The following is a 72089-nucleotide window of genomic DNA, read 5'->3' on the forward strand; positions in this document are numbered from 1 at the left end:
TTGTATATATTTTTTTATGGAATTTGATTGTGTCTTAAGTTTTCTATAACAACATTATACTTTTATAGCATCATACTATTCTACTTTGTTATATTTTTATTATTTATAACATTTTTTTTTATCAATTATGGGATTATATTTTAAATAATTATACTATCTTGTTATTTTCTATTCTACTGGTTTACTTTATGTTTTTATTGCCAATAATAACATCCTACTCTATTAGTTATATATATATATATATATATATATATATATATATATATATATATATATATATATATATATATATATATAATCCACATTGTTTTTTTCACAAAAAAATGGCATTCTCAATAATTGTATCAAACTTTATTTGGGTTTTTTACAATCCACGTTTTTTTATACAAAAAATACCGTTCTCAATAGTAGCATCCTACTTTATTTTGTTTTTTTAGAATCCACATTGTTTTTTTTTAAATAACATTCTCAATATAACAACCTACTTTATTAGTTTTTTTCAAGAATACATAGTAGCATCCTACTTATGCCAAAAACACATTCTTTCACATATATACATCGTAGCATCCGACTTACACCAAATACACATACATATATCACATATGCACTAAATACATAGACATTCACATACATATATAGTAGCATCCTAGTTATACCAAAACCACATACTTTCACATAATATATAATAGCATCAACTACACATACTTTCACATACATATCCCACAGATACACTAAATACACATACATTCTCAATACATATATGAAATACACATTAGCATCATATTTATACAAAAAACACATACTTTCATATACATATATAATAACATCCTACTTCTTACAAATACACAAATTATCACATACATACACCTTATTCATGTATATATATCAAATACACACATATACCACATATACACAAAATACATATACATTAACATAGATATTATACAAACATGCATACAACAAATACACATTTTCACACACACACACACACACACACACATATATATATATATATATATACCCAGTGTTCTAAAAGGTGCGTCATGGCGTGAGGCGTGGTTCCGTCGTTACGAAAAGCCTCATAACGTTGTTGTTAGGCGTGGCGCGTGGCAAGGCGTGATATGGCGCGCCATGGCGCGTTATGCCGTGTTATGGCGCATGTTTTTTCGTTTGAGACACAGTTTTTTGCTCTTTGTTATGTCTTTTCTAATCGGAGATACACGTATTGTGGTTTTCGTTAAATTTTTGTTACTAGTTATTGATCTAAAACTTATAAAAAGTAGTTATGTTTAATAATAATTTATATTTATGTGGTAACATAATTTTAAATTAATACAAAATCGCTGCCTTACATCACGCCTTGAAAAATGTCATGGCTCGCCATGGCTCGTTAAGCTTGAGGCTTGACCTTGCCACCTCGCCATGCCTCACGTCATTTAGAACCTTGTATATACCAAATTGAAATACATATATATCAAATGCACTTATATTTTGCAATTAATATCCAAGATCACAGTAAAATAGAACCTGTATTAGCCAGAAATCAACAATTGGTCTGATGGTGGTGTTAATCGTCGCCAGTGACAGCAACATCCGGCGGTAGCCACGGTCATAGTGGAGGAAAATGTATGTTAAAACAACTTTTTAGCAACTAATCACAAATACAAGTAGAAATCGATAGTAAAATAGAAGGAAAATAATAAATGAGGAAGAAAAATAATGAACCAATAAGGAAATCGACAACAACAGTGCCAACACACTACTTGGAATCAACAGAATGGAAAAAAAAATGTCGACCTTCAGCGGCAAAATAACAAACCAATGGCCTATTGGTGTTGCCGGTATGTGTTCTTTCCTTCGGGAAAATCGATTGAGCGAAAATCGTTGGACGAAATAAAAAAATTGCACAGAGAAATGAAAGCTGAAAGCAGGAACACGGTCTGATATTTGTGTCGACCTTTACCAACAACAATCAATATCAGAGACAATTACCCTTTAGCGGCCACAATAATTATAGGTGACAACTTAGGAGGAAACTTATGCCACGTCTTTTTTTTTGCCCTTTAGCTACAACATTTTGTATGTATTGTGTTTGTAGGAAAACAAGGGCCTGTCATTAGATTAGATAGACGATCGGATAGTTGAGCTTTACCAGAAGTGAATAAGGCGGATTCGAGGAAGAAGGTATTACCGGCAACGCCTTTAGCGGCAACAAAACTTTTTAGCGGCGACAAAGTGTTGCATCACCACTAAAAGCCCTTGCCGCCGCTAATTGCTTTGCCTGTAATGCCTTTATTTCTTGTAGTGAATGTTTTAATTTGTTTTTTACTTTTATAGTTGCTCAAGATTATTAGTTTGCTTACAAAGAAAAACATATATATAATCCATATAATAATGCTTTTCAAATTCATTACCCAAATATATAGAAAATATACATGTCTATATAGTCTATATAGTTGAAATTACGTTAGTTCATAAATGAATGAGATAGTGTCTCTATTCATTAACAAATTAATTTGTAGTATATTCTAATAAACTATATTCTAATAAACTTCAACATGGATGGTATATGATATATATAAATTGAACATGGATAGATTCTAATAAACTTCAACTATATAAATAATCAACGTGGGCATATTCCAACAAACTTTAACAATATAAATAGCCACTTATGTTCTCTCAGGTTTAATACCTTGCATAAGAGAAAAAAATAAACATAAAACCCAAGAAAAAAGCAGAGTTGCGATGACAAAAGGGTGGTTCTTTGGGTGGCAAGCCGTGGCGTTCTCCTATCTGTTTATAATATTTTTCACAACCCTTGTGACATCACAACCACAAACTAACCTACTACTTAGATCATGCAGCTTACTGAACTCGAGGAGTTTCTTCACCAATCTTAATGAGACCTTTAGGGAGGTCAGAAGACAATTATCCGACAACAACACCTACTTTGCAACTGCTGAGCAGTCTCGCAACAGGGAACCCGTCTACATGATGGCACAATGCAGACTTTATATGTCAACGGCTGACTGCCTTGATTGTTATGATGTGGCCACTTCAAATGCACGTTCTTGTGCAGCTGCGACTGGTGCCCGAGCTGTTCTGGATGGCTGCTTTCTCAGGTTAGTAGTTTGCATCCCTGCTTTCCTTAATTTTACAATTGTATCGTGTAGTGGGGTTGGTACGAGGTTAGTTTATAGATGATAAAAGATGAAAGTTTAGTTTGAAAAAAAAAATTGCAGTTCCTTGATTAATCAATTAATCAACAATTGTTTGGAAAAACTAGACACAAAAAGTGGAGTTTCACTCCTCACCGGTCACCTCTAACCAAATCCGAAACGAAATCGTTGATCAAAACCAAATAATATAAAATATGAAAAAATATTAATAAGTTTGTTGATGAATCAAAATTGATAATTGGTCCAAAAACTATATACAAAAAGTTGAGTTTCACCCCTCGTGTCAAACTAAATCGAAACACAAATCATCGATAGAAGCCACACACAAAATCAAATAATATAAAAGATGTAAAAATTACTTCGTAAAAAAAAAAAAAAAAAGAAAGAAAGAGAGTTTGTTAATGAATGCAATCAATAACCATTGGTTGCATAAATTAGATACAAAAATGTGGGGTTTCACGTCATCTCCAACTAAACCCAAAAGAGCAAAACATATGTGATCAGTAGGGGTGAGCAAAAACCGTATCCCAACAAAAATTAACCGTAAAAACCGCATAAACCGCAATCGATTAACCGCAACCGCAATAAAAACTGATAGTGAGTTTTTTTTTCCAAAATCCGCAAACATGCGGTGCGGTGCGGTTATTGGTTTTCAAAAACCGCAAAAAAAACTGGACCGCACCGTATATATTATATACAATTTTTTTTATTAATTATTAACATATTAAATATTAAAAATAAGACAGGTTTCATGGATGAAAAAATAGATAAATAGTAGAACACAAAAGTATTTTATGTTTAACTTTAAAAAATTGTGAAATTAGACAATTTTAAGATATTTATTATTATTAACTATTGGTTTTATGTTTTTAAGATATTAGTTGTTTGTGATTTAAGTTAATTTTCTTATATCTTAAGGTTTTTTATATTATTACAAATAATATATTTGAACTATTAAAACCGTTTAAGCTCTTAACTGTGGTTAAAAACCACACAAAATAACGACACCAAATTGATGCGATTAATAACCGCAACACAAAAAGTATTAATGGTGAAGTTTTAGCTAATAACCGCAACGAACCGCATTCACCACTAGTCATCAGACATATAAACCAAATTATTATAAAATGTGTAAAAATGATAATTTGAAAAATAGAGTTTAATAATGAATCCCAATCAACAATTGGTTGCAAAAAGTAGATATTAAAATAATAATAATAATAATAATAATAATAATAATAATAATAATAATAATAATAAGTGGAGTTTCACCCCTCACGGCTAACCAAATCCAAGAGCAAATCATTGACCGTAAGTTGACACAAGGATCAAATAATATAATAGATCCATAAAAGTTGAGTTTGTAAAAAGATGGAGTTCCTTGGCGAATCCAAATCAATATTTGGTTGCACAAACTAGGTAAAAAAAAGTTTCAACCCAATGAGAATGATGGATATTTATTTTAAAAATGCATAAGGAAGACTATAGAGCAACTCCAATCCATTTTTATTAAATTATATTAATTAATTATAAATATAAAATTTGATTTTTTTTCAAATTTATAACAAATTTAAATACATATTGAAAAAACAAAATAATGTATTTACCAAAACATATAATTAAAATATATATTACAAACGATAACATATGATATTAAACATATGTATAATATTTATTTAAAGTGTACATGTGTAATATTTCTATAAATGTATGTATATTATTTATTTATAAGTGTGTAATAAATATTTATTTAATATTATTGTAGTGAAAAAAAATATAGATTATATGTTTATTAAAACTAAATTAGTAGGAAAAATATGTATGATAATCTGTGTATGTTGATAGAATGAAATATACTAATACTATATATATATATATATATATATATATATATATATATATATATATATATATATATATATATATATATATATATATATATATATATAGGGTTAGGTTATTTTGTTTTCATTATCTATTATGTGCATGTATGATTAATTCTGGACCAATCATTTTAGTTATTTTAACAAAGTAATTAATGCATATTACATGTTGAAGATATAATGACTATTAATTACATCTTCAGCATTTAATATGCATTAATTATTTTCTTAAAATAACTAAAATGATTGGTCCAGAATCAATCATACATACACACAATAGATAGTGAAAACATTTGAACCTAACTCTCTTTCTCTCTCTCTCTCTCTCTCTCTCTATATATATATATATATATATATATATATATATATATATATATACTAGGGTTAAAAAATTAGGAAAAAAATAAAATAAAGTTAGAAATGAAACACTATTTATTGTATTGACTTATTAGCTTATTAATTTTTTTTAGTCGGTGTTTGGGAGTGCTTCTCAAATTGGTTGATGATCTTATTCGGTGTTTGGAAATACTTCTCAAATTGACTTACTAGCTTATTAATTTTTTACAAAACAATTAAATTAAAAAGATATTTAGATTGCTCAAAAAGTCTTTTGAAATCACTTTTTGGCTATAGAAAAAGAAAGACTTATAAAAAATGAACAAATCGTGCTTTTTGGCTTTTTGGTGACTTTTAGTCATTTTACCAAGAAAAACTAAACCAAACATTTTTTAAAACAAATTTGTTGATTTTTTTGTTTTTTTATTATAAAAGTTAACCCAAACATTTTTTAAAGTCTCATTTTGCAAAAATTTATAATCTATAAGACTAGAAGGAGTAATGTCAAACTTATCACGGTCTATATAGTCCACACCTAGGATTTGACACACTGTTTCATATTTTTGCCATTTACAGTGCTTTATTGACACTCTTATTTTTTTTTATTAAATTAATTAATATTAGAAATTAAAATTTCAAACAAGTTATTTTTTATAAAATCTAAAATTTCATTAAACTACAAAATAAAAGTACAACACCAAAAAAATACAACATACAATTTAAATTTAATTACTAAACCTAGAATTTAAAACACAAAACATATAAATTTAAATAACAAAACCTAGATATTATATTTATTTTGTAGTCTCTTTTTTTTCGCTTTTAACACAATTTATTTTCCGTATCCGGTAAGATTGGTAGTGTTTCTTGTTAAGATCGTCATGACACGATTTTTTTCTTTCTCATGTGGACCTTAAAATATTGCTCCAACATTAACTTCAAGCTATCAATTTTTGGTTGTTAGATGGGTGTCACCCGAACCACTTTTCATCGCTTTTCCCTTCACTTCATTTGCTCTCTTCCCCATAGGACGAGTGATTCTTGTAACCTTAAAAGTCTCATCTTTACTGAAGTTAATTCTGACATACGCATCGGAGGGTTGACTATAAGTTGTTTCGAAAGTTTTTGTTCTTCTAGAAGAACCATCCATGAACATTTCTGAACTTTCGATATATTGCCACTCTTTTTACAGCTTGACGATAATCTACACATGAATAAATTTGAAACATGTCCGTTGTTTATTCCGGAAAAATGGTAAAGCTTTTTGCAAAATTGATTCAGCGTTTACACCACGTTGTGATTGTCGTTTCATAGTTTAAACACTACAATATTAAACATCGGCACAACTTTGTTGACGTTTTTCGACTTCAAGAAAAAATTTTCCTTTTTCCTATTGTCTTCACAATTCATTTATGCAACTAAACGCCTAGTAAATTTTTAGAAAAAAAGTGGTCGAGTCTTGTGTTTTTCCGACCGTCAAATCATCAGAAACATCTACCCAAACATGAGCCAACGTCGTTTCTTCCTCTGTGGTCCATTTCTGTAGAGCTGCCTTTCCTCTTTTCGTGGGTTATGGTCGAGCCGCTTTCGACTCCGAACCCGTTTCAGGTATGACTTCAGGTTGTGTTTGAGTTTGGAATTAGGTTTGGGTTTAGATTGGCCAGTAAGGGAGATGGTCAAATGTGTTGAAAAAATTTTCCATTTGTCATTGGATTTGATATTAGAGGTTCATTTCAGGTTGGTTTTGAAATTGTGGTCGGTTTTGGAATTATAGTTGGAAGTGGAAATATGGTTGGTTTGAGAATTGTAGTTGGTTTTTGACATGATATGGGTAGTAAGCACCACCAGAGTGGAAATTAGGAGATGAATAAATAGGTCGATCGCTTTGACTTTGGATAAAAGTGTGTGATCAAAGTGAGATTGAGTTTGTGTTAATTTCGGGTGTTTTTTTTTTGTTAGTTTTTTTGGTATTTTTTTGAAGTTCCTATGGTTAGAAGAGGAAGCCATTTTTCACAAAAATAAGAGTTTTTGAGTTAAAATTTGAAGAAGATAATGTGGTATGAAATGTGGTAGTTAGTGGTATTTATATGGGTTTAAAAAAGGGTCAAATTTGAAATCTTTTTGAAAAAAAATAGGTCAAAAAATTTTAAAAACTGTCAAAAATTCAAAAAAAAATTAAATCTCTCTCTCCACCAAGATGCCACACCGAACTCGGCATGCCGAGTATGTGGCCCGGTGTTCACCGATCGCCCACGTCAGTTTTTGCCGACTGAAACCGAGTCCTGTTCGTGAAGACTAACGACTTTTCTCAAAACCACTTTTATGTTTAAAAAGCGCTCCTAAATATATGCTTTTCTACTTTTCCGTATACAGGTACGATACTAGACGTTTCTACGATGAGTCAACACAACCAGGAAATGTTGGCTTATGTGGAAACCGCACTGCAATTAGGCCAAAACGTTTCCAAACAGCATTGGACGGATTGTTATTAAATCTCACAATAGCCACGCCTAGAATCAAGGATCTGTTTGCAGCCTCCTCTAGTAATATTGCTCGTAGCAATAAAAGTGTCTACGCTATAGCACAATGTGCACCAACATTAGCACCCAACGGTTGCAAGGAATGCCTACAGATGGCATATTCCAACATAATGAATTGTTTACCTTTCGTTGATGGAAGGGCACTAGATACAGGGTGTTTTATGAGATACTCGTCCACACCCTTTTTCAGCAAGAATAAAACAACGATCATTGAACCCTTTCTTGTGCAAGGTAAAACCTCTTATAATTATCTACTAAATAAATCTCTAGCGTTATAGGAGGTGCTAACATATTTAAATGTAAGATTCGAGCCATAAGGGAGTTATTATTGGCGGAGTTCTTGGCAGCGTAGGCTTACTGAGCGTCGTTTTTCTGGCCATAATTATCTGGTGTCGTCGATTGAAAAAGAAAAACACAAAAAAAGGTTAGCACGGATCAACTATCTTTTAGTCCATATTTATACATATTGAAAATAATTCAAATAATCAGGCGTATATAATTTTGCTTTTGTGGGACCAAAGTAATACGATGAACCGCAGATATATTATTAATTATTAAAGGGCAAGCTTCATTTCCTTACTTTACGAACTTTTGTAAATGTATTTGGGCTTTTTAGGTCTGCACAATACATAGACGATTTAAATAGAATTAATATGAGTGTGAAATTCACAATTATATATCATATGATTTTCAACGTACCAGGTTACTTATATGGGCAAAGTGATAGACTACAAGATCCATTGAAGTATCGTTACCGTGATTTAAAGAAGGCAACAAAGAACTTCTCCGATGATTACAAACTTGGAGAAGGAGGATTTGGAGAAGTATACAAGGTTAGTTTCTGTAGGTTTAGTACTTTTATTCTTGTCAATTGATTTTAGGCTATGTTATTTAAGTAGGGGACTTAACATTCTTTTTGATCTTCCATTCGACTAATTTTGCCATACATTCAATAGGGTGAGGTAAAGACTGGAAATACAATTGCAGTGAAAAAACTACTCGTTAGTAGTGCAAATGCGGAATTTCAGAGTGAAGTTCGAGTACTTAGTAATGTCCATCATCGAAACCTGATACGCCTTCTTGGGTGTTGTAGTGAGGGACCAGAGTTGCTTCTAGTCCTTGAGTACATGGAAAATGGAAGCCTTGAAAAGTTCTTATATGGTTAGATTTTATTTCATGCAATCAAATTATAATCTTAGAAATTATAATATTATCATGTTTTACGAGTAGAACTTATATGTTTTATTGATTTTGAATACTTAGGTGAAAGAAAGGGGATTCTTAACTGGAAACAACGTTATGAGGTTATTTGTGGCACAGCAAAGGGTCTTGCTTATCTACATGAACAATACCATGTGACAATTATCCATAGGGATATAAATCCACGCAACATTTTACTTGATAAAGATTTTCAACCAAAAATTGCAGATTTTGGACTTGCAAGGCTTTTACCCGAGGAACAAACCCATATTAGCACTAGAGTAGCCGGAACATTGTACGTCAATTTATAGTATATATAATATTAGTCAACAACAAAGTAATTATGAACACGCAAAACATTAAGATATCTTATTAAAACGTACTCATATATCTTGAAGTTGCTTTTCATTTCTCACGTAAATTAGTAGTAACTAGTTCTCTATCTGCAGTGGCTATACAGCACCAGAATATGCTATTCATGGACAGGTGTCTGAGAAATCTGACACCTACAGTTTTGGTATCGTCGTACTTGAAATTATCAGCGGCAAGAAGTGTACTGATGTGTTGGACTTGTCGCATCCAGACCAATACCTTCTTGAATATGTATGTTCAAACAAAAATAGCAATAAGTAATATATATAATCATTAAATCCATTTTTTTTTTTGATTTACGATATTCTTTGATGTATATGTAGGCTTGGAGCGTGTACGAGAATCAAGTGCCCTTAAACCTTATTGACGAAGCAGTTGACCGAAGTGAGTGCACAGAACGTGATGTGATGAAAATCATAGAAATAGCATTGATGTGCACTCAGTCAGTAGTTTCCGAGAGGCCAAAAATGTCTGAAGTTTTAATGCTTTTAAATGATCGATCAGGAGACCACAAGCCACCAAATAGATTGCCTTTCAATGTTTCATATTTAAACGTTCATGTTGATGATCCCTCATATGTTGCTTCAAGCACATCAAACGCTGTCGCATCATTGACTGAACTCACCGGTCGCTAATTTATTACGATATTGAAATAAATTATCTTGTTTAAAAGATGTTTGAAGTTGTATGTAGATTTTGTGGTAATTTTATTAATAATTTATTTGTATTTTTCATTAATTTGGTTGTTGGAAGTAGTTTGTATCATTAACCTGCATGTGTACCTTACATCCTCTAGTATTTTACGGTGGATTCTATGAACCAAAGATTGCATTTCAAAATAAAAGATATGAATGTTTTTTGGAATTGTCGCACGTATGTGGAAGAATGAAAATTAAGTGGGTTAAGAAGTGCTATTTTGAACTAGTCTTTGCAGAAGGTATATAAGGATTTGACAAGAAAATAAACGACAATAATAGAAGAATGAAAGAAAATATATCACAGGAGAAAGGAAAGATAGGATTTTTAAGAAAAATCTGATTTTGAAATAATTCCAGCTAAGTGTTCTATACAACTATATGTAATTGATCACGAATTAGTCCCTTAAATTTGCATATATTTTTTGTCTTTTTAGTCCGTATCCAACTTAAAATGACCAAATTGCCTTTAAAGAGTTGTTATTTTATTTTTATTTTTTTGTTATTCTTTTAAGAAATTTATATTATAAAAAAAGGAAAATAAAATTCCACTCACCGTCACACCCTCCCCCTCTCTATTTGTGTATCTCTCTCAGAAACAAAATCCCACCGGTTGTCGGGTCATCACCTCCGCCCACTACCAGATAAAATCTTCTTAGCTTAAGTCGTCGCCGCTACTTTATCTCCTACTACCATCAGTCAACATCACCACAAGGTAACCAGAGCACATTTATTTTTGTCCATCTCCTCCATGTACATACAAGGAGATCCAACAATGGTATGAACACACACATATGAAATTAGTTTTCAAAATTTGATTGTCGTATTTCAATCATTTCCCGCCATTATTGGACCTCCATCATCGCCATCTATACTCTATCACCATTTCTCTCTCCATATCTTTTGCATGTCTACTTAGATCTGCTAAGATCCTTCAATTCACCTTCATCGTCCCTACTTTTAGTTTAATGTCACCCTATCATCTTCTCTGGCAAACCTGAAAGAGTGATGTTTGTATATCTACAAATCTAATTTTTACTGTAAATCCATGGAGCTTTTAAACGATGGTGGAGGCAGAGCAGAAGTTCAATCAAACATAGTAGAAAACCGAAAATTAACTTTATAATTTGAATGAGACGGAGCTCCTTGTAGAGGAAGAGAACTGTTTGAACATTCTCTACACAAGATCAAACATGCACTAATACTCACAATAAAAGAAGGAATAAGATCAAACATGCACTAATACTCACAGTAAAAGAAGGAACATGCAATCTGAAGATAGGACAATTTTCTGTGTATTACTCATTCATGAAAACAGAAAATACATGCATACACATCCTACGCCCTAGATGTAACATCCCAAAATACATGCCAAATTTTTTTTTAAATACATTATTATATAAAACCATTGGTGTAAAAACACATTCATATTAATATCTCATGTCAAAACCAAAGTGTCAATAGCCAAAACACATTATCATAAAACCATATCAGAGTGTAATCCCAAAGATCTCATGTGCGGAAAACATACAGTGATGCGTTGCGATCAAGCCGGCTCCATTCCTTTGAAAGCGAGTACCTGTAACCAAAATTGTAAACCGTAAGCACAAAGCTTAGTGAGTTCCCTCATCATACCACATACCATACGGTCATATAACATACATATACTGTCAGGCATATCTGGGTGCCCGACCTACCCCTTCGGTCCTCTCGACCGGATACTGCCTAGCATATCTGGGTGCTAGCGTCCCCTTCGGTCCTCTCGACCGGATACTGCCTAGCATACATGGGTGCTGGCCTCCCCTTCGATATCTTTCAACCGCTAACCGGGGACTATTTCACCCCTAACACTACCACTTAAAGCATAGCATAAAAACATAAGTCATATACTACCTAGCAAATCTGGGTGTTGGCCTACCCCTTCGGTCCTGTTGACCGGTAAGTGGGGACTATTTCACCCCCTACTACTACCAGATAATATCATATCACATATCATAATTTGTCTAGCATAGTTGTGTACTAATCTACCCCTTCGGCCCTATCGATCGGTAACTGGGGACTATTTCACCCCCTACTACCACTATCACATAACATCATATCATGCTAGCACATAAACATAACAGGTAGTAGCAAACATAGACAATTATCACAAAGACAATCATCTAACAACAACTCCTACTGGTGGGCCGACATTGTGGCCGTAGACCCACCACCACTGGAAGGTAACTCACCACACACTGCTGAAGTCTCGTAGACACAATCCCACACTGCTGAAGTCCCGCAGACTCAACCCCAGCTGCTGGCTGACAGATTCCCGAACTATCAACACCAAAATAACACCCAATTAATAATTGGGTCCCATTACATAACCACAAGTACATTCTTTGGATAATTACTACATTACCCCAAGCGTGGCTTATGTAACGCCCCGTTCCTAAGAGTACCTAACTGTGAGTCCCCGGGATTTAAGAGAAATGATATTTTGGTCATCTTGTGGGAAAAGTGGAAAATGAGGGACAAGTATGAAATTTGGGGACTCGCCAAGTACGCCCAGCGTAAGCTGGGATTGCGCCCAGCGTAATTGGGTGAGTGGACGCGGGTGCAAGGCTGAGTACGCCCAGCGTACTAGAGGTACGCCCATCGTACTCTCAGAGTTCTAAAACCCAAAAATTAGGGTCAGGCACTATATAAGGAACATGTTGGTTCATACCCTAGCCTCCTTAAGCTCACCCTTAACCTCAGAAACCCTAGAAACCCGTATTCCCTCCATTGTTGGGTGTGTTTGGCCTTCGAAAGCTCATTTTGGCAAAAGAGAAACTAGAAGAAGAAAAGGGAAGTTGTCAAAGAAGGAAAGGAACGATTGAAGCTTGTAGATCTGAAGATATATCATCCTTTGGAGCTTATTTGAGGTATAAAGCTTCTTGCTTGCCATTTATTTTGCATAGATCTAAGTGTTGTGAAGTTTTAGCATCTTTCTTGTCCTAAAAGTGCTCATCTTGATGCATGTTTTGAGTTAGCCGAGATCATCTGTCCTTTCAGACCTTTGGAGAGGTCTTGAGTGAGAAAAATGAGGTCCCAAGGGCTGTGGTTGTTTCTTGTGTGAGATATGTGGGTCTTAATGGATTAAGACCTTGGATTAAGAGCTTTATGGACGTCCCAAGTGATAAAGTTTGAGACTTTATGAATCTTAGGCATGTTTGGCCTAAGGATATGAAGTTTGGGCTTAAGAGCTTAAGCCATTAAGAAGTTATAAGGACTTAATGAGTAGCGAAGTTACGCCCCACGTAACATGTGAGTACGCCCCGCGTAGCGAGTCAGTGCCCCGATCCCCTGTTGCGAATCAGCGTGTACGCCCATCGTACCAAGGAGGGTACGCCCAGCGTACTCGCTCTGTTGGGTTTTCATTTTGGGCCTTAGGGTTTGGGCTGTTATTTGAGTTGCTGGATTTTGGGCCGTGACTGGACATTATTGGATAGAATCTTTTAGGCCCATTGGTTATTATGGATCATCAGTTTAGGCCCATTTGTTGAGGTTGGCCCAATTTAGTAAATTGGGCCAATAATGGGCTTTATTTTGGACTTATGGACTTTGGGCCATTGGTGGGCTTGGGAGCTTACCTAGTGTTGGGTCGGATTGAGTTAGGGGTAAAATGGTCAATTTACCCTTAGAAGAGTATTGTGCTTGGCCTAATGTTTATTTGTGCTATGTTGGCTAGTTCGGGATTTTCGGTGAGTCGGTGATTCGAGAATCTGCTTCCTCAGTTCAGAGTTTCGGCAGTGCGAGGTGAGTTATCCTCACTATATCGACAGTGTCTAAGGCACCAAGGTCGGCCCTTTATCGGATTGAGATCCGGGTATTTGTTGTTATGTTATTGCTTTGATATGTTTTCATCCTGGTAGCTAGGATGGTATATGTTAGAGACCTGGTTAAGGTCGGCTCCCTGATATGTAGGGTGATGCTATGCTAGTGACCGGTTAGGTCGGTATCCTGGTTAGGGTGATGATATGTTATGTGATCTGTTTGATCGGCTTGTTGACTATGAATTCTTATATGATTGTATGTTTATGTGCACATGGTTGTTTGGACTGGAGTTGAGTTGAGGCGGGTCCTACTTTGTGTTGTAAGCCAAGATACCCAGGGCGGACCGGTTGTCCCGAAGGCCGAGCGAGCGGTCCGGATAGACTGTAGGCCCCAAGAGGGCGGACCAGACGTGCTGAGGCTCGGAGAGCGGACCAGGCCGACTGAAGGCCCGGTGCGGGTGGACCAGTCATACTGTAGACTCAGAGAGTGGATCAGGTGGATTGAAGGCCCGGAGTGGGCGAACCAATCACACTGTAGAGTCGATGTATATGGCTAGACTCGGAGGGTGGACCAGGTGGACTGTTGGTCGGTGCGGCGGACCAGTCACACAGTAGACCCGAAGTGCATGGTTGTTCTGTGATCGGATATGATATGGCATGTTATGTGTGTATGGTATCTGTGGTTGGTATTTTGGGGATATCTCACTAAGCTTTCGGGCTTACAGTTGTGGTTTAATGTTTTCAGGTTCTTCAGGAGACCGTGGCAAGACGAAGGCGTGATCGTACCACTCCTCATGTTTATGTTGTGAAGTGATTCTGGGAATACTCTAAAGAAATTGTATTGAAAACCTTTTTGTAATAATTTAATGAAATCGGGTTGTTTTTGAAAAGTTTAAATTGGTTGGAATTTTTCGGTCGTTACAAGTTGGTATCAGAACCTTGGTTTGGTTGAATTGGAGGAACACTCGTGTGACTCCAGTCTAAAATCGAGGAGAGTTTTCAAAAGAGAATTTAAAATGGTTTTCAAAATGAGTAAAGGAGGACGCGGAGGTACGATCAGCCGGAGCCAATAAGTAACCCCAAAATACCATACATGATATTTGTTTTTGAGCTTTGATAGAACAGCATGCTAGTTCTAGGCTAGGGATCTTCAGTATTTCATGATAATGTTTCCTGATTTTGATGCCTGTTAGCCTAGGGTTTCCTTGTGGGACATTTCCAGTGTTCCTCTAGTAGTGAGGGTTGAGCGTTTGTTATGCATGTTTTCACTAGGGTGTTGTGGTAGTACTTCATACAAATATCGGTAGGTGTGGAAGGTAGTATGGGCCCGTACTACTGAAAGCATAGGACCCATACGCATATCAGGGAAACCATGACCTCTAGGGTTGGATTGAGAGTTGGTTCCCAGGATAGTGGGAAGAATTTGAGATTTTGTGGTGTTTTTTCAGTATGGAGATTCCGAGGCATGCTGGAAATGGATCCGGGTCAGGATCGGGAGTAGGAGAGGGAGTTCCGGGCGGATCAGTACCGCCCGAGGTTATTGGTCAGATGAGCATATGCGAGTTGGATGCGAGGATTCATGAGATCCTGCGTGATGAGATTGCTGCGTTGTTCCCAGCGTACTAGAGGTACGCCCAGCGTACTCTCAGAGTTCTAAAACCCTAAAATTAGGGTCAGCCACTGTTGGATTAGTGTCTAAGTCCATAACTATTTTGGTATGTACTTGACCCGATGGTGCATGGTCCTTTTGGGTTGCCTTCACCAAAGCAACTTGATAGGATGAATTATGGAGAGAAAGGATTCAATATGATTTGTTAATATATTATGAGAATAATATATTAAAGAAGAAATCATATTGTTTAACTAATATTAGTCAATAATTATATGGTAATTAGTTTTGTGACTAAAAGAGATTAATTAAACTTAAGGTATTGGAATTGTAATTATTAGATAATTGCAATTTGGGCCATGAATTGCCTTATATTAAGGAGTGGACGAATTCTATGGGGAAACCCATAAGAAATCGTCCAAGGCCTTAAGGAAAGGGATCCATGGGCTGCTTAGGGCTTAAGCATCCAAATTAGGGTTTCCTTGTTAGATAACCCTAATAGCCTAACTATATATACATCCCTTATGACCCAAAAACGTAAAACAAGACTTCTTCTAGGGTTTCACACGTTTTAGGGCAGCCTCCTTTACCTCTCCTCTTCATCCACTTGCTCTTGGTGTTTCTGAACCATTAGAGGAGTGGCATTTGTGACTCTAAGCTTTCTAAAGTCAATACAAGGACGAATTGGGATTGTTATTGCTACATAACAATCAAGGTAATATCTTAAATCTATTCTCATGTTAATATGATTACTTGAATGCTAGAATTAGGGTTTATAGTCTTGGATAACTTGCATGTACAATAGAGAAACCTAGATCCAAGCATTAGGGTTTGTATGAGCACATAGGATGTTCTTATACCCAAAACCCATCAGTGGTATCAGAGCCTTGATTGGTTTCTATTGTATTGATGCCTTGTATGTTGAAAAAATTCGATTTTTTGTGAAACTGCCAGATGAACTCGGCGAGTCCATATGGGCACTCGGCGAGTTCTAGCGTCAGAAAAAGGGAATATCGTGATTTCTTGTTGTTTATCTTTGAGATATTTGCCATTATCATATTAGATCAATATAAATCCGATTTTATGATATATATGACTATATTCTTGATCTAATTGAAGATATTTATCAATTAATAAAATATTTGTTTCCTTATGTGATAATTGACTAATTATTTTGATTAAATAGGTAAATTTTTTTGCAAGAAATCATTAAATAAATCAAATATGGATAATCATGTGATTAAATGTTAATTAAGATTATTTGTTATTTGATCCTTGTGTTATGAAAAGTTTCATATTTTCTCCTTCAGGTTTTATAGTTTAAATTTGAACTCAAAAGTTTAGTTTTGAAATTTAAATAGTTGAAACCCTAATGTTTTGAAATGGTTCAAAACTTGCCCTCAAGTTTTGGAATTTAAATTTTGATTAATAGTTTAATTTTGATGTATATTTAAATTCTAAACCTAATGTTTTGAAATGTTTCAAAACTTGCCCTTAAGTTTTGGAATTTAAAAGTTGATTAAAAGTTTAATTCGGAATGTTAAATTCTAAAACCCTAGTATTGTTTTGAAAAAGTTCAAATCACACCCTTATGGTTTTATTAATTAATTAAGGTGCATAATTAAAAGAGATTTAGTAAATCCATAAAGTCTTGGTGTACAATTTAATTAAATTAAAAGTTTAATTTTTAAATTAGACCACCTAGTATTTTAAAAGTATAAAATACACCCTATACTATATATATATATATATAACATTAAAAGTCTAACATTATATATATGTATGAGTAAAAGTCAGTCTTACCGTTAGTAGGCCTCATTCACGAAGCTGGTCTATAAGGGGTGTTTTAGGAAATTGACTATAAAATGGCGATTGAATGGGTATCCACTCTTACCCACCGCACTCTTGACTAGTGGAGGGTCGTTAGCCGAACGGGTAGGATGGAAAAAAACCTTCCATTATAAGTATAATGAAGTATAAAAGTAACTAAAAGTTTTCATAAAATTCCCAATCTTAGTTACTTAGGCAAAAGTGAATTGATGCAATTCCATGAAATTGCACTTTGTGCCCTTGCGAAGACGTTAATGGAGCGTATGTGGTTTACCGGCACACTAAATGGTTCTAAGCAAAGGTAGCAAAGGGTGACTCAATGTTTGTCATAGTTCGGTGGAGCGTGTGTGGTTTACCGGCACATCGAATAGGTGTCTGTAACATGTGGGGGCACCATGTAGTTTGCATGGTTATTCACACCCGCTTTGTGATCCTCGGCATCCCAGTCACAAACAAGAGGGGCATATCGAGATTTAAACATGCCATTGAAATGTTCAATGAATCTAATAGGATCTAGGAGTTTTCATAGATTTAAAACTTAAATTTCTTTTTCGTTTTTTATGGTGGAAATTAGTGAATCATCATTCACTTACCTTCAAATGTTTTGCAATTTGGGTTACGGCATCCCTCTCCCGAGTTGTAGAATATTGTGTTGGGTCCTAGCCTTAGTATCTCATTTGGGTGATTTACTAAGGACTCAATCAATCAACTAACTTGAATTTGTTTCTCCCGTTTTGTAGATGTCAAAGTTCGACAACTATGGTCTTCCCAAATCCCGTGGAACAAGCATTCCACATGAAGATGATATTCCACGATTCGATCGAGGAACAAGAAATCATGCTTCACTTCCTCCTCCTCCTCCAATTGTTCTCCCAAACCCACAAGATCAAAGAATTGAAAGGTTCAACATCACTAAAGCCCTATTGGAATTGAAACATGACGATGGTAAACCCGTGTGTGCCCACATTCTAGGAATGAAATCACACATTGATAGGTTGATAATGCTGGGTGTGTCATTCCCGGATGAGTTGGCTGTGAACTGGGTTTTGCAGTCACTCCCTGACTCATATAATGAGTTCAAAAGAAAGTATGATATGATGGATCATGACCATAACCTCATTGACCTAACTTACATGCTCATTGCTGCTGAATCAGAAATGATTTGGCGAAGCAATGGAGCGTATTTGTTGGGAAAGTCAACCAACCATGCTTCTGAGGACGTTCTAGGAGAAGCGACCTGTGTTTGCTGCCAAGAGAAAGGGCGTTGGATAGAAGTCTGCCCTAAGAGCCTGAAGATTCCAGAAGATGGGAGAGTCAAAGAGTATGGCTGTGCTTCAGGTAAAATCCACTATCAAAGTCCATTAAGTTCCTATTCGTTGATTCTTAAAACATGATGTGATAAGATTGCATTCGAATGTTTTGCAGGATCGGTGAAAAGAAAGGAAGCTTGAGGAAAGAGCAAGATGAGTCTAATAAAAAAGGAATGGATCTCGATCACATGGACGTGAAGATTAGATTTTGAGCTTAGATAGTTATGATAGAATTGTTAGGAATATTTGACTACATAGTTTTCAATGGATTTTGCATTGTAAGGACAAATGTTTTCCGCTGCTTTTATAAATAAAATAAATTTTGGTTTGACTTATTTATTTGTTTATTTCCTTGCAATGAAATCGTTATGAAAATTGATGTTTGCATATTTCTACAACGAATGGATATGATTCTTATTTATGTTGATTATGGAAATGTCGAAAATTTACCAAATAAGGAGAGTTTCTCATCGCCCAAGTTTCAATTGGACAGAAACTTGGAATCATGAAACTTGGTTGCATGATGAATGAGAAATTTCATATTTAGAAATTAGACTAATTCATTGACAAAGTGTCAAGTGAAGAACTAGGAGATCGAGTACACAAACTTGCGTGTTGATCAAGTCCACCATAAGAGTAACAAAGATATGCATCATGATTTACTAAAGGTTTAGTAAATATGATTATACTTATAAGATTAAGTGTAATTCTGAATTGATTGAAAAAGTTTAAATCAATAGCAGAACGAATAAGAAGAATCAAGTAGGCCGAAAGATAAAAGTTTCTCCATTCTAAGAAGAAGGGAGAGTACCTTTTATGCTTTATGATAGGTCTTAATGATTAAGAACCATATCTCAATTGATCCTCTAAGTGAGTCTTAGTACAATTGTATGTCTAAGAAGAGGAATCAAGAATTGAAGAAATGGTTAAATCAAGAAGTCAGTCATACTTCGTTCCAAACAAGTCTTAGAGTTAAGATTGTGACAATGAGTGACAAGTATTAAGAAGGTTTATAACATTCATCAAATGAGGAAAGTTGTGATGTCTTGGATAAGACAAAGACCAACTAGGACCTATTTATGAAGTGTTTTGATAAAAAAACTACACTAACTCTTAAATATTTGTTTGTCAAGAAATGTTTATTGACAAGAGAATCTTATATGTCGAGGAGTCAGTGGGAGTCTTAATGGTCTTGAAAGGTTTCAAGAACAAATCAAAATAGACCTTATTGATCATCACTAGCACACGAGTTGAGGTTTACAACCTATCATGTTGACACTATATTGTTTCTGTGCCGTTTCAATTGAGTTAATTATGCATGTGAGCCCTATGAGTTCTCATTTGAATGCATAAAAGGCAAGGACCTTGATCAATGAAAAGTACATTGATAGGAAAAGGTGAGCCGCTTAACTACTTGGAAGACATGGTGGGCAGCTGTGCTACCATAAGGCAAGAAATTAAGATTAAGAAAGTTCAGTCCATATGAGTTTGAATTTGTCGTGAACTTTGGTTTTTACAAATTCACATGGATAGGAACACATACACCTTTAAAATCTAAGTGTCATAAGATTTCCTCCTTCATGAAAATGACTATGAGGAAATACTTTCACTAAGAAAGATTTTAGGAGATAGTGATTGTGAAAATTGTATTCTCGAATTCAATTATGGTTACAGTATCCCTTTCCATGATTTGAATTGTGAGGTTTGGCAATTAGTCTGAATTGCTTAGACACACATATGAGCTATCTAAGACAAAGGTGTATAAGTTAAAGAAATTTTGATAAAAGATTATCAAAGCACTAGGTATTAGAAACATGAACTTAAGAAATTCAATAAGTATTGTTTTTCTAGAAGTTAAGCTGGTTTCTGAATACATGTCAAAGCTAGTGGGAGCATAAGTGTTATGTTTATTATAATCATCATGATAGTGGGAGCATAAATGTTATGATTGTATTGCAAGTTGGCAATATTAATTATAGAAAACAAGAGTTATACTTTGCAAAGTCGCAAGAGCTGTAAAGTTGTTTTGCTATAATTAAGGGAGAGAATATTATGCTTCATTATTTCAAATCTAAAGGCTTAGGTTGTGGAATGTTAATAAATTTAGTCAAGGATACTTAGTGTGTTCTTAAATTTTGATTATGATTACGGCACTCCTCTTCACAATTCGAATTTTGAGAACATAGCAAATAAAATATTATGGCAGAAGATTGATAAAGTATCAAATCCTTATGTAAGACATTATGCATCATGTCCCATACGCTTCGGGTATAGGATCGATTGCAAATGCTATAATATTTGACCATTCTAAAATTTTCCAAATGTCTAGCGGATTTAGAGGGAAAAAGGACAAGAATCGGTTTTGACTAAGATAATTAAACAACTATCAAAGGACAATCCATAGTTCGCCGAGGATTCGTCGCTTGTGAGTAGTTGGAAGTATAGTATTGGATGGACCATATCGACATTATTATGAATAGATAAGATTCTATTAAGAATGAGTTGTCATATGGAAAATATGTAAACGTGTCCATATTGGGAATTGAATATTGAAAATCTATGTCTAGATTAGAAACTTTTATGCAAAAGGATGTTCAAAGGAATGTACTTTGAGTGAGAGACATCATATCGAAGGAATTGTATTGTAACAATCTCCGATAGAGGAATATGTAATTTCATTGGGAATAGTCATTGTGACTTTAGTGCAGTGATATTACAAAAGGATCATTGCATTAAATGTCAGAATCTAGCATATTCTATAAGTGGCAAGAATTTGATATTCTTACACTTATGAAAAAGGATTAGGAGTTGTGAAATGAGAATGATTGGAAATGTGTTCAATTTGATCTATTTCACAAAGTAAGAACCATAGGTGAACATTGTGTGCATGCTAGGAGAATGGGACAAGTGTTGTAATCCAAGTAAGAAGTTGATTACCCGAAACGACAAATAATGAGTAATCGATATGGTGATAAATAAAAGGAGTTTTATTTATACTCAAGGTTGAGGCCATATGGGATTAGTATTATTCTTGTGTTTCACTTTGTATGTTTTGACTTCCTGAATAATTTAATTGGTTAAGAAAAGTCAAATTATTCGAATGGGCCACAGTCGTTCATATGTTGGAAGTATGTATGAATAAAGACTGTCGTGAATTGGTGTGTGGATTGTCTAAAGAGTATTAGACATAAGCAAATGTTTGCTGCAACGTTCATGAGTGCTTATGAATGTGATTTGAGCATTGGATTAAACCCACGCTCACTTGGATCACTCCATGAATTGTATCACGAGTGATTGGTGAGACGATAATATCTTATATTCTTGAAACCAAGATGTGTGAGTTGTATCTTGCAAATCGGTTGCACATTGATAATATGTAAACGCACCAGTAACTTGGTGTTATAAAACATATTGTTGTGTGTGATTCGGTGAGTAAGTGCAACCGAGCATTGAATCAAAGTTTATCCGTTCCTTTTATCTAAAGTAGGATAAAAGCGATATCTTTGGGCCCTCGATGATTTAGTGATGAGAAACGTAAATGCTCGGCCGGGCTAGGGCTAATTTGATTCGTTCAATTAGTCAGTCGTCATAAATCGAAAGTCGAGAAATAGTACAGAGAGAATGATTAGAAATCATGTCTCAAGATATCTAGAATGGAGGAATATATGATCCCTTATCTAAAGGACACGCGTATCTGATAGGATCAGAGTTGACAGCGGCTTTGGAAAGCTACGATTGCAGATCAGGATCAGAAGTCATACGCATAATAGTTGTTAGACTTATCCAAGTGGGAGTCTGTTAGATTAGTGTCTAAGTCCATAACTATTTTGGTATGTACTTGACCCGATGGTGCATGGTCCTTTTGGGTTGCCTTCACCAAAGCAACTTGATAGGATGAATTATGGAGAGAAAGGATTAAATATGATTTGTTAATATATTATGAGAATAATATATTAAAGAAGAAATCATCTTGTTTAATTAATATTAGTCAATAATTATATGGTAATTAGTTTTGTGACTAAAAGAGATTAATTCAACTTAAGGGACTGGAATTGTAATTATAAGATAATTGCAAATTGGGCCATGAATTGCCTTATATTAAGGAGTGGACGAATACTATGGGGAAACCCATAAGAAATCGTCCAAGGCCTTAAGGAAAGGGATCCATGGGTTGCTTAGGGCTTAAGCATCCAAATTAGGGTTTCCTTGTTAGATAACCCTAATAGCCTAACTATATATACATCCCTTATGACCCAAAAACGTAAAACAAGACTTCTTCTAGGGTTTCACACGTTTTAGGGCAGCCTCCTTTACCTCTCCTCTTCATCCTCTTGCTCTTGGTGTTTGTGAACCATTAGAGGAGTGACATTTGTGACTCTAAGCTTTCTAAAGTCAATACAAGGAGGAATTGGGATTGTTATTGCTACATAACAATCAAGGTAATATCTTAAATCTATTCTCATGTTAATATGATTACTTGAATGCTAGAATTAGGGTTTATAGTCTTGGATAACTTGCATGTACAATAGAGAAACCTAGATCCAAACATTAGGGTTTGTATGAGCACATAGGATGTTCTTATAGCCAAAACCCATAAGCCACTATATAAGGAACATGTTGGTTCATACCCTAGCCTCCTTAAGTTCACCCTTAACCTCAGAAACCCTAGAAACCTGTATTCCCTCCATTGTTTGGTGTGTTTGGCCTTGGAAAGCTCATTTTGGCAAAAGAGAAGCTAGAAGAAGAAAGGGGAAGTTGTCAAAGAAGGAAAGGAATGATTGGAGCTTGTAGATCTGAAGAGATATCATCCTTTGGAGCTTATTTGAGGTATAATGCTTCTAGCTTGCCATTTATTTTGTATAGATCTAAGTGCTGTGAAGTTTTAGCATCTTTCTTGTCCCAAAAGTCCTCATCTTGATGCCTGTTTTGAGTTGGCCGAGATCATCTGTCCTTTCAGACCTTTAGAGAGGTCTTGAGTGAGAAAAATGAGATCCCAAGGGCTATGGTTGTTTCTTGTGTGAGATATGTGGGTCTTAATGGATTAAGAGCTTTATGGACGTCCCATGTGATAAAGTTTGAGACTTTATGAATCTTAGGCATGTTTGGCCTAGGGATCTGAAGTTTGGGCTTAAGAGCTTAAGCCATTAAGAAGTTATAACGACTTAATGAGTAGCGAAGTTACGCCCCGCGTAACATGAGAGTACGCCCGCGTAGCAAGTCAGTGCCCCGATCCCCTGTTGCGAATCACCGTGTACGCCCAGCGTACCAAGGAGGGTACGCCCAACGTACTCGCTCTGTTGGGTTTTCATTTTGGGCCTTAGGTTTGGGCCGTTATTTGTGTTGCTGTATTTTGGGCCGTGACCGGACATTATTGGATAGAGTCTTTTGGGCCCATTGGTTGTTATGGATCATGAGTTTAGGCCCATTTGTTGAGGTGGACCCAATTTAGTAAATTGGGCCAATAATGGGCTTTGTTTTGGAGGCTTGGGTGCTTACCTAGTGTTGGGTCGGATTGAGTTAGGGGTAAAATGGTCAATTTACCCTTAGAAGAGTATTGTGCTTGGGCTAATGTTTATTTGTGCTATGTTGGCTAGTTCGGGATTTTCGGTGAGTCGGTGATTCGAGAATCTGCTTCCTCAGTTCAGAGTTTCGGCAGTGCGAGGTGAGTTATCCTCACTATATCGACAGGGTCTAAGGCACCAAGGCCGAACCTTTATCGGATTGAGATCCGGGTATTTGTTGTTATGTTATTGCTTTGATATGTTTGCATCCTGGTAGCTAGGATGGTATATGTTAGAGACCTGGTTAAGGTCGGTTCCCTGATATGTAGGGTGATGCTATGCTAGTGACCGGTTAGGTCGGTATCCTGGTTAGGGTGATAATATGCTATGTGATCTGTTTGATCGGCTTGTTGACTATGAATTCTTATATGATTGTATGTTTATGTGCACATGGTTGTTTGGACTGGATTTGGGTTGAGGCGGGTCCTGCTTTGTGCTGTAGTCCATGATACCCAGGGCGAACCGGTTATCCCGAAGGCCCAGCGAGCGTTCCGGATAGGCTGTAGGCCCCAAGAGGGCGGACCAGACGTGCCGAGGCTCGGAAAGTGGACCAGGCCGTCTGAAGGCCCGGTGCGGGTGGACCAGTCATATTGTAGACTCAGAGAGTGGACCAGGTGGATTGAAGGCCCGGAGTGGGCGGACCAATCACACTGTAGACTCGATGTATATGGCTAGACTTGGAGGGTGGACCAGGTGGACTGTTGGCCGGTGTGGCGGACCAGTCACACAGTAGACCCGAAGTGCATGGCTGTTCTGTGATCGGATATGACATGGCATGTTATGCGTGTATGGTATTTGTGGTTGGTATTTTGGGGATATCTCACTAAGCTTTCGGGCATACAGTTGTGGTTTAATGTTTTTCAGGTTCTTCAGGAGACCGTGGCAAGGCGAAGGCGTGATCGTACCGCTCCTCATGTTTATGTTGTGATGTGATTCTTGGAATACTCTAAATAAATTGTATTGAAAACCTTTTTGTAATAATTTAATGAAATCGGGTTGTTTTTGAAAAGTTTAAATTGGTTGGAATTTTTTGGTCGTTACAGCTTATTTAAGCCCAAGGCCCAATCCATATGCCCAAAGTCAATTAGGAATCAAAGCCGAACATGTGGCCCAATTTTCCAAATTGGGCCTAGACCTATACATGGTCTCATTCTAAGGCCCAACATCATATAATCATTAAGGCCCAAACTATGGCCCATCTATGTCCTAATTTTCCAAATTGGGCCCAAGCCCCTTACATGGGCCTTACCCTAGGCGCATTATATTATTCTAGTCTAATTGCTTGACTTTGGATGGCCCATTAATAACCTGATCATCAAGGCCCAATAAAGAGGCCCAATAATAAACCCAAATGAGATTAGGGTTTCACATAAAATGACAATTAGGGTTAGGTTTCCTACTTAACCAATTAAGGACTTAATCCTCTAGGGACTTTAATCCATTAAGTCTAATACCGTTTAGATTAATCTTTGCCAATGATTATTATTTAATATCTCAAGTAATTAATAAGTCCCGCGTGTCTCGATTAATTCCCCAAAATTAGGGTTTTGATGGCATTAGGGTTTTCCAAACCCTAATTAGGGTTTCCAACCCAATACTAACCCATTTATTAATTTGTTGGGCTTTTAGATCAATTAGTGCTTTATTCGGCCTATTAAGCCCACTAAAATATCATTTAGCCTATTAGGGTTTTATTGGGTCAATTAAAGTCCATTAGACTCATTAGGGTTTTCACTAAGCCCATTTGGCTTCATTGGGCCCATTAGGCTAACAAGGCCCATTAGGGTTTCTAGCATCCCCAACCGAGTCAACTCACAAGACAAGCACACCGCCACCCGACACAGCGGCCGGTGGTGGCAAGAGGCGGCAGCCACCACCCTACGGTGGTGGTTTGAGATTTCATTTCATTATTTCGACATTATTACATTTACAATGGAAAATCTCAAAATAACACACATTCACACTAATACTAACATACACACAAAACCACCTAATGGTGGCCGGCGGCAGTGCATGACGGTAGCCACCATGGCTGGCGGCCATGGTGGTTATCTTCATAGTTTCCGGCTAACTAACATCCACACAACACCCACTCTACTGCAGCAATAAACCACACATACCAAAGCACTCACAACCACCATCTCCGGTGGCTAGCGGCGGCGGACTAGGGTAGCGACCCCTATGCATTTTGCTCGGATCCCCGAAAGCAGCCACCCACATGGTGGCATTCAACGAACGACAGAGACCCACGAAGGTGGCAGTAGCGGCCAATGATCGAACAAAATCGGCAGCCACGCTCCAGCTCCCCGGCGGCGGCAGCAGCAAGGTAACAATGGCAGTTGGCGGCTCGTAGCCACGTCTTCGACTGATGTTGCGGCTCCACCGACGGCGTAGGCGACAGTCGGTCCATGCGGCGGTTGAAGAAGAAGAAGAAGAATAAGAACGGTGGAGGCTTGGAGGCAGTCGATCGATTCTTCAGTGTGCCTCGGGTTCTTCGGCACTCGTCGGGGAAACATCTCCAGTCTCGGTGGCCCTCTAAGCCACTCACAGCGTCACCGACAGCAATGGTCTCGACGGTCTTTGGTTAATCGGAACAAGAAGGGCCGATGGGAGTGGCGGCTACACAAACAAGGCGGCGGCTGGAGAATTAGGGCGCTTACGGTTAGGGTTTGATGGACGCTAACACCATATATACCGCTCCCTTAGAACTTTGAACCAAAATGACATAATTAGTCCCAGCCCTTCAATTTTCTTTCAAATGAAATCCAAAACCTACATTACAGCCCCTAAGCCTATAAAATCCCTTCAAATAAAGCCCCAGAAGTTACAATTTAGACCCCACCCTCATTAATACTTACAAATTAAGTCTGGATTTTACACTTTTAACCTCCATCTTCTAAACTTGTGACAATTATCTCCTCGAGACCATCCTTTGATATGTAATTATTTATTTTAGGGCTACCATTTGTTCAATAATTTATTTATTTATCTAATAAATAAACATGGTATTACAACTCTCCCTCACTTAAATTAGATTTCGCCCTCGAAATCATTCCTTACCATTCCTTGCTCACCCAACCACTCTAGTAGCATGGTCACCAATCTCGGCACGCCCTAGCCTTCCCAGGGTAGCCATGGCCAATCCTCGTAAAGCCCTAAAATCCGCAGGTGCCGAATTCCTTGCAACAAGACCACATGTACTCTGTTCAAATCTGCTGTCTCGAGATGGTCTAAATCCCTGGTAGACCACTCATACTAAATCATTACCTATGGAACCAGCCCGCTTATCCCTCAACTGACTACTTAACTTCTGATAGCATGTGGTTCCCACCATAAACCTGGGTCACAAACCCAATTACCTCTGCAGATCACTTATTCTCGACTAAGGCTCAGCTAATCCCGATGTGGGTGACTTGCCACTCCCCAATAAACCAGCTATTTGTGCGCACATGCACTAAAACACACATACTATCACTGCACAAACGTTGAAACTGCCTGAACCCTGAACTTCCTGAAGCAGTATACGCTGCTACGTAGCTGCTTACCAAAAGCTATCGAGACCTCCTGGGTCTCAATTCGCTTGCCAATCCTCTGAAATACTGGGTTTTCACCCGGATGCAGAGCCAAAGGACTTCCTACTTAGTCGCCTCACACGACTTTCGAACGAAATCCTTCTCTGGAACTGGTTGTCACTAGTTATCCTGCCACTATGGCTCTAACGACTTTCTGATCTAACCGATTGGGTCCATGCATCGCATCCTGTCATCATCCAATCCAAGAATAAAAGTGATCGCTACCTAACCAATGGTAGCCTTACATCACCAACACCCTTACGCGGTCCATTGCTTCCCTGATCTGATAACTGTAGTGGCGTTCCTACAGTCTTATCACTGGCTCAACCAGATCTAATCCATCTGGGTAATACCGAAATCCAAAATGGGGATTTCTTTATCCTCACTGCCGCACCCGAACTGGTGGGTACTACTGTTCCTTTCACGTTCTAACAACATGCTCATGCCATCTACCAACCTAGTGAATGCTACGGCTACACCCGCAGACTTACAACATTCTATCACTATCTAACTGCTAGTGAATGCTACGGCTACACCCGCAGACTTACAACATTCTAGTACTATCTGCCAACCTGGTGAATGCTACAGCTACACCCCCAGACTTAGAACACCCCTCACACGATCTGCTGCTAGTGAATGCTATGGCTACACCCGCAGTCTTACAACAGTCTAACACTATATGATCGCTAGTGAATGCTATGGCTACCCCCGTAGTGTTACAACACTTCCCATGATAACTGACTGCTAGTGAATGCTACGGCTACCCCCGTAGTCTTACAACACTTTCCATATTGGGTCGAACACACACTCGACCTAACACACGACTGAACTTGAGTCCTAACTGGAACTCAAATCTGGTTCCCAAAACCTGTTATCATGTGACCCCATTGTATCAGTACCGTACCCATGTCCGTGATCAAAGCGTCACGGTAAACCACGAAATCATCAACACCCTCTGACAGGGTGAGAATCGGTGCCTCGCACAACCGCTGTCTGAGAGTTTCGAAGGCTGCCTGCTGCTCAGGCCCCCAACGAAAGGTCACCGACTTCTTGGTCAATCGGGTTGAAGGAAACCTCAATCTTGAAGAAGTCTCGCATAAGTCTCCGGTAATAACCCGCTAGACCAGGGAATTCTGAATCTCAGATGGAGATCTCGGAATCTCCCACTGCATCACGGCCTCTATCTTGGCCGAATCAATTAGAATACCCTTCTGGTTGATAGGGTGCCTAAGAGATTGCACCCCGTGCAACCAGAACTCCCAGTTGGAGAAATTTATAAAAGTCTCTCCCCCAATTGGATTCGACTAAATCTTCACATCTCATGAGAATTGAAGGATTCCTAATCCTTCTCTCTTTCTAATATCCCACTGATGACAACATGTGCCTGCCAATGCTGGCGTTTAATCGTCGATTAAACCTTGAGATCTACCATCCTCGGAAATCTCGATGAGTACTCTTGGAACCTGATCCAGTCTGACACCTCGATCCATCTATCATGTTGTCAATAGAAGATCTCAATCTTCACTCTGGCTGACGAATCCTCGTTCTTGTTTCCAATCTCACAGTACCACTGAACTCTAATCGATCATAGCCCATGCGAAAACACAATTCTCTTGAACATCAAGTGACCAACCACTTATGCATCTAACACCCGTGACTAACACTACCCTCTTCCTGTCACCAGTTATGTCCTAGCAACGATAGTGCCTTGAACTCCAAGGTTCATCCATAAACAATTACCGACCATACCTGAACAATGATAGAACCTCTGAACGCTGAGTTCATTGGAGAACAATCACTCCAACCCTGATCTAGTATCCTCTAAATAATACTCCTGCATAGATCCCGACAAAGATCCGAAATGATAATGGTATGTGCGGAAGCCACTCTGCAAGATACATCCCTCTTTGGGTTCATCAAGGACTTTTCGGCATGCAGAATGGCATATATGATCCTTGGTAACCCAAATACTAGCAGAAAAACCGACCCGAGGTCTGACTTACCCAAACTCGCTCACAATTCCAAAGCGGTATGTATTCTAAGCATCCACCTAATATCATAGAAGATGACATTCTTACAACATCTGGAGGAACCCTAGTCACCTCCAGCTGACATGATCAACCCTGCCACACCCGTAGCAGCCTAAACCCTTGGAGTGAAAAACTCCCTCATGTACTCTCTCATACGCATTGCACTGACATTGGCCCTGCTGGCCCTCCACCCGATGATCAAAAGTCATGGGTCTCTTCCCGGGATCCTCTACTATATCCGCCTAGCACAACCCTCTCTTTCTAGGGTGCTCCCAAATCGATCCCGCATCTGCAACTCTTGGAAATCATATCCTTCAGGGTCTAACACCCTGTCACGCACCCTAGCTCGCTTGCCAATGGCTAAGCTGCAACAACTGGAACATCCTCTGTCCCCAAATTAAGTCACAAACTCTTCCGTGAAACTTCTTAGATTCTCCAAGACTCTCGCTAATTCGAGTATGGATCCTGTGCTTTCAGTAGTACGGGCCCAACACTACCTTCTACACCTATCCATACTTTCCTCAACAATCCTCCCGGATCCTCCAAGTCACTTCCTCAATTGGTACACCCAAGTCTAACTGAGCCTCACTACTAACTCACTGAAATATATCCTAGGTTTCCCTAGGTTCCCGAACTCACCCAGTCCTCAGCTGCTGAAAGATTCCCGGTAATGTCAACTAGCTACCTCATGAATATAGCCACATGCAACAGAGATCAAATAATCCTTCAAGTAACAGACTCATCCCTATAACAGTTAGACTCAAACGAGATTTGCGCAATAGGGTCAAATCTATCACTCTGAGATTATCCAACCTGTGCCACATGTGACTTAGCATATTCACTTAATAGCTAACTCACATTACTAAGAGTCCACAAAGCACAAAGCAAGCAGCATTCAGACAATGGAAAATCTAACCATCATACACCAATTAAATCATTCTATCTTCTAATTAGGAATCTGTACATGAAATTCAAAGGCTCATACAATCAGTCATAACCTAAACAGGCTATCCTATCACTGACTGATCAGTACTAGCATGCAAGTCTACAAGAACATACAATAGGCATATAAGGCATCCTCCGAGATCCTCAGTCCTAACCTAGCATGCGGTTCTCGTAACCATATCATATCATAAAATATCATAACATGTATGGGTATCTTGGGGAAAACTTACTTAAGCTCGGCTGATTGCACGCATCACACACCTTATTCTTTTCAAAGTCATTTTCTCTTTTCAAACTTCTTTTTATAAAGTCATTTTACTTTTGAAAATTTTCATACCAAGACCTTAGTTTGAGATCAGACACACCTGTGAGTGTGCCCGAATCCCTCAAACCAAGGCTTTGATACCAACATGTAACATCCCAAAATACAGGCCAAAAATTTTATTTTTAAATACATTATTATATAAAACCATCGGTATAAAAAACATTCATATTAATATCTCATGTCAAAACCAAAGTGTCAATAGTCAAAACACATTATCATAAAACCATATCAGAGTGTAATCCCAAAAATCACATGTGCGGAAAACATAGTGTGATGCGTTGCGATCAAGCCGACTCCTTTCCTTTGAAAGCGAGTACCTGTAACCAAAACTGTAAACCGTAAGCACAAAGCTTAGTGAGTTCCCACATCATACCACATACCATACGGTCATATAACATACATATACTGTCAGACATATCTGGGTGCCCGACCTACCCGTTTGGTCCTCTCGACCGGATACTGCCTAGCATATCTGGGTGCTAGCCTCCCCTTCGGTCCTCTCGACCGGATACTACCTAGCATACCTGGGTGCTGGCGTCCCCTTCGGTATCTTTCAACCGCTAACTGGGGACTATTTCATCCCTAACACTACCACATAAAAGCATAGCATAAACACATAAGTCATATACTGCCTAGCAGATATGGGTGCTGGCCTACCCCTTCGGTCTTGTCGACCAGTAAGTGGGGACTATTTCACCCCCTACTACTACCACATAATATGATATCACATATCATAATCTGTCTAGCATAGTTGGGTACTAATCTACCCCTTTGGCCCTATCGATCGATAACCGGGGACTATTTCACCCCTACTACCACTATCACATATCATCATATCATGCTAGCACATAAACATAACAGGTAGTAGAAAACATAGTCAATTATCACAAAGACAATCATCTAACAACAACTCCTACTGGTGGGCCGACATTGTGGCCGTAGACCCACCGCTACTGGAAGGTAACTCACCTCACACTGCTGAAGTCTCGTAGACACAATCCCACACTGCTGAAGTCCCGCAGACCTAACCCCAGCTGCTGGCTGACAGATTCCCGAACTGTCAACACCAAAATAACACCCAATTAATAATTGGGTCCCACTACATAACCATAAGTACATTCTTTGGATAATTACTACATTACCCCAAGCTTGGCTTATTTAAGCCCAAGGGCCAATCCATAGGCCCAAAGTCAATTAGGAATTAAAGCCCAACACATGGCCCAATTTTCCAAATTGGGCCCAACCCCCTTACATGGGCCTTACCCTAGGCCCATTACATTATTCTAGTCTAATTTCTTGACTTTGGATCGCCAATTAATAACCCGATCATCAAGGCCCAATAAAGAGGCCCAATAATAAACCCAAATGAGATTAGGGTTTCACATAAAATGACAATTAGGGTTAGGTTTCCTACTTAACCCATTAAGGACTTAATCCTCTAAGGACTTTAATCCATTAAGTCTAATATCGTTTAGATTAATTTTTGCCAATGATTATTATTTAATATCTCAAGTTATTAATAAGTCCCGCGTGTCTCGATTAATTCCCCAAAATTAGGGTTTTGATGGCATTAGGGTTTTCTAAACCCTAATTAGGGTTTCAAACCCAATACTAGCCCATTTATTAATTTGTTGGGCTTTTAGATCAATCAGGGCTTTATTGGGCCTATTAAGCCCACTAAAATATCATTTAGCCCATTAGGGTTTTATTGGGTCATTTAAAGTTAGGGATGGCAAAAAAAACCCGAACCCGACGGGGAAACCCGAAACCCGATCATTTCGGGTCGGGTAACGGGTCGTTATTGGGTTTTTTATCGGGTTCGGGGCAGGGAGTGGATTATCCTCGCCCCGTCCCGCCCCGCCCCGATATATATATATATATATATATATATATATATATATATATATATATATATATACATATATATATATATATGTATATATATATATATATATATATATATATATATATAATATGTTCAAAAAGTTTTGCTGTTAATTGTACGCGTTCAAATATAAAATACTTATTGTGGACAATTTTTTTAGTTATTAACAATCTGGTGTTAATGATCATTTTTATGTGTTTTGACATATTAAAAAAAACTTAAATCAAATAATTTTTGATATAACGTCCAGTTTATTTTATTAAAGTGATGCATCATGTTTTTAATTTAAAAGAGTTGCTAGAACATGTATATTTTATAAGACATTGGGGTACCCTAAAAGAGAATAAAGATTTTGTTATCAATTGTTGTAAACCCGATAAGATACCTGAAACCCGACGGGGAAACCCGAAACCCAATGGGGCGCCCCGATAAGATACCCGAAAGTTATCGGGGCGGGTTTGGGAATCCATGCCCCGCCCCGAACCCGCCCCGTTGCCATTCCTATTTAAAGTCCATTAGACTCATTAGGGTTTTCACTAAGCCCATTTGGCTTCATTGGGCCCATTAGGCTAACGAGGCCCATTAGGGTTTCTAGCATTCCCAACCGAGTCAACTCACAAGACAAGCACACCGCGACCCGACACAGCGGCCGGTGGCAGCAGCCACCAACCAACGGTGGTGGTTTGAGATTTCATTTCATTATTTCGACACTATTACAGTTACAATGCAAAATCTCAAAATAACACACACTCACACTAATACTAACATACACACACAACCACCTAATTGTGGCCGGCCGCGGCGCATGGTGGTAGCCACCATGGCTGGCGGCCATGGTATTTATCTTCATAGTTTCTGGCTAACCAGCATCTACACAACACCCACTCTACTGCAACAATAAACCACACACACCAAAGCACACACAACCACCTTCTCCGGTGGCTAGCGGCGGCGGACTAGGGTAGCGACCCCTATGCATTTTGCTCGGACCCCCGAAAGCATCCACCCACATGGTGGCATTCAACGAACGGTAGAGAGCCACGAAGGTGGTAGTAGCGGCTAATGATCGAACAAAAGCAGCAGCAAGGTAACAATGGAAGTTGGCGGCTCGCAGCCTCGTCGTCGAATGATGTTGCGGCTCCACCGATGGCGTAGGCGGCAGTCTGTCCATGAGGCGGTTCAAGAAAGAGAAGAAGAATGAGAATGGTGGAGGCTTGGAGGTAGTCGATCGATTCTTCAGCGTGCCTCGGGTTCGTCGGCACTCGTCGAGGAAACATCTCCGGTCTCGGTGGCCCTCCAAGCCACTCACAGTGTCACCGGCAGCAGTGGTCTCGACGGTCTTTGGTTGATCGGTACAAGAAGAGCCGATGGGAGTGGCGGCTACGCAAAGAAGGCGGCGGCTGGAGAATTAGGGCGCTTACGGTTGGGGTTTGATGGACACTAACACCATATATACCGCTCCCTTAGAAATTTGAACCAAAATGACATAATTAGTCCCTGCCCTTCAATTTTCTTTCAAATGAAATCCAAAACTTACATTACAGCCCCTAAGCCTCTAAAATCCCTTCAAATAAAGTCGCAAAAGTTACAATTTAGACCCCGCCCTCATTAATACTTTTTCAACTCACAACACTTTTTCATCACACAGCCTTTTCTCTTCACACAGATCTATCTTCAAAAAAAACATAATCACACATCACACAGATGCAGTTTTAATCACACAGTTATCTGATTTTGAACTCAGCTGACACAGAGCTTTTTTTGACTCACACAGAGCTTCTACTTTCTCTGATCTCTATGGTTCACATAGAACCCCTTCGGTTTCCTCCTCAAACATTCACCACAGGTTTCATCAGAACCTACATCCTTGGTTAGCTCTGATACCAATTGTTGGAACATTCTCTACACAAGATCAAACATGCAATAATACTCACAGTAAAAGAAGGAACATGCAATCTGAAGATAGGACAATTTTCTGTGTATTACTCATTCATGAAAACAGAAAATACATACATACACGTCCTACACCCTAGAAGCTAAACCCTACTCTATTTATAATAATAAACATGCTATGAAAAAGGAGAACTACGAGCTAAAACCATAAACATAGGACTACTAAGTCCACGTTTATTGAAGCTCCACCAAACCAGGTCTTTCATTAGACCAAGTCATGATTATTCAACTTGTGGAAAAGGTAACTGGAGCGACCCATTCGAATCCGTACCCATGAAAAACTTAACCCATCAAGATTACCCAACATTCACCCCCGTAATCTTGATGCTTCTTCACCAGTTTCTTCACCACAACAAAGTCGGTTCTTGCTCTTGTTGCATGCTTCTTCTTTCTTTCTTGCTAACATACAAGACCCTTCTACTCCTACTACTATCTTCTTATCAATAGGAGTAACCAACCTGCTACTTGCTTAGTTGCTCTCATTACTTGTTTTGATCACCCTTACTGCTTGCTTTCTTGCTTGCTTTCTACGTGCTACAGACTACATGCTTGCTGTCTTGCTTGCAACCGGCCCTCTCCTGGTTGTTAATCACTTCCTGCTTGCTTTCATTCCTCTGAACATGCCTGCTTGTTTTCTTCCTCAACAGTCGTCTGCTGCCATCTCCGGGATCAAAACACCATAGCTAGACCTTCATCAGTCAACACCACTGTGAGCCTTTAATGCCACAGTAGAACTGGAATGCATCACAGCCAAGCATCACTCTAGTTTGATCCTATTTTTTCTTTTTTCTTTCCTTCAACCCACCCACACATACTTGCAGGTGAATAATGTTCCCATCTTCTGATCACACAGATCAACATTGTTCTGGTCTTCTAATCACACATATCCATTTTTTTCATGATGACTTGCTTTACCACATAGATTAGCTTCACCACACAGGTTTCTTTCTTCTTGGCTCACCAAGAACTTCAATCTAGCATACAGCCTTCCTTCAACTCACAACACTTTTTCATCACACAACCCTTTCTCTTCACACATATCTATCTTCAAAAAAAACATAATCACACATCACACAGATGCAGTTTTAATCACACAAATTTCTGATTTTGAACTCAGCTCCCACAGAGCTTTTTTCGGCTCACATAGAGCTTCTACTTTCTCTGATCTCTATTGTTCACATAGAACCCCTTCGGTTTCCTCCTCAAACATTCTCCACAGGTTTCATCGGAACCTACATCCTTGGTTAGCTCTGATGCCAATTGTTGGAACATTCTCTACACAAGATCAAACATGCAATAATACTCACAGTAAAAGAAGGAACATGCAATCTGAAGATAGGACAATTTTTTGTGTATTACTCATTCATGAAAACAGAAAATACATACATACACGTCCTACACCCTAGAAGGTAAACCCTACTCTATTTATAATAATAAACATGCTATGAAAAAGGAGAACTATGAGCTAAAACCACAAACATAGGACTACTAAGTCCACGTTTATTGAAGCTCCACCAAACCAGGTCTTTCGTTAGACCAAGTCCTGATTATTCAACTTATGGAAAAGGAAACTGGAGCGACCCATTTGAATCTGTACCCATGAACAACTTAACCCATCAAGATTACCCAACATTCAGCCCCGTAATCTTGATGCTTCTTCACCAGTTTCTTCACCACAACAAAGTCGGTTCTTGCTCTTGTTGCATGCTTCTTCTTTCTTTCTTGCTAACATACAAGACCCTTCTACTCCTGCTACTTTCTTCTGATCAATAGGAGTAACCAACCTGCTACTTGCTTAGTTGCTCTCATTACTTGTTTTGATCACCCTTACTTCTTGCTTTCTTTCTTGCTTGCTACGTGCTACAGGCTACATGCTTGCTATCTTGGTTGCAACCGGCTGTCTCCAGCTTGTTAATCACTTGCGGCTTGCTTTCAATCCTGTGAACATGACTGCTTGTTTTCTTCCTCAAAAGTCGTCTGCTGCCATCTCCGGGATCAAAACACCACAGTCAGACCATCATCAGTCGATACCACTATGAGCCTTTAATGCCACAGCAGAACTGGAATACATCACACCCAAGCATCACTCTAGTTTGATCCTCTTTTTTCTGTTTTCTTTCCTTCAACCCACCCACACATACTTGCAGGTGAACAATGTTCCCATCTTCTGATCACACAAATCAACATTGTTCTCGTCTTCTGATCACACATATCCATTTTTTTCATGACGACTTGCTTTACCACACAGATTAGCTTCACCACACAGGTTTCTTTCTTCTTGGTTCACCAAGAATTTCAATCTAGCACACACAGCCTTCCTTCAACTCACAACACTTTTTCATCACACAACATTTTCTTTTCCCACAGATCTATCTTCAAAAAAAAATAATCACACATCACACTGATGCAGTTTTAATCACACTGATTTCTGATTTTGAACTCAGCTCACACAGAGCTTTTTTCGGCTCACGCAAAGCTTCTACTTTCTCTGATCTCTATGGTTCACATAGAACCCCTTCGGTTTCCTTCTCAAGCATTCACCACAGTTTTCATCAGAACCTACATCCTTGGTTAGCTATGATACCAATTGTTTGAACATTCTCTACACAAGATCAAACATGCACTAATACTCACAGTAAAAGAAGGAACGTGCAATCTGAAGATAGGACAATTTTCTGTGTATTACTCATTCATGAAAACAGAGAATACATACATACACGTCCTACACCCTAGAAGGTAAACCCTACACTATTTATAATAATAAACACGCTATAAAAAAGGAGAACTATGAGCTAAAACCACAAACATAGGACTACTAAGTCCACGTTTATTGAAGCTCCACCAAACCAGGTCTTTCATTAGACCAAGTCCTGATTATTCAACTTGTGGAAAAGGAAACTGGAGCGACCCATTTGAATCCGTACCCATGAACAACTTAACCCATCAAGATTACCCAACATTCACCCCCGTAATCTTGATGCTTCTTCACCCGTTTCTTCACCACAACAAAGTCGGTTCTCGCTCTTGTTGCATGCTTCTTCTTTCTTTCTTGCTAACATACAACACCCTTCTACTCCTGCTACTTTCTTCTGATCAATAGGAGTAACCAACCTGCTACTTGCTTAGTTGCTCTCATTACTTTTTTTGATCACCCTTATTGCTTGCTTTCTTTCTTGCTTGCTACGTGCTACAGGCTACATGCTTGCTATCTTGCTTGCAACCGGCCGTCTCCTACTTGTTAATCACTTGCTGCTTGCTTTCATTCCACTGAACATGTTTGCTTGTTTTCTTCCTCAAAAGTCGTCTGCTGCCATCTCCGGGATCAAAACACCATAGCCAGACCTTCATCAGTCGACACCACTGTGAGCCTTTAATGCCACAGCAGAACTGGAATACATCACAGCCAAGCATCACTCTAGTTTGATCCTCCTTTTTCTTTTTTCTTTCCTATAACCCACCCACACATACTTGCAGGTGAACAATGTTCTTATCTTCAGAGCACACAGATCAACATTGTTCTCTTCTTCTGATCACACAGATCCATTTTTTTCATGATGACTTGCTTTACCACACAGATTAGCTTCACCACACAGGTTTCTTTCTTCTTGGTTCACCAAGAACTTCAATCTAGCACACAGCCTTCCTTCAACTCACAACACTTTTTCATCACACAATATTTTCTCTTCACACAGATCTATCTTCAAAATAACATAATCACACGTCACACAGATGCAGTTTTAATCACACTGATTTTTTATTTTGAACTCAGCTCACACAAAGCTTTTTTCGGCTCACGCAAAGCTTCTATTTTCTCTGATCTCTATGGTTCACATAGAACCCCTTCGGTTTCCTCCTCAAACATTCACCACAGTTTTCATAAGAACCTACATCCTTGGTTAGCTCTGATACCAATTGTTGGAACATTCTCTACACAATATCAAACATGCACTAATACTCACAGTAAAAAAAGGAACATGCAATCTGAAGATAGGACAATTTTCTGTGTATTACTCATTCATGAAAACAGAGAATACACACATACACGTCCTACACCCTAGAAGGTAAACCCTAAACTATTTATAATAATAAACACGCTATGAAAAAGGAGAACTATGAGCTAAAACCACAAACATAGGACTACTAAGTCCACGTTTATTGAAGCTCCACCAAACCAGCTCTTTCATTAGACCAAGTCCTGATTATTCAACTTGTGGAAAAGGAAACTGGAGCGACCCATTCGAATCCGTACCCATGAACAACTTAAGCCATCAAGATTACCCAACATTCACCCCCGTAATCTTGATGCTTCTTCACCCGTTTCTTCACCACAACAAAGTCGGTTCTTGCTCTTGTTGCATGCTTCTTCTTTCTTTCTTGCTAACATACAACACCCTTCTACTCCTGCTACTTTCTTCTGATCAATAGGAGTAACCAACCTGCTACTTGCTTAGTCGCTCTGATTACTTGTTTTGATCACCCTTACTGCTTGCTTTCTTTCTTGCTTGCTACGTGCTACAGGCTACATGCTTGCTATCTTGCTTGCAACCGGCTGTCTCCAGCTTGTTAATCACTTGCTGCTTGCTTTCATTCCTCTGAACATGACTGCTTGTTTTCTTCCTCAAAAGTCGTCTGCTGCCATCTCCGGGATCAAAACACCATAGTCAGACCTTCATCAGTCAACACCACTGTGAGCCTTTAATGCCACAGCAGAACTGGAATACATCACACCCAAGCATCACTCTAGTTTGATCCTCTTTTTTCTGTTTTCTTTCCTTCAACCCACCCACACATATTTGCAGGTGAACAATGTTCCCATTTTCTGATCACACAGATGAAAATTGTTCTCGTCTTCTGATCAGACAGATCCATTTTTTTCATGATGACTTGCTTTACCACACAGATTAGCTTCACCACACAAGTTTCTTTCTTCTTGGGTCACCAAGAACTTCAATCTAGCACACACAGCCTTCCTTCAACTCACAACACTTTTTCATCACACAACATTTTCTTTTCACACAGATCTATCTTCAAAAAAAAACATAATCACACATCACACTGATGCAGTTTTAATCACACTAATTTCTGATTTTGAACTCAGCTCACACAGTGCTTTTTTCGGCTCACGCAAAGCTTCTACTTTCTCTGATCTCTATGGTTCACATAGAACCCCTTCGGTTTCCTCCTCAAACATTCACCACAGTTTTCATCAGAACCTACATCCTTGGTTAGCTCTGATACCGATTGTGGAACATTATTTACACAAGATCAAACATGCACTAATACTCACAGTAAAAGAAGGAACATGCAATCTGAATATAGGACAATTTTCTGTGTATTACTCATTAATGAAAACAGAGAATACATACATACACGTCCTACACCCTTGAAGGTAAACCCTACACTATTTATAATAATAAACACGCTATGAAAAAGGAGAACTATGAGCTAAAACCTCAAACATAGGACTACTAAGTCCACGTTTATTGAAGCTCCACCAAACCATGTCTTTCATTAGACCAAGTCCTGATTATTCAACTTGTGGAAAAGGAAACTGGAGCGACCCATTTGAATCCGTACCCATGAACAACTTAACCCATCAAGATTACCCAACATTCACCCCCGTAATCTTGATGCTTCTTCACCCGTTTCTTCACCACAACAAAGTCAGTTCTTGCTCTTGTTGCATGCTTCTTCTTTCTTTCTTGCTAACATACAACACCCTTCTACTCCTGCTACTTACTTCAGACCAATAGGAGTAACCAACCTGCTACTTGCTTAGTTGCTCTCATTACTTTTTTTGATCACCCTTACTGCTTGCTACGTGCTACAGGCTACATGCTTGCTATCTTGCTTGCAATCGGCCGTCTCCTGCTTGGTAATCACTTCCTGCTTGCTTTCATTCCTCTGAACATGCCTGCTTGTTTTCTTCCTCAAAAGTCATCTGCTGCCATCTCCGGGATCAAAACACCATATTCAGACCTTCATCAGTCGACACCACTGTGAGCCTTTAATGCCACAGCAGAACTGGAATACATCACATCCAAGCATCAATCTAGTTTGATCCACTTTTTTTCTTTTTTTTTCCTTCAACCCACCCACACATACTTGCAGGTGAACAATGTTCCCATCTTCTGATCACACATATCAACATTGTTCTCGTCTTCTGATCACACAAATCCATTTTTTTCTTGATGACTTGCTTTACCACATAGATTAGCTTCACCATGCAGGTTTCTTTCTTCTTGGTTCACCAAGAACTTCAATCTAGCACACAGCCTTCCTTCAACTCACAACACTTTTTCATCACACAACCTTTTCGCTTCACACAGATCTATCTTCAAAAAAACATAATCACACATCACACAGATGCAGTTTTAATCACACAGATTTCTGATTCTAAACTCAGCTCACACAGAGCTTTTTTCGGCTCACACAGAGCTTCTACTTTCTCTGATCTCTATGGTTCACATACAACCCTTTCGGTTTCCTCCTCAAACATTCACCACAGGTTTCATCAGAACCTACATCCTTGGTTAGCTTTGATACCAATTGTTGGAATATTCTCTACACAAGGTCAAACATGCACTAATACTCATAGTAAAAAAAGGAACATGCAATCTGACGATAGGAAAATTTTATATGTATTACTCATTCATGAAAACAGAAAATACATACATACATGTCCTACACCCTAGAAGGTAAAACCTACGCTATTTAAAATAATAAACATGCTATGAAAAAGGAGAACTATGAGCTAAAACCACAAACATAGGACTACTAAGTCCACGTTTATTGAAGCTCCACCAAACCAGGTCTTTCGTTAGAGCAAGTCCTGATTATTCAACTGATGGAAAAGGAAACTGGAGCGACCAATTTGAATCTGTACCCATGAACAACTTAACCCATCAAGATTACCCAACATTCAGCCCCGTAATCTTGATGCTTCTTCACGCGTTTCTTCACCACAACAAAGTTGGTTCTTGCTCTTGTTGCATGCTTCTTCTTTCTTTCTTGCTAACATACAACACCCTTCTACTCCTGCTACTTTATTCTGAGCAATAGGAGTAACCAACCTGCTACTTGCTTAGTTGCTTTCATTCCTTCTTTTCATCACCCTTACTGCTTGATTTCTTTCTTGCTTGCTACGTGCTACAGGCTACATGCTTGTTGTCTTGCTTGCAACCGGCCCTCTCCTGCTTGTTAATCACTTCCTGCTTGCTTTCATTCCTCTGAACATGCCTGCTTGTTTCCTTCCTGAACAGTCGTCTGTTGCCATCTCCGGGATCAAAAAACCATATTCAGACCTGCATCAGTCGACACCACTGTGAGCCTTTAATGTAAAGCAGAACTGGAATACATCACAGCTAAGCATCACTCTAGTTTGATCCTCTTTTTTCTTTTTTCTCTCCTTCAACCCACCCACACATACTTGCAGGCGAACAATGTTCCCATCTTCTGATCAAACAGATCAACATTGTTCTCGTCTTCTGATCACACAGATCCATTTTTTTCATGATGACATGCTTTACCACACAGATTAGCTTCACCACATAGGTTTCTTTCTTCTTGGTTCACCAAGAACTCCAATCTAGCACACACAGCCTTCCTTCAACTCAGAACACTTTTTCATCACACAACATTTTCTCTTCACACAGATCTATCTTCAAAAAAACATAATCGCACATCACACAGATGCAGTTTTAATCACACTGATTTCTGATTTTGAACTCAGCTCACACAGAGCTTTTTTCGGCTAACGCAAAGCTTCTACTTTCTCTGATCTCTATGGTTCACATAGAACCCCTTCGGTTTCCTCCTCAAACATTCACCACAGTTTTCATCAGAACCTACATCCTTGGTTGGCTCTGATACCAATTTTTGGAACATTCTCTACACAAGATCAAACATGCAATAATACTCACAGTAAAAGACGGAACATGCAATCTGAAGATAGGACAATTTTCTGTGCATTACTCATTCATGAAAACAGAAAATACATACATACACGTCCTACACCCTAGAAGGTAAACCCTACTCTATTTATAATAATAAACACGCTATGAAAAACGAGAACTATGAGCTAAAACCATAAACATAGGACTACTAAGTCCACGTTTATTGAAGCTCCACCAAACCAGGTCTTTCATTAGACCAAGTCCTGATTATACAACTTGTGGAAAAGGAAACTGGAGCGACCCATTCGAATCCGTACCCATGAACAACTTAACCCATCAAGATTACCCAACATTCACCCCCGTAATCTTGATGCTTCATCACCCGTTTCTTCACCACAACAAAGTCGGTTCTTGCTCTTGTTGCATGCTTCTTCTTTCTTTCTTGCTAACATACAACACCCTTCTACTCCTGCTACTTTCTTCTGATCAATAGGAGTAACCATCCTGCTACTTGCTTAGTTGCTTTCATTCCTTCTTTTGATCACCCTCACTGCTTGCTTTCTTTCTTGCTTGCTACGTGCTACAGGCTACATGCTTGCTATCTTGCTTGCAACCGGCCGTCTCCTGCTTGTTAATCACTTGCTGCTTGCTTTCATTCCTCTGAACATGCCTGCTTGTTTTCTTCCTGAAAAGTCGTTTGCTGCCATCTCCGGGATCAAAACACCATAGCCAGACGTTCATCAGTCGACACCACTGTAGGCCTTTAATGCCACAGCAGAACTAGAATACATCACAGCCAAACATCACTCTAGTTTGATCATCTTTTTTCTTTTTACACATACTTGCAGGTGAACAATGTTCCCATCTTTTGATCACACAGATGAACATTGTTCTCGTCTTCTGATCACACATATCCATTTTTTTCTTGATGACTTGCTTTACCACATAGATTAGCTTCACCACGCAGGTTTCTTTCTTCTTGCTTCACCAAGAACTTCAATCTAGCACACAGCCTTCCTTCAACTCACAACACTTTTTCATCACACAACCTTTTCGCTTCACACAGAACTATCTTCAAAAAAACATAATCACACATCACACAGATGCAGTTTTAATCACACAGATTTCTGATTCTAAACTCAGCTCACACAGAGCTTTTTTCGGCTCACACAGAGCTTCTACTTTCTCTGATCTCTATTTTTCACATACAACCCCTTCGGTTTCCTCCTCAAACATTCACCACAGGTTTCATCAGAACCTACATCCTTGGTTAGCTTTGATACCAATTGTTGGAATATTCTCTACACAAGGTCAAACATGCACTAATACTAACAGTAAAAAAAGGAACATGCAATCTGACGATAGGAAAATTTTATATGTATTACTCATTCATGAAAACAGAAAATACATACATACAGGTCCTACACCCTAGAAGGTAAAACCTAGGCTATTTAAAATAATAAACATGCTATGAAAAAGGAGAACTATGAGCTAAAACCACAAACATAGGACTACTAAGTCCACGTTTATTGAAGCTCCACCGAACCAGGTCTTTCGTTAGACCAAGTCCTGATTATTCAACTGATGGAAAAGGAAACTGGAGCGACCAATTTGAATCTGTACCCATGAACAACTTAACCCATCAAGATTACCCAACATTCAGCCCCGTAATCTTGATGCTTCTTCACGCGTTTCTTCACCACAACAAAGTTGGTTCTTGCTCTTGTTGCATGCTTCCTCTTTCTTTCTTGCTAACTTACAACACCCTTCTACTCCTGCTACTTTATTCTGATCAATAGGAGTAACCAACCTGCTACTTGCTTAGTTGCTTTCATTCCTTCTTTTGATCACCCTTACTGCTTGCTTTCTTTCTTGCTTGCTACGTGCTACAGGCTACATGCTTGTTGTCTTGCTTGCAACCGGCCCTCTCCTACTTGTTAATCACTTCCTGCTTGCTTTCATTCCTCTGAACATGCCTGCTTGTTTCCTTCCTGAACAGTCGTCTGTTGCCATCTCCGGGATCAAAAAACCATATTCAGACCTGCATCAGTCGACACCACTGTGAGCCTTTAATGCCACAACAGAACTGGAATACATCACAGCTAAGCATCACTCTAGTTTGATCCTCTTTTTTCTTTTTTCTCTCCTTCAACCCACCCACACATACTTGCAGGCGAACAATGTTCCCATCTTCTGATCACACAGATCAACATTGTTCTCGTCTTCTGATCACACATATCCATTTTTTTCATGATGACATGCTTTACCACACATATTAGCTTCACCACACAGGTTTCTTTCTTCTTGGTTCACCAAGAACTCCAATCTAGCACACACAGCCTTCCTTCAACTCACAACACTTTTTCATCACACAACATTTTCTCTTCACACAGTTCTATCTTCAAAAAAACATAATCGCACATCACACAGATGCAGTTTTAATCACACTGATTTCTGATTTTGAACTCAGCTCACACAGAGCTTTTTTCGGCTCACGCAAAGCTTCTACTTTCTTTGATCTCTATGGTTCACATAGAACCCCTTCGGCTTCCTCCTCAAACATTCACCACAGTTTTCATCAGAACCTACATCCTTGGTTGGCTCTGATACCAATTTTTGGAACATTCTCTACACAAGATCAAACATGCACTAATACTCACAGTAAAAGACGGAACATGCAATCTGAAGATAGGACAATTTTCTGTGTATTACTCATTCATGAAAACAGAAAATACATACATACACGTCCTACACCCTAGAAGGTAAACCCTACTCTATTTATAATAATAAACACGCTATGAAAAAGGAGAACTATGAGCTAAAACCACAAACATAGGACTACTAAGTCCACGTTTATTGAAGCTCCACCAAACCAGGTCTTTCATTAGACCAAGTCCTTATTATTCAACTTGTGGAAAGGAAACTGGAGCGACCCATTTGAATCCGTACCCATGAACAACTTAAACCATCAAGATTACCCAACATTCACCCCCGTAATCTTGATGCTTCTTCACCCGTTTCTTCACCACAACAAAGTCGGTTCTTGCTCTTGTTGCATGCTTCTTCTTTCTTTCTTGCTAACATACAACACCCTTCTACTCCTGCTACTTTCTTTTGATCAATAGGAGTAACCAACCTGCTACTTGCTTAGTTGCTTTCATTCCTTCTTTTGATCACCCTTACTGCTTGCTTTCTTTCTTGCTTGCTACGTGCTACAGGCTACATGCTTGTTGTCTTGCTTACAACCGGCCCTCTCCTGCTTGTTAATCACTTCCTGCTTGCTTTCATTCCTCTGAACATGCCTGCTTGTTTCCTTCCTGAACAGTCGTCTGTTGCCATCTTCGGGATCAAAAAACCATATTCAGACCTTCATCAGTCGACACCACTGTGAGCCTTTAATGCCACAGCAGAACTGGAATACATCACAGCTAAGCATCACTCTAGTTTGATCCTCTTTTTTCTTTTTTCTCTCCTTCAACCCACCCACACATACTTGCAGGTGAACAATGTTCCCATCTTCTGATCACACAGATCAACATTGTTCTCGTCTTCTGATCACACAGATCCATTTTTTTCTTGATGACTTGCTTTACCACACAGATTAGCTTCACCACACAGGTTTCTTTCTTCTTGGTTCACCAAGAACTTCAATCTAGCACACAGCCTTCCTTCAACTCACAACACTTTTTCATCACACAACCTTTTCTCTTCATGCAGATCTATCTTAAAAAAAACATAATCACACACCACATAGATGCAGTTTTAATCACACATATTTTTGATTTTGAACGCAGCTCACACAGAGCTTTTTTCGGCTCACACAGAGCTTCTACTTTCTCTGATCTCTATGGTTCACATAGAACCCCTTCGGTTTCCTCCTCAAACATTCACCACAGGTTTCATCAGAACCTACATCCTTGGTTAGCTCTGATATCAATTGTTGGAACATTCTCTAAACAATATCAAACATGCACCAATACTCACAGTAAAAGAAGGAACATGCAATCTGAAGATAGGACAATTTTCTGTGTATTACTCATTCATGAAAACATAAAATACATAGATACACGTCCTACACCCTAGAAGGTAAACCCTACTCCATTTATAATAATAAAAATGCTATGTAAAAGGAGAACTATGAGCTAAAACCACAAACATAGGACTACTAAGTGCACGTTTATTGAAGCTCCACCAAACCAGGTCTTTCATTAGACCAAGTCCTGATTATTCAACTTGTGCAAAAGGAAACTGGAGCGACCCATTCGAATCCGTACCCATGAACAACTTAACCCATCAAGATTACCCAACATTCACCCCCATAATCTTGATGCTTCTTCACCCGTTTCTTCACCACAACAAAGTCGGTCTTGCTCTTGTTGCATGCTTCTTCTTTCTTTCTTGCTAACATACAACACCCTTCTACTCCTACTACTTTCTTCTGATCAATAGGAGTAACCATCCTGCTACTTGCTTAGTTGCTTTCATTCCTTCTTTTGATCACCCTTACTGCTTGCTTTCTTTCTTGCTTGCTACGTGCTACAGGCTACATGCTTGCTATCTTGCTTGCAACCGGCCGTCTCCTGCTTGTTAATCACTTGCTGCTTGCTTTCATTCCTTTGAACATGCCTGCTTGTTTTCTTCCTCAAAAGTCGTTTGCTGCCATCTCCAGGATCAAAACACCATAGCCAGACGTTCATCAGTCGACACCACTATGAGCCTTTAATGCCACAGCAGAACTGGAATACATCACAGCCAAACATCACTCTAGTTTGATCATCATTTTTCTTTTTTCTTTCCCTCAACCCACCCAGACATACTTGCAGGTGAACAATGTTCCCATCTTCTGATCACACAGATCAACATTGTTCTCGTCTTCTGATCACACAGATCCATTTTTTTCATGATGACTTGCTTTACCACATAGATTAGCTTCACCACACAGGTTTCTTTCTTCTTGGTTCACCAAGAACTTCAATCTAGCACACACAACTTTCCTTCAACTCACAACACCTTTTCATCACACAACATTTTCTTTTCACACAGATCTATCTTCAAAAAAAGCATAATCACACATCACACTGATGCAGTTTTAAATACACTGATTTCTGATTTTGAACTCAGCTCACACAGAGCTTTTTTCGGCTCACGCAAAGCTTCTACTTTCTTTGATCTCTATGGTTCACATAGAACCCCTTCGGTTTCCTTCTCAAACATTCACCACAGTTTTCATCAAAACCTACATCCTTGGTTAGCTCTGATACCAATTGTTGGAACATTCTCTACACAAGATCAAACATGCACTAATACTCACAGTAAAAGAAGGAATATGCAATCTGAAGATAGGACAATTTTCTGTGTATTACTCATTCATGAAAACAGAGAATACATACATACACGTCCTACACCCTAGAAGGTAAACCCTACTCTATTTATAATAATAAACACGCTATGAAAAAGGAGAACTATGAGCTGAAACCACAAACATAGGACTACTAAGTCCACGTTTATTGAAGCTCCACAAAACCAGGTCTTTCATTAGACCAAGTCCTGATTATTCAACTTGTGGAAAAGGAAACTGGAGCGACCCATTCGAATCCGTACCCATGAAAAACTTAACCCATCAAGATTACCCAACCTTCACCCCCGTAGTCTTGATGCTTCTTCACCCGTTTCTTCACCACAACAAAGTCGGTTCTTGCTCTTGTTGCATTCTTCTTCTTTCTTTCTTGCTAACATACAACACCCTTCTACTCCTGCTACTTTCTTCTGATCAATAGGAGTAACCAACATGCTACTTGCTTAGTTGCTTTCATTCCTTCTTTTGATCACCCTTAATGCTTGCTTCCTTTCTTGCTTGCTACGTGCTACAGGCTACATGCTTGCTATCTTGCTTGCAACTGGCCGTCTCCTGCTTGTTAATAACTTGCTGCTTGCTTTCATTCCTCTGAACATGTCTGCTTGTTTTTTTTCCTCAAAAGTTGTTTGCTGCCATCTCCGGGATCAAAACACCATAGCCAGACGTTTATCAGTCGACACCACTGTGAGCCTTTAATGCCACAGCAGAACTGGAATACATCACAGCCAAGCATCACTCTAGTTTGATCCTCTTTTTTCTTTTTTCTCACCTTCAACCCACCCACACATACTTGCAGGTGAACAATGTTCCCATCTTCTGATCACACAGATCAACATTGTTCTCGTCTTCTGATCACACAGATCCATTTTTTTCTTGATGACTTGCTTTACCACACAGATTAGCTTCACCACACAAGTTTCTTTCTTCTTGGTTCACTAAGAACTTCAATCTAGCACACAACCTTCCTTCAACTCACAACACTTTTTCATCACACAACCTTTTCTCTTCATGCAGATCAATCTTAAAAAAAACATAATCACACATCACATAGATGCAGTTTTAATCACACAGATTTCTGATTTTGAACGCAGCTCACACAGAGCTTTTTTCGGCTCACACAGAGCTTCTACTTTCTCTGATCTCTATGGTTCACATAGAACCCCTTCGGTTTCCTCCTCAAACATTCACCACAGGTTTCATCAGAACCTACATCCTTGGTTAGCTCTGATATCAATTGTTGGAACATTCTCTACACAATATCAAACATGCACCAATATTCACAGTAAAAGAAGGAACATGCAATCTGAAGATAGCACAATTTTCTATGTATTACTCATTTATGAAAACATAAAATACATACATACACGTCCTACACCCTAGAAGGTAAACCCTACTCCATTTATAATAATAAACATGCTATGTAAAAGGAGAACTATGAGCTAAAACCACAAACATAGGACTACTAAGTGCACGTTTATTGAAGCTCCACCAAACCAGGTCTTTCATTAGACCAAGTCCTGATTATTCAACTTGTGCTAAAGGAAACTGGAGCGAGCCATTCGAATCCGTACCCATGAACAACTTAACCCATCAAGATTACCCAACATTCACCCCCGTAATCTTGATGCTTCTTCACCCGTTTCTTCACCACAACAAAGTCGGTTCTTGCTCTTGTTGCATGCTTCTTCTTTCTTTCTTGCTAACATACAACACCCTTCTACTCCTGCTACTTTCTTCTGATCAATAGGAGTAACCAACCTGCTACTTGCTTAGTTGATTTCATTCCTTCTTTTGATCACCCTTCCTGCTTGCTTTCTTTCTTTCTTACTACGTGCTACAGGCTACATGCTTGTTATCTTGCTTGCAACCGGCCCTCTCCTGCTTGTTAATCACTTGCTGCTTGCTTTCATTCCTCTGAACATGCTTGCTTGTTTCTTCCTCAAGAGTCGTCTGCTGCCATCTCCGGGATCAAAACACCATAGCCAGACCTTCATCAGTCGACACCACTGTGAGCCTTTAATGCCACAGCAGAACTGGAATACATCACAGCCAAGCATCACTCTAGTTTGATCCTCTTTTTTCTTTTTTCTTTCCTTCAACCCACCCACACATACTTGCAGGTGAACAATGTTCCCATCTTTTGATCACACAGATCAACATTGTTCTCGTCTTCTAATCACACAGATCCATTTTTTTCTTGATGACTTGCTTTACCACACAGATTAGCTTCACCACACAAGTTTCTTTCTTCTTGGTTCACCAAGAACTTCAATCTAGCACACAACCTTCCTTCAACTCACAACACTTTTTCATCACACAACCTTTTCTCTTCATGCAGATCAATCTTAAAAAAAAACATAATCACACATCACATAGATGCAGTTTTAATCACACAGATTTCTGATTTTGAACGCAGCTCACACAGAGCTTTTTTCGGCTCACACAGAGCTTCTACTTTCTCTGATCTCTATGGTTCACATAGAACCCCTTCGGTTTCCTCCTCAAACATTCACCACAGGTTTCATCAGAACCTACATCCTTGGTTAGCTCTGATATCAATTGTTGGAACATTCTCTACACAATATCAAACATGCTCCAATATTCACAGTAAAAGAAGGAACATGCAATCTGAAGATAGCACAATTTTCTATGTATTACTCATTTATGAAAACATAAAATACATACATACACGTCCTACACCCTAGAAGGTAAACCCTACTCCATTTATAATAATAAACATGCTATGTAAAAGGAGAACTATGAGCTAAAACCACAAACATAGGACTACTAAGTGCACGTTTATTGAAGCTCCACCAAACCAGGTCTTTCATTAGACCAAGTCCTGATTATTCAACTTGTGCTAAAGGAAACTGGAGCGAGCCATTCGAATCCGTACCCATGAACAACTTAACCCATCAAGATTACCCAACATTCACCCCCGTAATCTTGATGCTTCTTCACCCGTTTCTTCACCACAACAAAGTCGGTTCTTGCTCTTGTTGCATGCTTCTTCTTTCTTTCTTGCTAACATACAACACCCTTCTACTCCTGCTACTTTCTTCTGATCAATAGGAGTAACCAACCTGCTACTTGCTTAGTTGATTTCATTCCTTCTTTTGATCACCCTTCCTGCTTGCTTTCTTTCTTTCTTACTACGTGCTACAGGCTACATGCTTGTTATCTTGCTTGCAACCGGCCCTCTCCTGCTTGTTAATCACTTGCTGCTTGCTTTCATTCCTCTGAACATGCTTGCTTGTTTCTTCCTCAAGAGTCGTCTGCTGCCATCTCCGGGATCAAAACACCATAGCCAGACCTTCATCAGTCGACACCACTGTGAGCCTTTAATGCCACAGCAGAACTGGAATACATCACAGCCAAGCATCACTCTAGTTTGATCCTCTTTTTTCTTTTTTCTTTCCTTCAACCCACCCACACATACTTGCAGGTGAACAATGTTCCCATCTTTTGATCACACAGATCAACATTGTTCTCGTCTTCTGATCACACATATCCATTTTTTTCTTGATGACTTGCTTTACCACACAGATTAGCTTCACCACACAAGTTTCTTTCTTCTTGGTTCACCAAGAACTTCAATCTAGCACACAACCTTCCTTCAACTCACAACACTTTTTCATCACACAACCTTTTCTCTTCATGCAGATCAATCTTAAAAAAAACATAATCACACATCACATAGATGCAGTTTTAATCACACAGATTTCTGATTTTGAACGCAGCTCACACAGAGCTTTTTTCGGCTCACACAGAGCTTCTACTTTCTCTGATCTCTATGGTTCACATAGAACCCCTTCGGTTTCCTCCTCAAACATTCACCACAGGTTTCATCAGAACCTACATCCTTGGTTAGCTCTGATATCAATTGTTGGAACATTCTCTACACAATATCAAACATGCACCAATATTCACAGTAAAAGAAGGAACATGCAATCTGAAGATAGCACAATTTTCTAGGTATTACTCATTTATCAAAACATAAAATACATACATACACGTCCTACACCCTAGAAGGTAAACCCTACTCCATTTATAATAATAAACATGCTATGTAAAAGGAGAACTATGAGCTAAAACCACAAACATAGGACTACTAAGTGCACGTTTATTGAAGCTCCACCAAACCAGGTCTTTCATTAGACCAAGTCCTGATTATTCAACTTGTGCTAAAGGAAACTGGAGCGAGCCATTCGAATCCGTACCCATGAACAACTTAACCCATCAAGATTACCCAACATTCACCCCCGTAATCTTGATGCTTCTTCACCCGTTTCTTCACCACAACAAAGTCGGTTCTTGCTCTTGTTGCATGCTTCTTCTTTCTTTCTTGCTAACATACAACACCCTTCTACTCCTGCTACTTTCTTCTGATCAATAGGAGTAACCAACCTGCTACTTGCTTAGTTGATTTCATTCCTTCTTTTGATCACCCTTCCTGCTTGCTTTCTTTCTTTCTTACTACGTGCTACAGGCTACATGCTTGTTATCTTGCTTGCAACCGGCCCTCTCCTGCTTGTTAATCACTTGCTGCTTGCTTTCATTCCTCTGAACATGCTTGCTTGTTTCTTCCTCAAGAGTCGTCTGCTGCCATCTCCGGGATCAAAACACCATAGCCAGACCTTCATCAGTCGACACCACTGTGAGCCTTTAATGCCACAGCAGAACTGGAATACATCACAGCCAAGCATCACTCTAGTTTGATCCTCTTTTTTCTTTTTTCTTTCCTTCAACCCACCCACACATACTTGCAGTTGAACAATGTTCCCATCTTTTGATCACACAGATCAACATTGTTCTCGTCTTCTGATCACACAGATACATTTTTTCATGATCACTTGCTTTCCCACACAGATTAGCTTCACCACACAGGTTTTCTTTTTTCTTGCTTCACCAAGAACTTCAATCTAGCGCACACAGCCTTCCTTCAACTCACAACACTTTTTCATCACACAACATTTTCTCTTCACACAGATCTATCTTCAAAAAAAACATAATCACACATCACACAGATGCAGTTTTAATCACACTGATTTCTAATTTTTAACTCAGCTCACATAGAGCTTTTTTTTCGGCTCACGCAAAGCTTCTGCTTTCTCTGATCTCTATGGTTCACATAGAACCCCTTCGGTTTTCTCCTCAAACATTCACCACAGTTTTCATCGGAACCTACATCCTTGGTTAGCTCTGATACCAATTGTTGGAACATTCTCTACACAAGATCAAACATGCACCAATACTCACAGTAAAAGAAGGAACATGCAATCTGAAGATAGGACAATTTTCTGTGTATTACTCATTCATGAAAACAGAAAATACATACATACATGTCCTACACCCTAGAAGGTAAACCCTACTCTATTTATAATAATAAACACGCTATGAAAAAGGAGAACTATGAGCTAAAACCACAAACATAAGACTACTAAGTCCACGTTTATTGAAGCTCCACAAAACCAGGTCTTTCATTAGACCAAGTCCTGATTATTCAACTTGTGGAAAAGGAAACTGGAGCGACCCATTCGAATCCGTACCCACGAACAACTTAACCCATCAAGATTACCCAACATTCACCCCTGTATTCTTGATGCTTCTTCACCCATTTCTTCACCATAACAATGTCGGTTCTTGCTCTTGTTGCATTCTTCTTCTTTCTTTCTTGCTAACATACAACATCCTTCTACTCCTGCTACTTTCTTCTGATCAATAGGAGTAACCAACATGCTACTTGCTTAGTTGCTTTCATTCCTTCTTTTGATCACCCTTAGTGCTTGCTTCCTTTCTTGCTTGCTACGTGCTACAGGCTACATGCTTGCTATCTTGCTTCCAACTGGCCGTCTCCTGCTTGTTAATCACTTGCTGCTTGCTTTCATTCCTCTGAACATGTCTGCTTGTTTTTTTCCTCAAAAGTTGTCTGCTGCCATCTCCGGGATCAAAACACCATAGCCAGACGTTTATCAGTCGACACCACTGTGAGCCTTTAATGCCACAGCAGAACTAGAATACATCACAGCCAAGCATCACTCTAGTTTGATCCACTTTTTTCTTTTTTCTCACCTTCAACCCACCCACACATACTTGCAGGTGAACAATGTTCCCATCTTCTGATCACACAGATCAACATTGTTCTCATCTTCTGATCACACATATCCATTTTTTTCAAGATGACTTGCTTTACCACACATATTAGCTTCACCACACAGGTTTCTTTCTTCTTGGTTCACCAAGAACATAAATCTAGCACACAACCTTCCTTCAACTCACAACACTTTTTCATCACACAACCTTTTCTCTTCATGCAGATCTATTTTCAAAAAAAACATAATCACACATCACATAGATGCAATTTTAATCACACAGATTTCTGATTTTGAACGCAGCTCACACAGAGCTTTTTTCGGCTCACACAGAGCTTCTACTTTCTCTGATCTCTATGGTTCACAAAGAACCCCTTCGGTTTCCTCCTCAAACATTCACCACATGTTTCATCAAAACCTACATCCTTGGTTAGCTCTGATACCAATTGTTGGAACATTCTCTACACAATATCAAACATGCACTAATACTCACAGTAAAAGAAGGAACATGCAATCTAAAGATAGGACAATTTTCTATGTATTACTCATTCATGAAAACAGAAAATACATACATACATGTCCTACACCCTAGAAGGTAAACCCTAAGCTATTTAAAATAATAAACATGCAATGAAAAAAGAGAACTATGAGCTAAAACCATAAACATAGGACTACTAAGTCCACGTTTATTGAAGCTCCACCAAACCAGGTCTTTCATTAGACCAAGTCCTGATTATTCAACTTGTGGAAAAGGAAACTGGAGCGACCCATTCGAATCCGTACCCACGAACAACTTAACCCATCAAGATTACCCAACATTCACCCCCGTAATCTTGATGCTTCTTCACCCGTTTCTTCACCACAACAAAGTCGGTTCTTGCTCTTGTTGCATGCTTCCTCTTTCTTTCTTGCTAACATAGAACACCCTTCTACTCCTTCTACTTTCTTCTGATCAATAGGAGTAACCAACCTGCTACTTGCTTAGTTGCTTTCATTCCTTCTTTTGACCACCCTTCCTGCTTGCTTTCTTTCATTCTTGCTACGTGCTATAGGCTACATGCTTGCTATCTTGCTTGCAACCGGCCCTCTCCTGCTTGTTAATCACTTGCTGCTTGCTTTCATTGCTCTGAACATGCCTGCTAGTTTTCTTCCTCAAGAGTCGTCTGCTGCCATCTCCGGGATCAAAACACCATAGCCAGACCTTCATCAGTCGACACCACTGTGAGCCTTTAATGCCACAGCAGAACTGGAATACATCACAACCAAGCATCACTCTATTTTGATCCTCCTTTTTCTTTTTTGTTTCCTTCAACCCACCTACACATACTTGCAGGTGAACAATGTTCCCGTCTTCTGATCAAATAGACCAACATTCTTCTCGTCTTCTGATCACAGAGTTCCATTTTTTTCATGATGACTTGCTTTACCACACAGATTAGCTTCACCACACAGGTTTCTTTCTTCTTGGTTCACCAAGAACTTCAATCTAGCACACAGCCTTCCTTCAACTCACAACACTTTTTCATCACACAGTCTTTTCTCTTCACATAGATCTATCATCAAAAAAAACATAATCACACATCACACGGATGCAATTTTAATTACAAAGATTTCTGATTTTGAACTCAAGTCACACAGAGCTTTTTTCGGCTCACACAGATCTTCTACTTTCTCTGATCTCTATGGTTCACAAAGAACCCCTTCGCTTTCCTCCTCAAACAGTCACCACATGTTTCATTAGAACCTACATCCTTGGTTAGCTCTGATACCAATTGTTGGAACATTCTCTACACAATATCAAACATGCACTAATACTCACAGTAAAAGAAGGAACATGCAATCTAAAGATAGGACAATTTTCTATGTATTACTCATTCATGAAAACAGAAAATACATACATACATGTCCTACATCCTAGAAGGTAAACCCTAATCTATTTAAAATAATAAACATGAAATGAAAAAGGAGAACTATGAGCTAAAACCACAAACATAGGACTACTAAGTCCACGTTTATTGAAGCTCCACCAAACCAGGTCTTTCATTAGACCAAGTCCTGATTATTCAACTTATGGAAAAGGAAACTGGAGCGACCCATTCAAATCCGTACCCATGAACAACTTAACCCATCAAGATTACCCAACATTCACCCCCGTAATCTTGATGCTTCTTCACCCGTTTCTTCACCACAACAAAGTCGGTTCTTGCTCTTGTTGCATGCTTCTTCTTTCTTTCTTGCTAACATACAACACCCTACTACTGCTGGTACTTTCTTCTGATCAATAGGAGTAACCAACCTGCTACTTGCTTACTTGCTTTCATTCCTTCTTTTGATCACCCTTAATGCTTGCTTCCTTTCTTGCTTGCTACGTGCTACAGGCTACATGCTTGCTATCTTGCTTGCAACTGGCCGTCTCCTGCTTGTTAATAACTTGCTGCTTGCTTTCATTCCTCTGAACATGTCTGCTTGTTTTTTTTCCTCAAAAGTTGTTTGCTGCCATCTCCGGGATCAAAACACCATAGCCAGACGTTTATCAGTCGACACCACTGTGAGCCTTTAATGCCACAGCAGAACTGGAATACATCACAGCCAAGCATCACTCTAGATTGATCCTCTTTTTTCTTTTTTCTTTCCTTCAACCCACCCACGCATACTTGCAGGTGAACAATGTTCCCATCTTCTAATCACACAGATCAACATTGTTCTCGTCTTCTGATCACACAGATCCATTTTTTTCATGATGACTTGCTTTACCACACAGATTAGCTTCACCACACAGGTTTTCTTTTTTCTTGGTTCACTAAGAACTTCAATCTAGCACACACAGCCTTCTTTCAACTCACAACACTTTTTCATCACACAGCCTTTTCTCTCCACACAGATCTATCTTAAAAAAACATTATCACACATCACACAGATGCAGTTTTAATCACAAAGATTTCTGATTTTGACATCAGCTCACATAGAGTTTTTCTCAGCTCACACAGAGCTTCTACTTTCTCTGATCTCTATGGCTCACATAGAACCCCTTCGGTTTCCTCCTCAAACATTCACCACAGGTTTCATCAAAACCTACATCCTTGGTTAGCTCTAATAACAATAATTGGACCATTCTCTAAACAAGATCAAACATGCACTAATACTCACAATAAAAGAAGGAACATGCAATTTGAAGATAGGACAATTTTTTGTGTATTACTCATTCATGAAAACATAAAATACATACATACACGTCCTACACCCTAGAAGGTAAACCCTACTCCATTTATAATAATAAAAATGCTATGTAAAAGAAGAAATATGAGCTAAAACCACAAACATAGGACTACTAAGTCCATGTTTATTGAAGCTCCACCAAACCAGGTCTTTCATTAGACCAAGTCCTGATTATTCAACTTGTGGAAAAGTAAACTGGAGCGACCCATTCGAATCCGTACCCACGAACAACTTAACCCATCAAGATTACCCAACATTCACCCCCGTAATCTTGATGCTTCTTCACCCGTTTCTTCACCACAACAAAGTCAGTTCTTGCTCTTGTTGCATGCTTCTTCTTTCTTTCTTGCTAACATACAACACCCTTCTACTCCTTCTACTTTCTTTTGATCAATAGGAGTAACCAACCTGCTACTTTCTTAGTTGCTTTCATTCCTTCTTTTGATCACCCTTCCTGCTTGCTTTCTTTCTTTCTTGCTACGTGCTATAGGCTACATGCTTGCTATCTTGCTTGCAACCGGCCCTCTCCTGCTTGTTAATCACTTGCTGCTTGCTTTCATTGCTCTGAACATGCCTGCTAGTTTTCTTCCTCAAGAGTCGTCTGCTGCCATCTCCGGGATCAAAACACCATAGCCAGACCTTCATTAGTCGACACCACTGTGAGCCTTTAATGCCACAGCAGAACTGGAATACATCACAACCAAGCATCACTCTATTTTGATCCTCCTTTTTCTTTTTTGTTTCCTTCAACCCACCTACACATACTTGCAGGTGAACAATGTTCCCGTCTTCTGATCAAACAGACCAACATTCTTCTCGTCTTCTGATCACAGAGTTCCATTTTTTTCATGATGACTTGCTTTACCACACAGATTAGCTTCACCACACAGGTTTCTTTCTTCTTGGTTCACCAAGAAATTCAATCTAGCACACAGCCTTTCTTCAACTCATAACACTTTTTCATCACACAGTCTTTTCTCTTCACATAGATCTATCTTCAAAAAAAACATAATCACACATCACATGGATGCAGTTTTAATCACAAAGATTTCTGATTTAGAACTCAAGTCACACAGAGCTTTTTTCGGCTCACACAGATCTTCTAATTTCTCTGATCTCTATGGTTCACATAGAACCCCTTTCGGTTTCCTCCTCAAACATTCACCATAGGTTTCATCAGAACCTACATCCTTGGTTAGCTATGATACCAATTGTTGGAACATTCTCTACACAAGATCAAACATGCACTAATACTCACAGTAAAAGAAGGAACATGCAATCTGAAGATAGGACAATTTTCTGTGTATTACTAATTCATGAAAACAGAAAATACATACATACACGTCCTACACCCTATAAGGTAAACCCTACTCTATTTATAATAATAAAAATGCTATGAAAAAGGAGAGCTATCAGCTAAAACCACAAACATAGGACTACTAAGTCCACGTTTATTGAAGATCCACCAAACCAGGTCTTTCATTAGACCAAGTCCTGATTATTCAACTTGTGGAAAAGGAAACTGGAGCAACCCAATCGAATCCGTACCCATGAACAACTTAACCTATCAAGATTACCCAAGAGGAACAACGATCAGACATAAATCTTAATTTTCCAAAAACAAGTTCAGACGGACTTGGATGAAGTTCCAGTGGCAGATGACGTTGACAGTGGCGTTAAAGAGGAGGATTTTGTAGAAAATCCCCACCATTTTCTTCCATTGTAAGCCAAATACCGGTTAGTGGTCATAAGATATAGGATAAAGAGAACCAAAGGAGAACAATGAAGGGGATGATGAAATCAACGAACGAACAAGTTGGAGAAACAGACAGGGTAAGTCGGGTAGTGGCTAGATTCAACCAACGATAACGACATAATGTGCAAGACCAAGTCCCGATGATGGCTTGATGCATCAATATGAGTGGTGAGTTAATATTTGTACTTATGATTGTGTTTGTATGTGTTTTGAAAGGAGATAAAATGACGTACAATTGAGTAGTAGCAGGAGGAGAGAGACCTTTTCCTTTATTTTATTTTTAATTAATTTAAACAATAATATTAATATAAAAATATAAAAAACCAATAAAAGGGTTAAAACATTGTTTTCAAGTTGATAGGGACCAAAACCAATAAAAAATCCAATTTTTGAATATTGGTGCATCACCAAGACGTTTTGGACCAAAAAGACATATTTTTGCCAACCATAGGAATCGATTTTGTCTAATATATTAATTATTACTTTAATTTAATATTTTTAAAGATATGAAATATTTATAAAAAAATTTGGGAGGAAATTGAAATATTATTAACTTTATTTGAGTTTCATGTAAAAATAAAATGTTTTCGGTAACAAAATTAAATATTAACTGTTACTTAAAATTAATATTTATGTATATATGAAATATTTATAATAAATTGGTAGCGAATTGAGATGCTATTAATTTTAATTTAGTTTCTTGTAGAATTAAAACGTTTTAGGCAACAAAATAAAATATTAATTATTACTTATGATTAATATTTTTGTAGATATGAAATGTTGATAATTATTGTGAGGAAATTGAGATATTATGAATTTTATTTGAGTTTTATGTAAAAAAAACATTTTACATAACAAAATAAAATATTAATTATTTCTTATAATTAATATTTTCATTGAAATATTTATATCAAATTTGGAGAAAATTGAAATATTATTAACGTTATTTGAGTTTCATATAAGAATAAAACGTTTTAGTTAACAAAATAAAATAGTAAATACTACTTACAATTATTAATTTTGTAGATATGAAATATTTAAAATAAATTGCGAGGGAATTAACATATTATTAATTTTATTTGAGTTTCATGCAAAAATAAAACTTTTTAGGTAACAAAATAAAATATTAACTATTACCTATAATTAATATCTCTCGTAGATATGAAATATTTATATTAAATTTGGAGGAAATAAAAAAAATTATTAATTTTATTGCGTTTCATGTAAAATAGAACGTTTTTGTTAGAAAAATAAAGTATTGACAAAATTGCAAAAATTGTCCCCGTATTTATCAAAATTATGTGGTTTTGGTGCATACCCAACTTATAATGACCAATTTTTTTGTACATATATGTCACACCCCAAAACCGAAAACGGCGGAAACATTCTGGGCAGAGGACGTCATGTAATGTATTACAACAATCTAAAATAGTAAACAAGCAACAACATCATCCATTGCATTAATAGTATAATTTTAATTACAAGTGTGTTCTTTTATAGTATAAGACAACATAATAACTAATCAAAATAAAAGAGGAGTCTTGATTTCTCCTTCTTCACAAAACCTGATCGTCGTACCTGTCTATTGTGACCTGAGAATACAAGTTATTTTGAAAGTGAGTATCAACAATAAAGCTGGTGAATTCATAAGTATTAATATGTCTTTGATTTGTAAATACTGTAAAGTAAAGACTTGTAAACATTTGGAGAAAAGTATGAATATGTTTGTAAGTAATCGTAAACGTTTGAAAACCCTAGAAAATCTTATATTTCCTACTAGTATAAAATTAGTCTTCTACCAAGACTCGACTGTTTTGAAAGTAGTCTTCTATCAAGATCCAACTGTTTTGTAAGTAATTGTAAACGTTTGAAAACCATAGAAAATCCCATATTTCCTACTAGTATAAGAAGTAGTCTTCCACCAAGACCCGACTGTTTTGTAAGTAAGCATCACTGTAAATGTGACGATTTTTTCCCTGTTTAACTATTATTATAAAATTATAATCTACCTCGTCGTTTACGCGTATGAGTCGCAATATAAATGTAATGTGGAAAATAGTCTATCTATATCAAATATGTCCTACCTCGTCATTCATGTGAATGTGTCACAAAATAAAGGAATGAGAATAATATAATAACTAAAGATGTATCCTTTTGCATTAGGATATTCACGGCGTGGAAACTCGCCGAACAGTACAACCGTGGACACCCGTCGATGCTCCTTTTCCCTACTGTAGCTAACAGCTTTGGGTGTGGAATGGTAAGTCCCGAAACATTTATAACAGAACCTATGTAATAGTATCTATTAAACGTATTAATCTAGACGTGTTCATGTAAGCGTATCTTTGTAAACGTATCAATGTAAACGTATCTTTGTAAGCGTATCTATGTAAACGTATTCATGTAAGCGTATCTATGTAAATGTACCCATTGAGCGTGTAAGTCCCTAATCTGCCCGTGTATCAGTCAGATGCGTTTGATGGTGCGGAATCCCAATCAAACGGATGATGTCAGATCAAATCAGAAGAGAAGGAGAAGGAGAATATTATGAATCTTGAATGTATTGATAATATGAATTAAGTTCCTTACACAAGATTCACCCACACATACGTTCCTTTCTCTCTTCTCTGGCCGTAAACTCCTTAGGGTTCATCTATCAGTTCCTTTCACCCTAACACCTATATTTATACTTGAATATGGGCCGGACACACATGGGCCGTAAATGATTTTACACCCGTAAACTCAGCCGTAAACATGGCCATAAATTCATAAATATTACATAAAAAATACAATTGCCCAGAAAAGTAAAGTATAAACCATATTTTGACCCAATAATCTCCCCCTTGGTTTATAGCTTTCTTTTCTTAATTGACCCAACAAGCTCCCCCTAAAAAGTAGTTGACTCTTCTTGTTAATCTTCAATGGGAGCTTTGGATTGAGCATTAACCTTCGATTTCTTCACAGCATCAGGATGAACATATGAATCTTCAATGAATGACTTCATCTTGAGTAGTTGAGGTTTTCTTCAGAATTTAACATTGAACGCACGTTGGGTGAGGAGGTTTTACTTACTGATTCTTGAAAGATAGTGCTTTCATCTTGAGAATCTTCAGAGATAAACATGAGAGAGAACAAATCTTTTGGACCACTTTAGCAGGTACAACGATAGCAGCTGACTGATTGAGGAGGCTTCAATGCAATCCGTAACATAATCTTCAATTGCAGCTTCACCTTGCTTCTGGGGATGAAGGATTGAATGTTGAAAGAATAGTCTTCATTTCTTGCTCCTTCGAATGAGAATTCTTCGATGCTCACGGACGAGGCTTTGGCTCAGAAATCTTCAACACAAACTCCATGAGTCTTATCTATACCTGAAATCACTTTTCAAGACAAAAACAAAACTAAAAGAAAACTTAGCACACAAATTAAAATATAAAAAAAAATATTTTTGGATTTTTGATTTTTGTGAACAAGAAATAAAATAGAAATAACACTATTTTTGGATTTTTAATTTTTTGATTTTTTTTATTTTTGAATTTTATTTTTGTTTTTTTTTTATTTTCATTATTTTTAATTTTTAATTCTCCCTTAATATTTAAATTAGAAGAAACTATGACAAATTTAACAAAAATAAAAATGATATCTAACATTAAGAGTGATTTGGGATCAAAGTTTTTTGACAGCCTTTATCCACTTGTCGGTACCTTTCATATTCACATCTTTGTCTGGTCGATCGTCGGTATTGTTGTCCACTTAAACACGAAAAATTGTGACAAATTTAGGACACACTATTTGTTACAAGACAAGGTGAACTTAAGTTCCTAAAAATTATATCTTATCCTAATTCCTTAGATACTATATCTTAAGGACCATTCATCTGACGACGACCAGGGATATTGTTGTCCACTTAAATTGAGCAGCGAGATCTACAGACAATCTGTATGAGTTCAATTTTAAGTGTACTGGAACGTGTTTCCCGCTTCCTAATATGCCCCAGCCATCAAGAACTTCCAAAGTACTCCTTACACCGGATGAGCAGACAACCATTCAAAGAAAGAAGAGATTCAGAATTCTATTGCTAACGACTTCAGAGGGGTTGAGAAGAAGAAGGTTGCATATGCTGTGTACCAGGTCGGATTAGAAGTCGCGCAAAAAAGACATCATATGGCTAACAGATAAGAAGTATTTCACACATTTATATATAACCTGTAGAGAAATACAGTTGCATATGTTGTGTACCAGGTCGGACTAGAAGTCACGCAAAGGAGACAACATATGACTAACAGAAGGAAAGAAAGAAAATGATATTCTACAGACCTAATTTATCGGAATTTACCAGTCGCCCCATCCAACCGGAATTAAGGACAGAATCCGCACATCGAGGAAAAGTTAAACCACGGTTCCAAGTACGGGTTCATTTAATGTGACGAGTAGATTCCCATATATATCTCCCTGCTCAACCTATCCGAGCGTCGTATTGTCAGGCTAAACGTATCTAACTAGGTCAAGATTTGTCAAGTCTATAAATTTCTTAAGTTCAACTCTGCCTAGTCATGTCCATTTAAAAATTTTCGTGCCTACCGACGCATCAAACCAGAGCATAGACACTTCAATTTTGGCTACGTTACGCAGACTCAAGTTGCCTGTTATCACTAGATAATATCACTTCCCAGAACATCTCCCTCAAGCAACACATTTCATAACCAACAATTTTTTTAATTTTTTTTAATTTTCTAATTTTTTGTTTTGTTTTTATTTCTCCCCCTAAATTTGTGCATAGGAGAGAAATGAAAATAAATGCGCAAATTTAAACTATCCTAAAACAAAAATTTGTCTTTAAAGCGAATCAGCTTAAGAAAAACTCAGGAGTATAGAGAAGAAAACGCAAACCGTAATTCACCGATTGAATCTGCATTCAGAAAGTCTGAGAACAACAAGCATAATCTCATAACAGATCCAAAAATTCTTCATATCATTAAGCACTAACCCCACTTGTGATCTCTTCCTTTCTTCCTTTCTCGCAAAAGGACACATACTCTCAAGCAAAAGTCTGAATGTTGTACAGTTGAGAGATGTCCCCAATCATATGCCAGGAGCAGCCACTACCAATAAACCGAAGTCTGATGATATGCCTCCATAGCTGCTTCGACACAGAGCGGGATCAGTTGGTCTTTGGAACCCAGTCCATTTTGAAACTGGGTCGACCTTTGTCATCAACGCACAATACTCTCTCCCATGACATATCATGTTTATCACAAACAGAAGATGTAGAAACGTTAGAAGCATTAGGAGATTTGGGAGAATGAGCCTGTGGAACCCATTTGTAGTTGGGTTTAACCCATTTCTTTTTCGATCCTATGGGTGGCTCAGTACTTGATTTGGAACTTGAAGCCGACTGCCGAGATGACTTTGACCTAACCGGTCTTGCCTTCACAGGAGCATCTCTTGAACTGGGCTTGTTAGCTGGCATTCCCTTCTTGCCCTTGGGATTTAGATTCTTGGCCTTGTGGGATTGATTCTTAGCCTTCTGCGCGTTCCAGTCAACATTGTCTGAACGTGACTTTGAGGGGTTTCTTTTGAAAAATCTCCCTCTTGACGCGTTCTGCCAGCCTTGTGCATAATAGGGAACATATGCACGATTAGGACAATTTCTGGCAATGTATCCAGGTGTTCCACAGTGAAAACAAGTCTTTTTCTTCACTGTGAAGTTATTTATTCCTGCCCATGGTGGCATAACCTTGCCTTGTCTCTTGTTGTTCCTATATGCACACTTACAACAGGCACTTTGTTGCGCTGGAATTGGAGGCCTATATTTCTCAACGGCAGGTTTGTTAGAAGCAACCGAGTTCGAAGCAACAGATTTAGAGTTCAAGGAGTCATTGGTTTGTTCAGAAGAACTCTCCTTGTTCTCATCCTCTGCTACTTTACCTGCACATGTAACAGAAACATCAATATTTTCAACATTAATAACTCCTCCTGACACAAATCCAGCTGGTTTTCCGTATTTAAGATGTGCCTCCCTGTCAATTTCTTCTTGTTTCATAGGGATGGATGTGTAGTTATGATTGTAAGGAGGAGGTCCACTATCATACCCTAGACCCTTGTTTTGATTCCTTTTAAACTGCATGCTTTGGTCTATCATATTTGCAACCACCTCACTTGAGAAATCATATTTTCTAACATCAAGTTTGGCGGTTTCAAACTTTCCTTTCAAAGATTCAACTTCAGCCACTAGCTCGGCATTTTGTTTGACTACATAATCATAGTTTTCACATTTGTTACTATAGTCTTCCTGAAGTTTCCTAAAGTCCTTGGTTTTAGCTTCTAACTCAGCCTTCAGGGGTTTCTGTCCTTTCCTGAGTTGATATCCTTTATATCTCAGGTCCTCAACTTCCCCTTTTAATAAAGCAATTTGTTCCCGAAGAAATTTAATCGTATCTTCACATGATTGAGAACATGAAACTTCACATGAATGAGAACACGACACTTCATTGACCGGAAGGTTTGCTGAACTCATTGTTTTTCGACAATTCAAAGCGTTAAGTTGTTCAATTATATCAGCCAGACTAAGACGATTGAGATCTTTTGTCTTCTTAATGTCAGCCACGTCCGTATCCCACGATTTTGGAAGTGAATTCAATAGCTTTTTGTTTGTCTCAAATTTAGACAAGAAGATCTCAGCTATATTCATCTCAGTAATAAGTGTAGTAAATCGCTGCAACTGAGTTTCGAGGGTTTCTCCAGGGATATAATCAAAAATGTTGCAATTTTGTCTTAACATATCTTGACGACTCTCTGTCATGTTTTCAAGACCCTCGTAGACCTTAAAATCAATTAAAAAACACAACTAGAAGCTAAAATAAAACTTAAAAGCCAAATTAAAAAAAAAAACTCAAAAGTCAAACATGAAAAAGTCAACCTTGAAAAAGTCAAACTAAAAAAAATCAAACTTGAAAGTCAAACCGAAAAGTTAAATTTGAAAATTAAAAAAAAAATTAAACGAAAAAGTCAAAGGTCAAACTTGAAAGTAAAAGTCTAAATTTGAAATAAAAAGTCAAAAAATAAAAACAATTTTTATTATTATTAATTTTTTTTATTTTGGATGAAAATGGAATTTATAACTTAAAAAAAGTGAATTTTGGGTTAAAAGTGTCAAAAATACAAAATTAGAACCGAGAAAGAAGCTTTATGAATTAAATTCGGAAGGGATAAACCAAGATGCAGCGTAGAAGACTTGGTTAAATGCGTGGACTAGTAGAGAGTAGACCCGGGTTCGATCCCCAACACCTCCACCTTCGCTTCCTATTTTTTTATATACGAAGGGTTGCTACTGCTGCGAGGTTGCAGCGAAGTGATGACAAGGACCGAGGTGCGAGGCGAAGACCGAGACTGCTGGACCGCAAAATCCGAGGCCGCAAGCTCGGACCGTGAACCTCGGGCCGCAAACTCCGAACCGTGAACCTCAGGCCGTGAACTCCGAAACCCTAGCCGCCGGTCGCCATCCCCTCGCTGTTTACGACTAAAAACACCGTTTTTTGCCCTTTTTTGCTCCAAAACTCGATCAAAAAACCCGTTTTTATGAAAAACACAAAGAACAAACCCCCCTTATTTTTCAGAGAACTATCCAAAAACGCAATAATATTTCGAAAATAAGATCAAATAATGCCCCAAATCTGAAAAAATTGACTGATACAACTTGGCTCTGATACCAATTGTAAGTCCCTAATCTGCCCGTGTATCAGTCAGATCCGTTTGATGGTGCGGAATCCCAATCAAACGGATGATGTCAGATCAAATCAGAAGAGAAGGAGAAGGAGAATATTATGAATCTTGAATCTATTGATAATATGAATGAAGTTCCTTACACAAGATTCACCCACACAAACATTCATTTCTCTCTTCTCTGGCCGTAAACTCCTTAGGGTTCATCTATCAGTTCCTTTCACCCTAACACCTATATTTATACTTGAATATGGGTCGGACACACATGGGCCGTAAATGAGTTTACGGCCGTAAGGTGTTTACGGCCGTAAACTCAGCCGTCAACATGGCCATAAATTCATAAATATTACATAAAAAATACAATTGCCCAAAAAAGTAAAGTATAAAGCATATTTTGACCCAACAGAGCGTATCTATGTACACGTATCCATGTAAGCGTATATATGTAAATGCATTCATGTAACATGTAATGTACTAGTATAGACTCATGAATGAACTGACTCTTGTGTGATTCCTTGTACATGGAATCGTAAGTAGTATCTCCTAACTATACCTATTATAGTTACTAGTAATGTACGAGTATAACCGGAACTATACCTTTGCTCTCCAAAGGTGCTGAACTGACTAATGGAACCTTTATACCTATATATGTATACATGCTATATATATATAATATTTAGACATTCGGACGAGCAACCGATACCCTAAGGCCACATCCTAAAGTGGAAAAGGAAATAAAGCGAGCTAACTGCCCTAAGTCCTTTAAACATTACTTATATAACTATACATATATGGGCATGCATTTGACAATATAAAAGTGAAAAAGATGTTTTCTAATACCTTTGAAAAGTTTAATAACGAAGAAATGATGACTTGATATCAGTTTATAAAACGATTGAAAGTATTTTGTTTGATAAGACAATTTAAGTATAAGGAAAACCTTTGTTTGAAAACACCTTTGTAACAGAGTTTGAAAGGAACTTACAGTGTGTAAGACAGTTTGATAAAGAGTTTTAAACATGTAAAAACGTTTAAGAAAGTCATTTGAAGAAATTTGTTCGGTAAAACAGTTAACGTATAGTAATTCCATTTGCATGCTAGTTATTAATCACATGTGATTGATATAATAAATAAACCTGATTCAACTTGTATTCCCCCCCCATAAAGCATTTATAAACATTTAAAAGCATTTAAAAGGTTAACTAAGGGGTATTAACTTACTTGATTGATTGGGAGAAAGCGAGATGATAATCGAGCAGAACTTCGACTTGGAAAAGCTGATTTTCTCGGGAATCTCAGGAATCTCGGGAACACAAAACCTTCATTCGGGACTTGAAGGTGAAAACCGGGGCTTTGGGAGGACTTCGGGGGCTGAAACGTAGAGTTTCGGCGTGAGAAAGAAGGGAACTAAGCAATGAAACCCGGAGCCCTTGAAATATATTTATAGGGCCATATTTTGGGTTCTACGTCGTGGCAAAGGGTGTGCCACGTCGTGGTGAGTCATCTTATCCTCTTACATTGATTAGACGCACTCAGTCACTGGCCGGGTCGCGGCCAACTATGTTGTGTCATGGCAGACCTGACAACCTCGGATTTTGAGCCTTAAACTTGTAATATCCGTAACTTTCGCGTACGAACTCCGTTTTCGACGTTCTTTATATGCACGCGTAGGTGAGAATATACTCTACAACTCTCGTTTAGGCTTCATAGAGAAATTTTGAATTTATTTTTAATTATTTATTTTTAACAGGCCGGGACACGAAAAGTTCGTTAAAAATCCATAACTTCTTTATCCGATGTCCGTTTTCGTCAGACTTTTTACCGCTGCGCTAATATTGTTGAGACCTTCAATTCTTCTTTAGGTTGTTTCGGCCAAAAGTCTCTCGATCTCTATTTCGAGTTTTTAGCTGTCTACTTCTATATTCGGATCTTGAAAAATCATAACTTCCTCACACGAAGTCAGATTTGGGCGTTCTTTTTACGTACGTTTAAGGTTTGATGATATCTACAACTTCCATTTAGATACCTAAGGCATAATTTGCGTTTTACGTCTATCAGTGTTGCCGGTTTTGCCGAGAATCTTTGGTTGATCATAACTACTTCGTTATAACTTGGATTTTAGGGTTCTTTATATGTATGAAAACCTTGATAGATTCCTACTATTTTATTTAACCCAAATAAGAATTTAGGAAAGTTAAATTTTGACCTAAATTTCACTAGTGTTACATTTTATTGTCTCAAAATATCGGGTTGTCACATCATCCCCCCGTTAGAGGGAATTTCATTCTGAAATTAGAGTTTCAGCAGAATTAATAATCATGCTATGGATAGAAGTTTTATTTGCTAGTCGTGTTCTTAAGTGACCTCTGGTCCTCGCTTGGTATTCCAACGAATCTTTCACTATCAAGATACTGCTTTTCTTCTTTCATTTGACTTCACTGGTGTGATAACTCTTCTTGGTCGAATGTATGTTGAATGTTTTTTTGGATTGTGAAAACAGTACACCTAGTACCCTACAAGTAGTGTCTCTAGATCTTCAGAGCAATTATCGTTGTTCCTGACTCAAGATCATGTGTTGTATAGTTAACTTCCTGTGTCTTAAGCTGTCTTGAGGTATAGGTAGTGACCTTTCCTCTTGCATAAGAACACAACCAATTCATACTGATTATGATGTCAAAAACTTGTGGCCGATTAGATGCCGTGAAGATCTAAAAGAAAGTATGATTACTCGTGAATTAAGGAAAAACAATAGGTACTTTTGTTCCATCTGTCTCTCTTGTCCCAGTCGGCAAGAAGGGCATGTGTTTCGCTTCTAAGTTTATTCGTATGGCAGCACGATCACTCGTAGTCTTAGGCAGTCTCCATCCTGAAGTTCATATTAGAACTCATACCTAGTTCATCAATCACAGTTTTCGCGTATACAAGTCGTATATAATTAAGATTGAAAAGGTAGTCGAATAAATGATTCTTCTTTAAGCCCACATCCCAACGAGGAAAAGAAGTTAAAGTGGAATCATCAATTCTAAACCTGTAGGACCTTGATTATATACCACCCCTATGTATACATTCTTCAACGATAGATCAACCGTATGGGTCTTTGGATTGAACATGATGTACTGTACGAGTGGTACTTCTGGGAGGTTTGCTGAGTTTTTCTTTGGAAGGGATAAGAAACATGAGGCACTCTATGCATGAGTACTTCGGTGTTCTGGAATGACGACTTCGCTAGAAAGACGTTTTCGGAGAAGGATACGTACGCACGAAACTGGTATTGTGCGGATCGAATTGACTCAAGTTGTATGATAATGTCGGACTTACTTAGAAGTAAAAGATATCAGATTTGAACATAAAGGCGTTATAGCCAAAACACAATGGTGAAACTTTTAACAGACTTACAATACTTTAGAGTAACTACAGGAATACTGCTGCGAACAAAGTATACTACAAAAGGCAAGTATACGCAGCACGGGGGTCCCTTAACTGACAGATCTCGCAAAAGATAAGACTCGAGTTGCACTAGTTTTAAACATGTTTTAAAAACATACATAATACTGAAGATTGGAACTGAACCTATACTATAGTAGGGTCCTTCGTTGCCTCTTTCCATTCTGAGGTCAAACTCCTCCGAATTTACCGTCGTCCTTCTCTGTTGGACAGTCCCTCTTGAAGTGTCCCATTATGCCACATAGATGGCATATTCGAGAGATTTCAACATTGGTGGTTGAAGTAATGTGTTGGATCCGAGTCCTGCAGCAATTGGTAGTATGTCCGTTCTTGTCGCATTTAAAGTAGTGTAACGGATGACAACTACCCAGATGATGGAAGTTGTACTTATTGCATTTCGGTAGGTTTCCGGCATACTTCCTAGCTAGTGTAGGGACAATTGGGATACCAGAAGGGATGGTAGTAGGAGGTACAGATGTCGTGCATGCGAAGGTTGCCACAGGTTGTTGTCTTTTGTTCGCCCCTTGGGGTGATTTGCCTTTAGCTTTAGCCCAAAACTTTCGTTTGTTATTCTTGGGCTTGGGATTCAGGGTTCTGTGGTAGTTTGTTGCTCGTTAAGGTACTTGATTGTTACTTGGATTGGAATTATTGTTAACAATCCCGCTAACATTCCCGTTGTTAGCATTAAGGTGGGTCAGAATAGCTGACACGACAGCCGAGACTGCAGCTTGAAAGGTAGTTGCATCAATCTGATGAGTTGGTGTTTGGTTGATGGGTTGATTGTTTTTCTTCGGCGACATGATTCTGTTACACTGAAAGAAAATGAATTTGTGAGCGAGTATGGTTGAACCTAGACGTAGTTCGATCGTTTATGTAAAGAATAGAAGTATGTTCTCGAAGGTTTGACCTACATCCCTATGATGCAGTCCCAGTACGGAATAGGAGTATGTTCACGAAGGTGTGACCTACATCCCTATGATGCAGTCCTAGTACGGAGTAGAAATAAGTTAATTGAATGGTCTCAAAACGCTTATCGTCCCAACTAGGGTATTATTGGTTGGTGGATAACATGATGCAACCTTTGAAAGAGACTTGGAAATGATTCCGGAGTTAAATTACCATAGTCCAATAACTTGACTAGATGGGGTTTCAGATAGACTCCAATGAAAGCATGATGAAAGCATTTGAACAAGGATTGACAGGGAAGTTAGCCGACTGTCGATATCATTGATGTTTAAGATGTAATAGGTTTGGGGAAATTGACCTTGTTGTAGGTCTTACATCATATTCGGAGTAGGAAAAGTCTTTGACAAAGACTTAACTAAAAGTACTTACAGTACAAGGTAGTCACATACAAAGTACTACACAGAACATAGACAGGAACACGATTCTTTAAAACAAAGAAGGAAGTAAGCTATCTCCTACTGGCGACTGTCACCCCTATGGTGAACCCTTAGTTCGGCTAGTTGGCGTTCCATATCAAGCAGGTATCTTTCGTACACTTTCTGGCGTACTTGGAGCTCTATGACTTCGGCTCGGGTTTCAGCTAGTGCTTGCAGCAGGGTCTCATGGTTTCTCTC

The 72089-nt window shown here is 38.3% G+C and overlaps 1 protein-coding gene across 1 annotated transcript; it reads left to right on the forward strand.

The window, feature by feature from the left end:
• The first annotated feature begins 2713 nt into the window (after window positions 1-2713).
• Window positions 2714-10251, forward strand: LOC145094584 (cysteine-rich receptor-like protein kinase 2). The gene is made up of 8 exons (XM_079032726.1): window positions 2714-3125; window positions 7775-8172; window positions 8246-8365; window positions 8644-8774; window positions 8898-9102; window positions 9205-9436; window positions 9591-9744; window positions 9837-10251. Exons 1-8 carry the CDS (start codon window positions 2749-2751, stop codon window positions 10146-10148), a joined length of 1929 nt encoding a protein of 642 aa, XP_078888852.1. The 5' UTR covers window positions 2714-2748; the 3' UTR covers window positions 10149-10251.
• The last annotated feature ends 61838 nt before the right edge of the window (window positions 10252-72089 follow it).

This window comes from Lactuca serriola, chromosome 3 (genome assembly GCF_051521515.1).
Source record: "Lactuca serriola cultivar US96UC23 chromosome 3, Lser_US96UC23_V15, whole genome shotgun sequence".
Classification (NCBI taxonomy): Eukaryota; Viridiplantae; Streptophyta; class Magnoliopsida; order Asterales; family Asteraceae; genus Lactuca; species Lactuca serriola.

Excerpts from the sequence above, each read along its gene's own strand:
- LOC145094584 (XM_079032726.1), top strand. The coding sequence starts at position 2,749 with ATGACAAAAGGGTGGTTCTTTGGGTGGCAAGCCGTGGCGTTCTCCTAT. Across the intron at positions 8,366-8,643 it reads AAAGAAAAACACAAAAAAAG|GTTACTTATATGGGCAAAGT; the intron begins GTTAGCACGGAT and ends TCAACGTACCAG. Across the intron at positions 9,103-9,204 it reads CCTTGAAAAGTTCTTATATG|GTGAAAGAAAGGGGATTCTT; the intron begins GTTAGATTTTAT and ends TTGAATACTTAG.